Here is a 60,948-nt window from a genome sequence, read left to right as displayed (position 1 = left end):
GTAACAGCAGACAGAGGCACATGGGTTGTCAGAGATAACTGAAATGTGGAAGCCTAATTTCAGGAACATCAGAAAAAGCAGCCGTTCTACTCTAGTACAAAGAGGCAATAGTCAACAAAGTACTTGAGTGATATGGAGAAGAAACAAGTGGAGAACTTATTTTATTATTGTATTTTTATCTTTGTCTTCACTTGTACACTTGGTGATATATAAACCAAGTAGCAGCTAGTAATTAGATGAGAATTTTTCCAGTGCTGTTTAGAAAAATCTTGAGAGAAAAATTATCTAGTTTGTACTAGGATGCAGCTGTGATCAACATCTTGAATCACAGATTTTCTGAAATACCATCTCTAGTGGAACAACAATCTACCAGAAAAGTTTTTAAGGTCTGTTGTGTTCTTTACATTAGTGCTTGAATATATATCTGTCTGTATTAGCTTAAAGCAATTCATACACTTGTTTATCTTGAACACAAAGCCTTCAAAACTGCTCAAAACTTGAAAAAGTTTTGAGATTTACATTCAACCCCCCTTCTGTAAATCTCATTATTAGTCCACTAGGAATAACAGGTATATGTGGGATGAACCGTATTTATTTAGACAGAGAGCTAACCAGATCATTAGGTGATGTATCCCATTCTGTGAGACGGAGGGGATATTACGAGACTGCCACTCCACAGTTTATGGTGGACATTATGGTGGTGAGAAGACGGCAGCTCGTATTCTGCAAGCAGGTTTTTTCTGGCCTACTTTGTTTAAGGATGCTCATCAGTTCGTTTTAAGGTGTGATCATTGCCAAAGAGTGGGAAATCTTACGAGGAAGGATGAGATGCCGTTAAATGTGATGCTTGAAGTCGAGGTCTTTGATGTTTGGGGAATCGATTTCATGGGGCCATTTGTCTCGTCCTGCAATAATCAGTACATCTTGCTGGCAGTCGATTATGTATCAAAATGGGTAGAAGTCAAGGCTCTACCGACGAATGATGCAAAGGTAGTGTTGAATTTTCTTCATAAGCAGATTTTCACAAGGTTTGGAACGCCACGATTAATCATAAGTAATGAGGGGTCGTATTTCTGCAACCGTAAGTTCACTTCTATGATGTAGCGCTACAATGTGAATCATCGTGTTGCTACTGCCTATCATCCGTAAACGAATGGTCAAGCGGAAGTGTCTAATAGAGAGATCAAGCGCATTCTAGAGAAAGTTGTTTGTCCGTCACGGAAGGATTGGTCTTTAAAGCTCGATGAAGCTGTTTGGGCTTACAGAACAGCATACAAGACTCCACTTGGGATGTCCCCGTTTCAACTTGTGTATGGTAAGGGATGTCATTTACCTGCGGAGCTTGAGCATAAAGCCTATTGGGCATTGAAGAAGTTGAACCTTGATCTAGATGCAGCTGGTAAAAAGGGAATGCTTCAGTTAAATGAACTTGATGAATTTCGACTCCAAGCGTACGAGAACAACAAAATGTACAAGGAAAAAATAAAAAGGTGGCACGACAGGAAGCTATATCCTAAGTCATTTGTGCCGGGGCAGCAAGTTCTTTTATTCAACTCTCGTCTCCGACTTTTTCCTGGAAAGTTGAAATCAAGGTGGTCTGGACCTTTTATTGTCAAAACTGTGTTTCCACATGGAGCGATGGAGATTTTTGAGAATGATCCGGACCAAGCATTCAAGGTTAATGGTCAACGTTTGAAGCATTACTATGGGGACATGGCAAACCGGGAAGTGTTTAGTGCCGTTTTATTGTCAACTTGAGTAAGGTACGCTACGTCAAGCTAATGACGAAAAAAAGCGCTTCTTGTGAGGCAACCCATGATTTGTTGTTATAGGCACCCTTAGAAGTTCGTAACCTATCCAAAACCACAAAAAAATCAGAAAAACAGGGCAAGAAAATTATTTTTCCAGAAGACCCCTGAGCGGTCCCGCTCAGCTTTGCTGAGCGACCGCTCAGGGCCCGACTGACAGAATTTATTTTAAGCCTTAGAAAAATAAAAAAAAAACCAGAAAACATAAAAATAAAAACACAGCCCCACTACCCACGAATTATCTTCCCATTACCCACGTTTTTAACCCTCAAAACCCATTCTTAATCAAATTTAAACCCTAATCTCTACCCTATATATACATACAGCTATTTCATATACTCCCCATACACTTTCAAACCTTAAACTCTCTCCCATATTCAAAAACACAAACCTTAAGCACTTTTTCTCAGTTTCAGTGGCACCCAAGAGATCCAGGACTATTAATAGCAGCAACATTGTTCCTACTGCTTATTCTTCAATGGGTACTGTTGTGAGGCCTCGTTTGTCTGATAGGGCTGCTGAGGAGGAGTATACTAGGCTTCTGGGTAAGCCGATTTTGAAGGAGAGGGGATTCTTACCATCGGGGAGGGATGGTGAGATGTTGCCAATGATTGCTGAGAAGGGTTGGATTGCTTTTTGTGAGTCACCAGAGGCAGTTCCGATGAGCGTGGTTCGCGAGTTCTATGCGAATGCGAAGGCTGAAAAGAATGGGTTTTCTGTTGTGCGGGGGATGACGGTGGATTATCACCCTGAGGCGATTCGCCGTTTGATTGGGCAGCGACAGAGGAAGCCCATGGAGGAGAATTGGAACGAGAAGGCTGCTGAAGATTTTGACTTGGATTTGATTTGTGCTACTCTCTGTAGGCCGGACACGGTTTGGACGTTCAAGACTGGGACTAACGAGTATCGTCATTTTCCGGTGATTGCGATGAATAGATATGCCCGTGCATGGAATGCCTTTATTTGTGCTAATATTCTGCCTACTTCACATGCACATGAGGTTACAGTTGAGCTAGCACAGTTATTATGAGGTATTTTGAATGAGGAGTACTATGTGGACCTTGGTGAGTTTATCTACCAAGGAATTCTGAAGTTTTTGAGGGGAGCAAAGCACATGAACATCCCTTATGCATCTACTGTTACAAAGATTTATCGAGCAGTGGGAGTTCAGTGGCCTTCTCACAAGCAGTTGCAGCTGCCGGCCGCTCCTATTGATTCCGGGACTCTGAATGCGATGCAGGAGTGGACTGGTGGAGAGCCTGAGGAGCATGGGTTGGGTTATCGTCTTCCAGGAGGGCGTCCAGCATGCGGTGCTACCATGGCGAGACCAGGGCATGACGAGGCAGGCTCTTCTAGAGCTCAGGAGGGTGTTGGGATGGCAGATGCCCAGTATAGGAGGCTGTCGAGGAGGATGGATGCTATGTACGAGACGCAGAGCAGGTTTGCTCAGGAGCTCACCCTTGCGCTTGGGACTACTTTTAGAGGCCTTGGAGCTGACATCCAGTGGCCAGTTTTTGGTGAAGACTCTGCGTATCCACCTCCTGATACTCCAGCCTCTGAGGGTGATGATGATGATGATCTCTCCGAGTAGGTATACCCTGCGTTCCTTTCTACTACCTTCACTGGGGACAGTGACGATTTTAAATTTGGGGGTGGTAGTTAATGAATATTTTATGTGTGTGTTATATAGTTGCATATTCATGATAATTTAGTTCATATAATTGCATATTTTTGTCATATAGTTTTTTTTTATTTTATAGCTTTATTTATCATGTCATGTAGCTCATGCATATACCATGATCCCTTTTGCGTTGCTTTACCAATTGATTTGTGATGTTGATGCAAGTGTAGTGATATCGTTAAAGTGATGTTGAGTCTTGTAGGTCGACGTGCATGCTAGAAACACTTGTAATTTCACTAAGTCTTAGAGAATGCTTAAGGACTAGATTGTTGTCATGGTTTGATGGTTTTCAAGGTTAATCTATTGATTATACTTAGAATTTATAATAGGTTCTTAGTGATAAAAGGCATGAAAAGAAAAAATTGGAGTGAAAAATTGGAATTCATTGCTAATTGTGGCTAGGCGTCAATTGGCTAGTAGCCGGCTCGTATTTTTATGCGAGTAGTCTAGGGTTGAGCAAGATGGAGCGAAACGCACTTGCTCGGAAATTTTGAAAAAAAATATAGAAAGAAAAAAAACGAAAAAAAAAGAAAAAAAAAAGAAAAAAAAAGAAGAAAAGAAAAAAATAGAGAGTTAATGCATAATTGATCACGAGTGGGCTCTTTGGTATTCGAGTTATTAAGTTCTTTGGGGACTTTGTGCCTAGTGACCTAAGGCTTTTATAGTCTGGGATCCGCTAACCTAACGCTCGCTACATGGATGCCATTGCATAAGTCTTTTGTGGACCTCACTCATTGCATGGTCAAATAAGCATTTGTTTGTTGTGTTAAATAAAAAGCATGATTCCTTAATAAGCTCCAGTAATCTTGAAGTGTTATAAGTCATTTTGTGCCTAGAATTTTATTCTTCGTATAATCATGTGATTACCTTGAGGATAGTCGAGTTATGATAATTGATCTAGTTTCGAAGCATATCTGTTAAGCATCCCACACCACGTTTCCGACTGTATGTTAGTTTGCATGATTTGATTGATCTTTATTCGCCTATTTGCATTTGTTGAGATGTCGTAAGTTGGTTGGTTTGGTCGTAGTAAGGGGGATCGCTGCATTTCATATAGATTGCATTCATGCATGTTTTTGTTTTGTTTTTGAGTCTGTGACGCTTGAGGACAAACATCGATTTAAGTTTGGGGGTGTGATAAGTGGCATTTTATACCACTTAGAACGTCTTATAATAGCTTAAATTGGTGTCTTGAAATCAAGTATTTTGTGTATTTGATGCGTTTTTCTAGTGTTTGTGCATTTCAGGGTATTACTTGCATTTGTGGAGAGATTTCATCAAGAATAAGTCTTGGTATGTGTTTGGCATTGCGCGTGGGAAGATAGGAGCTAGAGATGCATAAAAAGCCCGGGCCCGAAAATCTGGCCCGGCCCGATCCGGTCAAAGCTCGGTCAAGTCCGGCCCGATCAAAGCCCGGCCCGGTCCCGACCCGGGCTTGGGCCTCGATGGGCCCTATATTTTTAGGCAAAGCCCGACCCGGCCCGGTTAAAAGCCCGAAAAAGCCCGGTTATAATCTGATTATTTTAATTTTCTAATATATTTATAAATTCACATTTACTATAAGTATAAATAATACTTTAAACACACACACACACACACATATATATATATATATATACATATTTGTGAATAATAATATTATTTATATACTTCGTTGCATAAATAATGAAAGAAGATATAATAAGTACACTATATATATTTGGATATCATTGTTATCATAACAATGATAAAACATATTATTCTATAAACATGTTTATTTTTTGCCGAACTGAAATATTTTCAACGAAGTAATGTTTTCATAAAATATTCCAAGTAAACTAATACATTTTTACGATGATCTAGTTGCTAACATATGTATTCTTCGGAATCTCTAATAATACTCGATCCGATTTAAATTAGAAAAAAGCCCGGCCCGATCCGATCCGGCCCAAAAAAAAGCCCAGTTAGGCCCGTCTCGAGGGCCCAAACGGGCTCTGACATTTTCGGAAAGCCCGACCCGACCCGGTCAAAGTCAAAGCCCGAAAAGCCCGGCCCGGTCAAAGCCCGGCCCGCTGGGCCTTTTGTGCATCTCTAATAGGAGCAGAATGTAGCAAATAACGGGAGCAAAAACAGAGTTTTTTCTAGAAGGGGTCTGAGCGGCCGCTCAGGGACGGAAAGTTAAAATAATTATTTTAGACTCCTAACTCTGTTGAGCTTCCAACTTTTGAGATAACTGGGTTTTGTGGGACTCCTATATAAGTAGTTTTCAGAGACGTTTCACGTGTGTTGAATCGTAGTATTAATCAAGGAGCAAGGAGATAAGGAAGAAGACCGTTTTAGCACATCGCAACGAAGAGGAAGCATATTTTCTTGTGATTCTTTATTTCGTTGTAACGTTGGATGCTAGTTTTCTTTGCTTTGAACTTATTTACTCTTGTGACGTACTCTGGTTTAATATAAGTAGTTTTAGTTATTATTCTCGTGTGTTATTATCATGTTTTCATATGAACCCATGGTGACGATGAGTTCAATCATGGGCTAATCGTGATCATGGGGTTATAACAGATTTACTATGGAATTCTTTAGTTAGTTGTTTAATACCTTAGTGTGTGATGATTGTATGATATCTAGTATTGGTTGTGCTTATTCGTCTTATGTGCGTCGCGAACATATAAGATAGAGTGTTAATCTCTTGTGAAGCGACGGTGAATCTTGAGGTTTAGAACTTGCCATGCTAGCATAGGTTCATGTATGTGTATGCATGATTAGTGGGTATCTCTAACCGTTTTAATTACCCTGTGTAATCATAAGGAATAATTTGTGCTTAAATCGTTATGTTGTCAAATTCTGTAGACATATAGGGTCTCAACATAATTGATGCCTATTCAACTTCTATCTTAATTGTGCTTAATTGTGGATGCTTGGTAGAATGGTATTAGTACAATGAAAGTTGGCTTTTATCAGTTTCGTGTTGTTCGATTAATATCATCACCATTACATGCTAAGGGTAATAACAATAATTATTGAAGGAAGTAGTAATGAAGTTGTGATCTCATGTGTGTTTTAATATTGTTAATTCAAGTGTTAATTAAGTGCTTAATTCTCGTAGTTAATTGTAGTTAATCAAATCTAAGTGTTATTGTCTTAACATTGAAAAGTAATTATACATTGGTGAGTGAGTGTTAATTGAACATAATTAGTCTGAGTCTCTGTGGGAACGAACTAGAAAGTATTCTATATTACTTGCGAACGCGTATACTTGCGTCTATTATTAGGGCGTGTTTTCGCCATAACAATGTGTGTGCGAGAGCGCATGCGTGCGTGTCTGTGTTCAGTAATCGAAGGAAAATGATTCCAAGATGAGCACAAAACACATATATGCAACAGCTCTTTACTGATGCAAGTAGTTAGTACTAGTAGGATTGTAGATTAGCTACAATGTTTTATGCAATACAGGAGGCCATATACCTGATCATTAATGTGAAAGCTCATACAATGTCATTTAGAGAAAGTAACAAGTTTTTATTTGTACAAATGAGATGTTGGGAAGATAGAAGCTTTAAAATGAGAGAAACTAAAGTTATGAAGAACCATATCATGTTCTCCCATTGGGTTGATGGCGAATTTTCCCGTTGTAAAGATTAGTACCTTTGCACTTCAGATTACTAATACCCCATATTCGGATTGTACAATCATCACTGGCAGAGGCCAACATGTGAGGGTTAGTAGGATGCCAACTGACACAATTGACTGTTCCAGAATGACCTGGAAGCTTTGCCAGGAGCTCTCTTGTGCCTCTGTGCCAAATATACACCTGAAAAGAAAGTTCTAGTGAAAACCTTCTTCCTTGTGAAATATGTTTAAACAATTTCCCTTATAACTAGGTTAAAATGACAATCAAATACTCATAAGCATAGTAAAAAACATGAGATGTAGCTACATGAAATAAATTCACCTGAGAATCCTCACTCCCACTGGCAACAAATGCTTGTTCAAATCCTCCGAAACAAGATCTCACAAGGAATCTGGAACGTTTATGACCTTTGAACTTGGATACCATCTTCGGATCTCCAGCTATGCACCAGAGATGGATTTCTTGGTTCACAATATTAACAAGCAAGAACTTGTTGTCTTTCGATAGTGAGAATGACGTAATTATTTGTTCTTCTTCAATCATTCTCTCACATCTTAATTCCCTGTTAAACAGGAGTAATGTATTGCCTCCACGAATACTTATAATTATCTTTCCGTCGCTTGATACTGACATGTCTGATATAGTCTCAGTGCGCTGACCTTTCCAACACTCGACCATATGTCCATCCAAATCCCACAAGCAAATGGTCTTGTCAGACATACCGGAGATAATCCCATCACCATCAGCCAACCATCCACACGATATTAGGCCAACACCAGCCTTTTCATAGACATGAAGACATTCACCAGAACTAACATCCCAGCGTCTTACAGCCTCATCCGCTCCACATGTTAAGAGTTGAGAGTCGTCAGGTCTCCATGAAATAATTGAAACTGCCCCTTGATGGCCTGATAAAATATGCTTCAAAATCAGTTGGCCGTCCTCTTTGACCTGAAAAGTACTAGCTCAGTATTATGGGAAGGAAAATAAGTGATGCAACAAGAAATCAAGTTAATCACTACACCTTTTGATAATTGCTCACAGCATGAGCAATTTTAAATTGCCATGATGAGGAATAGGCTCTAAAGTGTGTTGGGGTAAGGAAAATTAATAATATCAAAAGGTTTAATAATAAAGAGATTCGGAAGCTATTTATATAAAAAATAATTGTACTAAAGAATTATGTTTTACTGAACTTTCACACATTCAAGTACTTGCTATTAGTACCTACTTATTTTATAAGAAAAAAGCTCCAATGATACGAATATATATATTTATATATATATATATATATAATTTAAAAAAAAAAAAACAATTGTCACATGCTATGCTCATGCTTATTAAAAAAGGTTAAGGGGCAGCAAATAAATAAGTTCAAAGCATTATGAGTCAATAAATAAAATAGTCGCAAAATTCTTGGCATTGGTTGTGGTACTGGCAAGTAAGACAATTTATCCGATGTTCCCAAACAGTGACCCTAGGTGAAAGTTAACTGTTGACAATGAGGAAGACGATTTTTCAAATTCTCTCTCATATTCCTAGATTCATTCTGTTCCTCTATATTTGTTTTCACTAATCCATAATATCTCTCCTTTCATGCCCTCCATTGAACATGAATAATACAACTTTCTTATTCGACAGATCTTACCTGACAATGTCCTTCACAAACAACTCATAAACATACCAAACCAAATTAAAAGGCCTGTCTAAAGCATTCTTTACACTGAGTTACAGCATCTCCTTAAAGGTTTAAAAAGTGCACTGCTACCTTCTAAACATTTTAGCACCAAAACGCTATATCCACGATGAAACATAGATTCTTAAATGCATTTTCTAAATGATAGGATCTGAAAGTATGTGAACATATATCTGCCTTCATCCAGAGATGTGCATAGACACTCACACACTATGAATGCTATACCCACGATTTAATCTTTAGTTAGCAGAATGTTAGGCTTTCAAGTCTGTGACTGTAATTACGAAACTTAAAATATATATCTACCTGCACTCTGGAGATGCGCACACACATGTACAAGAAATTATGAAACGGATCCTTAACAAAAACCAAAAAAAGCTATACTGCAATTAGTACCTCCCATACAACAGCAGTTTGATCTTTGGAGGAAGATGCCAAATAATTGCCATTATGAGAAAATTGCAGAAACCACACTTCATCCTTGTGTTCTTGCAATATCTGATCCAATAATAAAATAAACAAACCAAACTAGGAACTTAAACTATTGTAATATGTGTGTGTCTGTGTATAACATACAAGGTCAGTACACTGCAAGGATAAAATTTACTAAAACTGACAGAGAAATAAAACTAAAATGATGTATACTAAATTATAAACAGAATCTTTAGTTGATGAAATTACAACACTTAGCTAATAAACTGCAGCCCATCTGTAATGTAAGGCATCTTTGCAGGATAAATCTGACTTGGTGATAACAATAGTATTATCAACGTATTTTGCGTACTAAACATAGCAAAAATGTCATTTGACTGATTAATAGAAGGAACGTAGAGACCAGACACCGCACTGAAGCAAAAATAACACACCAAAACTATAAAACCACATTTCCAACCTGTAACGTCTCGGAAGGAATGTGATCTTTTCCGCACTGATGATCGGAATACAATGACAGATCATGGTTCAGAGTATTGTGAAACAAACAAGCATCTCTTTGCACATCAAGAGCTTGTTCAACTAAATGCTCTAACCTTCTTTCAGGAATCATGGCTGCAGGAAGCAAGTTCTGCAAGTTCTCTAAACATTTTGCTCTTGAGATTGCAATAGCAGTGTCTTGATCAGAAAGTCCAAGGGCTAAAAACTGGGAAGGGTTTATAATATAGGCTGAAAGATCATGAATTCGGCCACTATTGATAGAAAGAGGAACAATATCATTTCTCAAAGTAAGTAAAGCGTCCATGAATTTTCCTTCCCTCAAATGATCCAAGAACTTCTGTTCCAATATAAAAAAAAATGCTGATTTAAGAGTGACTTCATCTGTAGGACCAATAATATGCAATGTGGCAAGACATTGATCCCATTTCCCGTCCACTACCTGCTGCATAAACAAGGTTGCTGCTGATGAATGCAACGGTATGCCTGATTCATCTTCTAGAATGGTTGCAGTCTTAGAATAACCAAGAGAACAGAGTGCCCTATTAATGATCTTCACAAATTCATGTTTTCTAATAATTCCTTTCAGGCCAACTGTTTCATTCTCTCTTTGCGAGGAAAGTGGCATTGCCATTGAGTCCCTTGAAGAGCTTGATTCTGCCAATTTATGAAGCGTGTCCTCCTTTGTAACAACTGGCGGACCTTTTAAACGCTTCAAAGGTGGTTCAAAATCATCGATTACTCCCATGAAATGTACGACTTAGCCCTTGTATGTTCAGAACACAAGCCTGACAATGAAATGTATGTACGATTATCAAAACAAAAAAGATGGCACTAAAACCGTTAATAAAAAGTGCAAACATGCTAGCGAAATCTCTTAAGTTGATACAATAACAGCAAATCAAACCTCCACAACAATATTAAAAAAAAATGAAAAAAAATAAAAACTCGTAGAGGGTCTGGGGGGTAAAATGTACGTAGGCTACAGTCGTTTATCTACTCCTAAAGTAGATACTAGAGATGTTACTTGCTTCAGTAAAGACCCCACATCATGATTTACAAATGATGAAACTACTAAATCAAAATCCCCAAGGTAGCACATAATCATTTACAAAGAAATGCTAAACACAGCACTCTATTTTACAAAGAATGATGCAAGACAAAACATGACAAAAACAAGGACTGATTGAAATTCCAACAACTACAACTAAAACTAAAGTTTAAGCACTCCAAACAGATCCTAAACAACAAAACCCCAATAAAACATAATCAAAGCAAAACCCATTTGTAACATCATCATCACAAACACATCAGCATAAATCATGTTAGATGATCAAGATTAATTATAAGAACTCAACATTAATGAATAAGAGATAGAGACAGTGTTTGTGTATCTGAAAAAAGGCAAACAGGACATACTATTACACAGAGACTTACAAGAAGAGAGATGGAGAGAAAACACAAAACCCACAAAAAGTGCCCAAAGTAATGTACTAGTGCTCTAAAATTATGGCCTATCTTTACTGTAATAATCTTACATATCTTACAAACACGTTAAAATACATACAATAGTACATGTTTCCACATTATTATTTCCAGTTTTTTTTCTGTTTTATATATTTTGCTCCAGGCCTTGTTAATCAAGTTTTCATTTTACATTTCCAAATTGAGGTTGCATTTTACGTGTTATATTGTCCAAGTAGCATTAATTTTCAAAATAGAAAATGATGATTAGTTTATATTTTTTTTTGATATTAATTACAATTATACGGTCAAATCTCGTCAAATAAATAATTTTCGGTCTGGACATAATTGACGTAATGAATTTTAAATATTGAATATTGATATATAAATTAAAATCACATGTCCATAAAACTTAAAAATTGGCAAGTTTTAACTGCAACAAGATTTTTTGTCATTCCTAGATTTACATGTAGACTTTTGCCTCATGTAAGATTAGTAACACTTAAATGATGAGTTATATATGATTCTTAGAGCAAGTCCCATCCAACGCAAGTGGTCATTTCTATAATTTGAAATTAAATGTCAAAAATTCAACTTCAAGGCAGTTCTATACTTGGATACAAATATGCATATATACATACTTGGTTCTAAATTTAAAACTATTTATGCATCTAGCCACATCATCAAACTACTATAAATAAGTTGAATATTTTTTAAATGAAACTTAGGATAAAGTGACAAAATTTAGATAAATTAGAAAATATTTGATTTCAAAATGCATCTATCATCGGAATTGAAGTTTTATTTTAGTATCAAAAAACACTTTTTAATGTCAAATTATAACAATAACTATAGTTATTTTACATCTTGAACTGGACTTCCTCTTACAAGGTAAGGAATTGATAACACAATTTCAAATCTTGAGAAACTGTTTTCTGATTGTTTGGTTTTAAAGAGTAGTTACCTGCACGCACACATGTACGTGCAGAGCATGTGTCAAAAGAAGAAAGACAAATGTATATTTGATTTGATCCCAAAAAGCTTAGGTGAAAAAGAATGGACTTGCTTAAGAGTGAAGCAGGCCAATGAAATTGCATATGGGCTTGTCTCTCTTGTCTATTTATACCAATTCTTGTGAACAAATTTGTAGTGTAAATTTTACTACATTTGCCGTCAAACAGACAACACATGAGACAACAAAGCAGGAAAATAACAATCTATCCTGTGCTGTTCAATTTGCCATGTACATACCTTGTTGTACTAGTTACAATACATTTGCATACAACACTTTTGTGATGTACATACCATTTGTAGGTAAGAAGCTACAAAAAGAATTACCAATCAACAAAAATTACGAATCAACAAAAATTTAGACAACATTTTAAAAAAAACACGATGATGACAATGATAATAAAGAATATAGGAGATTATCAAGTTGTAGGGCGACTTCAGAACAAAATTGCACTGACAGCAACCATTATGGCTCCCAGTCTGTAGTATGTAGCCTTTTATAGCCATCAGATTTGGTATTAATCATTATATGATAATGATATATGTAATATGTGTATTTATACCAGTATTAAGATTTTTGTGCCACATTTCTTCGGCTACTCTCTTTAACCATGGTTTTAACGAAGAGCTCCCCCGCTCTGTATGAAGATCGAACCTGAAGAGTTGATGTGTTAGCAACACTCACAGAACAAATACTATATACAACTCATGTTACAACAATAAAGAGGGTCACTCTAGAAACCTTTTTGCAAAGAAGTTATTTCTGTCATTCTCTGATTTGCCCACCTTAACTTAAAAGCATCTCGGTGAGATAAACCAAAATAATACTCTTATTCTAGATGCCAAATTGAAAAGTACACTAATTTGTGGAATCTTTGTTTTACATAAATTGAATAAGGTTGCCAAATTTTGTTCCCCTGTTCACTTTACAGCTGAACGATATCCGTCGATCAAAGTACCAATTCTTCCAAGATGTCAATTTCAGTTTTAACTATATCATGACACATCATCTCTTCCAAACTATGCAATATCAACTATATGCCTTCCAGTAAACAATAATAAATGAAAATTTTGTTTAGGTACGCACCAGGGGTCCGCTGGCTACATAGCGGAAACCAATGGATTCTCCATACTCTTTCCAGAAGGAAAATTTCTCTGGTGAAATGTACTCTTTAACAGTGAGATGCAATGGAGTTGGCTGCACCAATAAAACAACCACAAATTAGTATGTAGAACTAATAGTTCTCCCTTTTAGATGCCTGAGCACTTCATAAACTTCATTTAACAGAATTCACCAGCAGTCACTTCATTCCCAAGGCTAGAGTGTCAAATTTTACTTGAATCATTTGTAGATAAATTGGTTTGAAGTCAAAGCTCTAAATATTGGTTCCTAATAACCGTTAACATACTTCAACACTGATCATGATATATAATATCATTGTTTCAAGGTATGATCGGAGATTTAACAACCACAATAACATCAATTGTGCGTTGAAACGTTATAGGTAGTAGTAAGAGAGTTAACAGATCAATATTTATATGATGATATATTTGATCAAGGATGACACAAAATATCCTCTCTTTTTTTGCTAAATACTAAATATTCACTTTAATGAGAATAACCAATATTAAGGGCCTATGACTGCTTACTCGTATTTTCATCAGGAGAAAACTTTTCTAGAAACCTATGCTAAGCAGATTATGTTATGTCTCAAAAGACAAACATGATTAGATGGCTAGAACCTCTCGGACGATAACGGCAAGGTGCCAAAAAAATTGCATATCGACTCACTTGTAAATACTGTCCAAGAGTCAAAATATCGACGTCTATAGCTCTTAAGTCAGCCATAGCTTCCTTAAGCTCATCGTCAGATTCTCCAAGTCCCAGCATTATAGAGGTTTTCGTTATCATACCCTCCTTGTCAGCTTTTGCATGTTTGAGAACGGATAAGCTCTGTTCATACCTAGCATTTGTACAAGCCAACAACCAATTAGGGGATAAATACAATGAGATATGAACTGCGAGTGCAGTGGTGCAAAATTGTTTCATATTTTACGCGTCTGCCATCTTTGCTTTGAACTACACAAGATAAAAGCTACAACACACCCTGCCCGTGGATCTCTAACAATTCGCTGGAGTCGTTTAACAGTCTCAACATTATGAGCAAAAACATCTAGTCCTGAGTGTACCAACGTTGATACAGCAGTCAAGTCACCTCGGAAATCAGAAGTTAAACATTCCACCATGATATCATGCTTCATTGTCTGCCAAAAGATCAAACGACCACATATAAAACTTCTTCTTATACAGCCTTGTTAAATAAATTCAGTTACACAGAAATCCATATATATAATTACCAATAGGAAAAAACCATACCTTTAAAGCTTTAACAGTTTCAGCAAAATGACCACTCCCACCATCAGGTATGTCATCTCGATCAACACTAGTAAGTACAATATAATCCACACTGCCAAAAGCGTTCTTTAACAAAGTTAGTTATGTATAAGCCAAGATATGAAGAACTTAATATCAGGTATTAAACTTCAAGGTGTTTAAATAATTTTTTTCCCAATAATATACATTGCATGGACTTATTTGGTGTTAGTATGTAGTAGAAAGCACATTAGATATTAGAGAGAAGCATAACGGAGAAGTGGTGAAGGGAGCAGGTTTGTTGCAGGATCATATTTGGAAGATTCTCTTGATTTTGGGTAATATTTTGTTTAATTTCCTCAGCATATATTATTAAGTTAGTTAGGTTTTTATTAATCCTCTGATCAATAATGCCCCTTGATTCAGCAATAAAAAGATATAGTCATTCTAAGTATCTGGCTCTCCTATCACCACATTCCAGATTATTTTATTTTTATTGTTAAGTGCACATTTCAAAATATTAACTTAGTACCCGGTGCTTTTTCTGTTAAAACAAGGAACTCATAGTTGTTTCATTACAGTTGAGGTTTCCATCTGACTGGGGAAATAAACCTTTTATCACATATGATAGTGGAAACTTAATAAATAAGTGCAGCTTGCCAAGTAAAATTACTAAATACACATTTTGAGCGTGTTCGCGCTTATATAAATATGTGCAATAGTAGTAACGACATACCCCCAACTAGCAATAGCATGTGCAGTGTTCTGTGGTTCCATAGGATCTGGTGGTGCAGGGTTTCTACTAGTCTTCACAGCACAAAATCTACACCCACGGGTACAAGTATCCCCAAGAAGCATAATTGTAGCTGTCGATATACCATCCCCACCACCATTCCAGCACTGCTCAAAAATCATTTCTTAATCAATTCACAGTTTAAATCATTAATTTATCAATTTATAGTATCTCATTTGTAATCCTCCAAAAACCAAAATCAATTCAACAGCACAAAAACATACAAAGCTAAAGGATAAGAGCGTCAACATATAAATGCAGTAAAATATGAACAAAAATCTGTCTGCACGTATAATCGTGCCAGGAGAGGCAATGCATGACACAATCAAAAGGATCAGAAGCTGATTACACCACTAAAAGTCGGATAATAACAATGCACTCCCCAATCAACCCGAGTAACACCAAAATTAACTTGTTTCCTAAACTTCAATTTCTTCAACCTCACACATTCATTTATATCAAATTTCAGTCAATTCTAAAGCTACAAATACATTTAACAACGCGATCACAACCCGAAGCCCAAAATTGCCAATGCAACTAAAAAACAATATTTACGCATACCTCTCCAACATTGGGGCATTGTGCTTCCTGGCAAACAGTATTAAGATTAAGCCTAGACAACGTCTCTTTAACCTCTTCATATTTCTCGCCTTGAGGGGCTTTCTGTCGAAGCCATTCGGGTTTCTTGACACTCAAATCTCTCCCAGTAAAAGGACCCATCACACTAGGCGAAGTATTCAAAGAAGATGATGTTAAGGAACTTGAAAAGTTATCATTTTGAGCAACTGGGTTGCTTAATTCAGCTGCATTAGGCCTGTTTTGTGAGGCTGAAGCTGAAAAATTGTATTTGATTGGGGATATTTTTGGAAAGGGTGTGTGGAAAAAAGATGAGTTTGGAGGAGTTGAGAGTGGCGGGGTTTGTATTAAGTGGTGTTGGATCATCTTGGTGGTGTTTGTTGTGAAGATTAGATGGAGAGGTGATTGATTAGAGAGGTGCAAATGGAAATTTTAATGGCGGAGTTGGAGTTGTAAATTGCAAGGAGTTCGGGTATCTCCGCCTTTGTGAATTGTTTGGTTTGGTTTATTTACAAGATGCAAAATTAGACGAAAACGACACAAAATTACCCGCTTTTAGAGGTCACTAAATACTTTTTGCCCGCGTTACGCGTGCTCAAAATTTCTTCAATTTTAAATTTTTTTTCTCGAAATTTGTAATTTTTATAATATTAACCGTTATCTTCTAGTTTTATTTGATTTATTTATTACAGTTATTTAGGTTCCGTTTATTTTGAAATATAAAATTGATATTATAGTTTAACGTTAAATCTCAGTATTTTATTTTAGTTTTTTTTCTCTCACATTTTAACCAATTAAAAGTCTCTTAACTCATATTTTAACATTTCTTTTTTACATTTTTAGTAGTCAATATTTTAATAATTTATACAACAAAACTGAGTAAATATTTTTTTAAATTAAATACATTTTAAAAAAATCCAGTAAATATTTTTTTTGTCCGCTAACACAAAAATTCGTCCACAACTCATATAATTTTAACTATATTATAAAAAATTCCAAAGTCTTACTTAAGAAAATGCTAAAGTCTTAACTTTTAAAGTTGTAAAAATTTACGTATTATATTCAAAAATGATGTAATATATTATAATTATAAAATTAGTAATCACTATTTTTTTCTCCGCTAACACAACATTCCGTCCACAACTCATATAACTTAAAATTTATTCTAAGAATTATGCAAAATTCAAATATTTACAACATATCTCATTTGATTTATTACGTAATTAAATTAAATTAGTTTTAAATTATTTAGTAATACAATAAAAAAAATTATTCATTCATAGAAAGGATATTTTTTTTCCCGCAAACACTTAAATTCGTCCACAGCTCATATAATTTTCATTGTATTCTAAAAAATGTCAGAGTCTTGCTTATAAAAAATGCCAAAGGCTTATTTTTTTTTAATTTTCATAAATTAAGTAATATATTTGTTAGTCCCTTAACGATATAGCAAAAATTACAGAAGGGGGGTTGAATGGAATTCTTGAACCTTTTTCCCGAAATAAAAAAATGTTCAACTCGAATATAGATATAAATATTTTGATTATCATAATGCGGAATAGAAACTTAATTGAATCAAAACATAAGTAATTAAAAACAAGAGTCTTTAAAAACTTTTTGGTGGATTTAAACAATTCCACCAGAGATATATATTATATATCGAGAGGACTCTGTGTGCAAGAATGCTCACAGCTGCTTATAAATTGAACTTCTGAGAATACAGGGAAATGCTAAAGATTCTACTTACAAAGATTTTTCTGTTTTTCTTTTGTATCTCAGCTCTCTTTTTTTATTTGCTACGTTCTTGGTTTATATATTACCAAGATTACAAAGTCAAAAAGACCGAATAAATATAAAAACTATCAGTCTTAAGCTTTGCTACTTTTCATCCTCTTTTACCCAGTCAATGGGCTCCACAGTAGATTTGTATACATCTCGACGGCTGTGCTCAGTTTTCACTGTTCAACTGCTGTTTGAATTCTTTATATGATCATCCGTTGGACTTTATGAGTATCCGTTAGATTTATGATCATCCGTCGACTTTCTGAACATCCGTTGATGGCTTCATTGATTATCCGTCGACTGCTATATTAAACATTCGTTGATAGTCATTTGATCATCCGTCGATGGCTTTGTTAATCATCCGTCGGTAGCTATTTTGGCACTTGACTTCATTTCACTTATGCAGAATTACAAGACATCATTTATATACAGTTAATCAACCTATTCTGCATATCTAGTTAAAGTCAACATGATTTATAGACTACTACAGAATCTATACAAAGATGTATACAGAACTGTGCTACAGACTCATTATTACATAAGCTACTCACTCGATGGATAATAAGTTAACATCCGTCGGGACTGAAATGAGTTATTCGTCGGGACTATAATTCTTATCCGTCGAGTGCTACATTATTTCACTAAGTAAAATCTACTTAGATGTTTTGTTTATGAAATCATCAAGTACACAACATATGCACAACAATCTCCCCCAATTTATGTCTACTGGAATTATAGCCATAAATTAAGAGATACTTGATGATAACAAAACATCCTAAACATATAGCTTTAAAGATAAGCAGATAATACTGAAAGTGCGTCAAATAATCAAAATGTACAAAGTTTGGCTCACAGTCATTTCAAGATGCTCCTCTAGCCTGAGCAGATTTTTCTAGTTTCTTGAAGATCTGGATCTTCTTCCAAGCTTCCTGTTGTTTTCATCAATCTGATTTTAGAGCTGCCTGTGGAATTCCAGTTCATCAGATTCTGAGAGATCTAGCTTTTCTTGCATTTCCAAGAGAGTCTCATTGCTAGAGATACTCAACTGGTCTTCTAACATGAAGAATCTTCTCACACCTTTGTCATCTATGAACTCCATCAGCCAGTAGGGCCTTAGATGCACTCTTTTCCCTGTGTATGGGATGATTAGAGTCTTTGGGAGTGCATCTTTAACTCTAATACTCCTTAGTTCTTCAATCTTCTTCAATACTAGTCTTCTTGCAGTTATATTGAACCCAAAGTTTTTCTTGAAGGATGAATAAACTTTAATCAGTACAACTTGGCTTTCTTGAAGAATTCTGTGAAGTGGCCACACAATCTCCTTTCCTCCTTTGTACTTGAACACTAACCTTTCAGGTAGGTTTCTGTATGCATCAATTCCCCTCACTTCATCTAGTTCATCCAGATAGAGGTTTAGATCAGAAAATTCCTTGATGTCACACAAGTACAAGTAGTCTCCCCTGTTGACTTTGGGTTGAGCTTTAACCACTGATTTGGATTTGAGAGGTGACAGCTTCACTTTCTTGACTTCCCTTGACTTTGTCCTTTTTGTCTTACTAAGGATTGGTAAACTGAAGTCAGGAATTGGTATCTTATCCCACTCTATTGGCTCATCTTTGGGCACAATAGGTTCACCATGAATATTCCTGTAGGGATCCACCACCCTTATATCTTCAAATACCACAGAGGGCTTTGATGCTTGAGTTGTAGCTGGTGTGGGTACCTTAAGAAATTGATCTTCCAATTCTTTGTCAACAATATCCAGTTTCCTTTTTGTTCTTCTGGCCAATTCTTTCTTTCTTGGAGATTTTTTCTGTTCTTCAATTTTCTTCTTTGATTCAGCAGCTTCAGATGGTTGAGAGGGAATTTGTTGAGATGAATTCACAGCCTGTAGTTTGGCCAAGATGGCAATCTGCTCTTTCTTTTGTTTAGTCTTCTTTGCATCTAGAGCAGCTTGCTTCTTTTCCTGCTTTAATCTGGCTTTTTCTTCTCTCTTTGCTTGAGCAAATTGTGGATGTCCAGCTACCACACAAATTTCCTTTCCATTTCTGAATATCTTAGCAATTCTTCTTTTTGAAGCTGAATTAGCTGGATCTTTATAGAAGACAATTGATCTTGACAGAAGCTTCTTCTCATCAGGCTTGGGTGTCTCATACACAGTGTCCAAGGGGTTCTTCAAGGATGATTTTGGATAGTTTGCCCTTGGTTTAAGAATTATTTCAGCCTTTGTAGACTTGATGCAGGAAGATTGTCCTCTTTCCAGATAATTCATGCTCATCTCATTCACACTAATTTGCTTGACTTGAGAGTGATGGATGGCTGACTTAACTGGCTCCTTGACAAGTTCAAACTTTTTCTGTATCTCCTCATCAATCTTATCCGATCAAACTCAAATTTCCTTTCTCAGCAACTTTCAAATTTGCTGCTGCTACTTTAATAAGATCTATACCATCTGCAACTGGTGGCTTGGAGACAGTAATTGAAGGTACAATTACTTTGCTTATTTGAACTTGAAGTTTCTCCCCTCACTTGGTCCTTTCTCCCCCTTACTTGATTCTCTCTCCCCCTTTTTGTTATCATCAAGTTGAGGAGTTAGGCCTTGTGCTTTAGGCAGTTGCATGAGAAGATTTGTCTGAGACTGTTGATTTTGAAGAAGGGTGGCCACTGAATTCTCAATAACTTGAACTCTATCTTTTAGCTTGGCCAGCTTCTTTTCAGAATCTGATTCTCTCCTCAGTCTCAGTAATAGATCCTGCATGGTACCATATGGCATGACTGAATCCAGCTTCTCAGAATTGTAGGTCTTCAAGTCAGCTATATCCTTTTTGAGTTCATCCACACTCAAATTGTGTCTTAATTGCTGTATCTTCATGAGATGTAGAGAGTCTAGGTGAGCTTGAAGAATAGCCTTGGTACCAGCATCTGAAGTTTCCTGAAGGGCCTTTTGAATAGCCATAACCTGCTTAACCAAAGATACACCAAATTGTCCTGGTGTAGATTCCTTTGTCCATGCCCATTCAGGTAAATTTGGAACAGATTTGGGCCTTCATCTCCCCCTAAGTTCATGCTTCCATCCAAAGAAACAGAGTCATCATCATTAGAATTTACTTCAAATTCTTCAGATGGCTCACCAGCTTGAGAAGGCATCCTATTGACAGCAGCTTTATCTCTCTGAAGAGATTCTGAAGTGTGTACTAAGTTCAAAGTCTGTTCTGCCTCCATATTTCCCTGAGCAGCCAACAGTTGATAGGCTAACATAGGGTGAGTAAAAGTGTTAGCATCCAAGGAAATATTATCAATTACAGCTTTGTAATGTTGCTGAAATTGTCTTTCCTTTTCAGCATCATCCACAATTATTGACTCACCAGCAATGGCTGGATCCACCCTTATAGCTTCTGTACCTGCTTTTCTCTCATAATCTCTCTTTTATTGCATCAGGGTCTCACCCTGGCTCCCCACCCTCACACCCTCACCTTCACCTACTAAGGTTGGACTCCTCTCACTCACTTTTGCCAATCCTGAATAAATGGATAGCTGATTTTCACTCTTTTCCTCTTCTTTTACCTGGAAGCAACCCAACCTCTCACTCAATACACTCTCCTCTCTCAGTCCTAAGAGTGACTGTACAACCACTAAATCTTCTGCACGTCAAATAGTTGAAGTTTGAAATTGTGCAGAGATACTCAACGGATAAGTGATATCCGTTGAGTGAGTGGTAATGCTATCCGACGGATAACTGCTGTTAGGCTTATCCGTCGGGATACAATCACTACTCGACGGATGAGCAATATCCATCGGGAGAGTAGAAATGAATGAGGTGGGAAGAGAAACTATTGTTGACTCTGTGCTGATTGAAGATATTTGAGGCACAGATGTCACAATAGTATCTGAAAGAATTGGCAAGTGAGCCAACAAACCATCTAAAAGATGATGCTCACTTGCACTAGATTTTGGCTTCCCCAACAGAGTTAAAGAAGGGGAATCAGGAATTGAAGTGTTTATCATATCCACTTCCAGAGAGTTTGTTGGTGAGTATGGTGTTTCAAATGCTTCTATTATTAGAGATTTTGGCTGTGATTCCACATTTATTGGAGCCACATCAAACTGAATTTGAGAGAGTGCAGGGACTGTGTCTTTAGCACCAGTTTACACTGTGTGTGTGCCCTGTGCATCCCTAGAGGTTTTAGATTTCTTCTTTCTTGTATAAGTTTGGGGTGAGCTTGTGTCCCTAACCCTTTTGGCCTGTGCTCTTGGCTGAGAGCTTTGTTCAATAACTGCATCCTTTTGGGAGGATGCGGCTAGAAGTGAGCTTTTATCCTTTTTGAGCATTGTAGTTTGTTGGGAAACTGCAGTGTGGCTAGGCTGGGATTCACTCAACTCTCCATCCTTATTCTTGGGGTTTCTTTGATGTTCACCCCTTCCCTCACCTGACTTTCCCTCCTTCACACTCCCCTCTTTTGCTTTTGTGGATTTTTCAACTGGTATCTTTTGAGAGATACCAGAGGGGGTTTTCTTTGATTTAGATTTAGAAATTGTAGAGGGTTTGGAGGCTTTGGTAGGAAACTGTTTGGTCATAGGCACAATTGCCATAGCTACTCCTGAAGTCAAAGAAATAGTGGAGGTTGGAATAGTTGTAGGGATGGATGAACTTACCTCACTTACCTGAGGTGCCTGCATTACAGGAAAATAGAACATTGGCACATCCCTGTAATGGTTGGCTCTGTTCAGATCTGCAATGAGTCTTCTCTCTTGAACCCAACAAGCCAGTTTGTTGTTTGGGTTCTCAAGCACAATTTCTTGACATAGATGGTTAGCCAATAACATGAAAAATCTAGCATAATACACATTCTTTCCTCTTTTATCTAACTCACCTAGTTTAAAACCTAACTCAAACAAGACAAGGTCACTGAAATTATAAAATTTATCTGTAACTAGCATGTATAGCATATTAAGCATGGAAATATTCACTGAATCAAAATTACTGACTTTTCCAGAGAAAACTTTAGTAACCACATCACACAAGAAACTCCACTCCTTCCTAAGACCCAATCTCCTAATATCACTTAATTTAGTAGTAGGAAGTGCATAGTGCATGGAATTAAGCATATTGATAATATCAGTGTCATTGTGTGGTGAAGTCACATTATTATCAGGAATTTTGAAACATGCTTTTATTACATCACTATTGATACATAACTCATTACCTTTGATGGTTAGAGTGATGGTCTTGTCAACAGAGTTGTAAATAGCAGTGGTCCACATCTCTTCAACAACCTCACAGAAGATTGTGGGTGACTCCAGCATGGCATAATTTAGCTTACAATTCTTCACAAAGTCCATCATCGTGTGATAGTCCTCTGATTGCTGAATACCCTTATTGACCAAAGCAGTGAAGTTGTTCTTCTCATAAATGAACCCAGTTTGAGACATAATCTTTACTACAGGAGCCATTGTTAGAGAATGAAAGCTTGAAGAGAAGGATAATATTTGCTTGAGAGAGAATGAAATAAAAGCAGTTGAATTTGAGAATGATAAAAGAAAACAATTGCTATGAAATAAGCTTTTATACTATCTCAAAAATAACTGATAAAAATAATAAAGTAAATTAACCAATAAAAATTGCCTAAAATAGCCGTTTTAAAATAAAACTGTAAAAATTCCACCCATTATCCGTCGTGTAATGCTTACAAACTGTAAGTATACTCGATGGATAATGTTCAGGGAATTAACGGCTGAGATTTAGACAATTCGACGGATGAGGATAAACTGATATCCGCCGAGACATAAAGTATTCCAGAAAAATAATTGACTTTTATTAGCAATTAGTAAATCGACAGATGACTAAACTCGATGGATAAGAGTCATCCGTCGAGATACAAATTTTGACTTAGCCAAAATTTCATCCAAGATTTAAAGATCAACTAAATTTCTGGCTTCATTACAACTTGCAAAATAACTCAGATAAATTTAAGAGTAATTAAGCATACCTAACTCACTTACCAACCTTGAAAAGGTGGATTCATCCAGTGGCTTGGTAAAGATATCTGCAAGTTGCTTCTCACTTGGAACAAAATGTAATTCCACAGTACCATTCATCACATGTTCCCTTATGAAATGGTAATTGATGTCTATGTGCTTTGTCCTTGAATGTTGCACTGGATTTTCAGTGATGGCAATTGCACTTGTGTTATCACAGAAAATAGGAATCCTTTCAACTTGCAAACCATAGTCTAGCAATTGATTCTTCATCCATAAAATCTGTGCACAGCAACTGCTAACAACAATATATTCATCTTTAGCTGTAGAAGTAGAAACTGAATTTTGCTTTTTACTGAACCAGGACACAAGCTTGTTTCCTAGAAATTGACAGGTTCCTGTTGTGCTCTTTTTATCAATTCTACAACCTGTATAATCTGCATCTGAATAACCAGTTAGATCAAAACCAGAATCTCTAGGGTACCAAATGCCAAGTTTTGGTGTTCCCTTGAGATATCTGAAAATTCTCTTAATAGCTATCAAGTGAGATTCTCTAGGATCAGCCTGAAATCTAGCACATAAACATGTAGCAAACATTATATCTGGTCTACTAGCTGTTAAGTACAGAAGTGAGCCAACCATTCCTCTATAACTTGAAATATCCACAGACTTTTCAGTAATGTTTAGTTCAAGCTTAGTTGCAGTGGCCATGGAAGTTTTTGCAGATGTGCAATCCATTAGATCAAACTTCTTTAAAAGATCAAAAATATATTTAGTTTGACTAAAAAATATTCCATCACTAACTTGCTTAACTTGCAAACCAAGAAAGTAAGTTAGTTCTGCCATCATGCTCATTTCATACTTACTTTGCATCAATTTGGCAAACTTTTTACAAAGTTTCTCATCTGTAGAGCCAAAGATAATATCATCTACATAAATTTGAACAAGTATACTAGAGCCATTAACATTTCTGAAAAATAAAGTTTTGTCTACATTACCTCTTGTGAAATGATTTTCCAAAAGGAACTTTGATAAAGTGTCATACCAGGCTCTAGGTGCTTGCTTCAGTCCATAAAGTGCTTTTAGAAGATAATAGACATATTCTGGAAAATTTGGATCTTCAAAACCAGGAGGTTGACTAACATACACTTCTTCCTCCAAATTTCTATTTAGAAAGGCACTTTTGACATCCATTTGATAGACCTTAAAATTGGCATGGGCTGCATAGGCTAAGAAGATTCTGATGGCTTCAAGTCTTGCAACAGGAGCAAAAGTTTCATCAAAATCTATTCCTTCTTGCTGACAATAACCCTTAGCAACCAATCTAGCTTTATTCCTGATTACTATGCCATTTTCATCCATCTTGTTTCTGAATACCCACTTGGTGTCTATTGGATTCTTTCCTTTAGGCTTGGGTACCAGCTTCCATACATTATTCCTTTCAAATTGGTTTAGCTCCTCCTGCATAGCTAAAATCCAATCAGGATCCAACAAAGCTTCTTCTACCTTCTTTGGTTCTTCCTTTGACATAAAGCTGTTGTATAGACATTCTTCCTGAGTTGCTCTTCTTGTTTGAACTCTAGAAGAAACATCACCAATGATAAGCTCAAAGGGGTGATCTTTTGTCCATTTCCTTTGTTGAGGTAGATTAGCTCTAGATGAAGAGACCTCATGATTGTCTTGATGTGTGATTGAGTTTTGATTGCTAGAAACTCCCCCTGAGTTTGTGGATCTTTGATTTGAGATAGGAGAATTTTCTATAGGTGATCTGTCTTGACCTCCTGCTCCTTTTGATAACCCAATGGATGGTGAATTTTTAGTACCGATGGATGAGGCAGGTTGTCTTCCGACGGATAACACAGATTGCCTTCCGACGGATGAAGCATTATGCAACTCGACGGATGTTGAGTTTTGTGCTTCATTGGTGGTAGATTTGTCTGCATTATCTTTAGACACTGTTTCTTGATCACTCTCATCATCACTATCATCACTAACCATCTCCACATTGTCGAATTTGAGGCTCTCATGGTAATCTCCATCTTTTAGTCCTTCAATCTTTTTATCATCAGACACAACATGTATAGATTCCACAACAATGTTGGTTCTTAGATTGTAGACTCTATATGCTTTACCAACAGCATATCTAATAAAAATTCCTTCATCTGCTTTAACATCAAACTTCCCATTTTGATCAGTTTGATTTCTCAGGATATAGCATTTGCAGCCAAAGACATGAAGAAAGTTTAGAGTTGGCTTCTTGTTCTTGAAAAATTGATAGGGAGTCATGCATCTTGCTTGATTAATCAGAGAAATGTTCTGAGTGTAGCATGCAGTATTTACAGCTTCGGCCCAGAAATATGTTGGTAGTTTAGATTCTTCAAGCATTGTCCTTGCAGCTTCAATAAGTGACCTGTTCTTCATTTCCACTACTCCATTCTGTTGTGGAGTCCTTGCTGCTAAAAACTCATGCAGTATCCCATTTTCTTCACAAAATGTTCTCATGACAGAATTCTTGAACTCAGTTCCATTGTCACTCATGATTCTTCTAACTTTGAAATTAGGATGATTGTTGACTTGCCTTATGTGATTGATGATGATTTCACTAGCCTCATCTTTAGACTTTAGAAAATATGTCCAAGAGAACTTTGAGATATCATCTACAATTACTAGGAAAAATCTTTTCCTTGAGATGGACAATACATTAACTGGTCCAAACAAATCCATGTGAAGCAGTTGTAAAGGCTCTTCAATTGTTGAATCAAGTTTCTTCCTGAATGATGCTTTGATCTGCTTCCCTTTTTGGCAGGCATCACACAGTCCATCCTTTGAAAACTCCACTAGAGGAATACCTCTTACCAATTCTTTCTTTACCAGCTGATTCATAGTCTTGAAGTTTAAATGAGATAGCTTCTTGTGCCATAACCAACTTTCATCTTGACTTGCTTTACTGAGAAGACAAGTTACAGAGTTTGCTTTAGTTGAGTTGAAATCAGCTAGGTACACATTTCCTCTTCTCACACCAGTGAGAACCACTTTGTTGCTTTGATTATTAGTCACAACACAGGCTTCTTTGTTGAAGGTTACTGAATTGCCTTTGTCACAAAGCTGACTGATACTCAACAGATTGTGTTTGAGACCATCCACTAAGGCAACCTCCTCGATGATGATATTGTCCTTTGAAATCAAGCCATATCCTACAGTATAACCCTTGCTGTCATCTCCAAAAGTAATACTTGGGCCAACTCTCTCCTTAAACTCTGTGAGCAGGGTAGAATCACCAGTCATGTGTCTTGAACAACTGTCCAAGTACCAAAGATTCCTTCTGTTTCCCTGCACACATCAAAATTAAATCAAGTTGATTTTGGTACCCAAGTTTCCTTGGGTCCTGCCTTGTTAGCATTCTTCTTCTGTTTCTTAGGTCTTAATTCATTTGACTTAGGAATTTCAGATTCTTCCTTAGTCATTTGGGTTGGACCTTTGAAACCATTTAATGCAACAGAATTATCATGCATATTATGGCTAACAGGAAATGGCATGCTTGGTGTAAACATGTTATTCCAGTAAGGCATGCTAAATGGCATTTGAGGCATACTGTATGCAGCATAATATGGATTAGGTGCAAATAGCATATTAGCAAACTGTGCATTCATGTTCTGTGTAGGCATAGCATTAACAAGCATGGGAGGCATGGTATTCATGTTAGGAAATTGAGACTGAACAGACATGGGAGTAGGCATGGCAGATTTGCAATTAACAGACAAATGATTTACACTACCACACTTGACACAGATTTTTCTAGGAGCATATTTATCAGGTGTGTAGTTATTATGTTTGTTAATCCCTACTTTACCATCCCTGTTGTTTTTCCTTTTAGTCTCTATTTTTATCTCAATTTTCTCAAGTCTGTCACTTAACTGGGTGACAGTCATGTGACCAACATTAGCCTTTTTTCCTTTCTTAACTTGACTTGACTCTCCTGAAACAAAGTTCTTGGAAACAAACCCATACTTCTCATTTAACTTGATTAGTTTGGCTTTACTAATGGGCTTGCTCACAGCCGACGGATGAGGATTTTCATCTTTCGACGGATAACACTTTTGTTATCCGACGGATAGTCCTCATCATCCGTCGAGTCTACATCTGTCAGCAAACCATCTACCAAATTAGGTTCTAGTTTCTCTTTACTCTTTTTCCAGGCTTCATCACAAAAAGACTCAATTCCTTGAACTTTGGTGATTTGAGCATGGACATCCCTGGATGTTTTCCATGCTTTAATCACCTCTTGTTCACGCTCAAGCTGCTTCTTTAAAATCTGTTCCTTTTTCAAGGACTCAGTTAATTGCTCCTTGGCAATCTTACACTCAATTCTTAGTTTCTCAAAATCAACAAACTAAGACTCAAGCACATTATTCCTCTCACTTAAAAACAAGTTGTTTTCTTTGATTTTAGCATTTTCTTTAGTAAGAGACTTAAGTGTAACACGCAAATGATATAATTCTGTAGACATGTCATTTATGGCATCATTACACTCAGCTTTAGATAAATGTGCAAGGTTTGTAGTAATTACCTGATTGCTTGAGGAACTTGTCTCTGTTTCATCAGACTTGGCCATTAGGGCTAGATTGACATAACTGACATCTTCATCTTCATCCAAACCATCTGCTGCCCAGTCATTCTCTTGTGTAATAAAAGCCCTTTCCTTTTGTTTGAGTAGACCAAAATATTTTTGCTTATAATCCACAGACTCAAACCTTTTCTTACTGGAATCTGACTTTCTACACTCATTTGCAAAATGCCCTGCCAAGCCACATTTGAAACATTTGAATTTTGACTTATCCACCATGTTTCTATTTGACTTGGCTGCTCCAAAGTTCTTCTTAAACTTGAGCTTGGAAAATCTCCTGGATAGAAATGCTAGGTGCTTATCAATGTCCTCCATGTCATCTTGGCTCAATGAATCTTCACTTTCTACTGCAAGCCCCTTGCCCTTGTTCTCACAGACCTTAGAAGTTGACTCAACAGCTTCCACCTTCACTTCCTTCTCCTTTTCCAAATCAGCAACTAGTGCAATGGATCCTCCTTTCTTCTTTCCTCTCTCCATCCTTTCATCCTGCTCTATCTCAAGCTCATAGGTCTTCAGGATGCCATACAGTCTCTCCAAAGTAAACTCTTTATAATCTTGTAAGTTTTTTAATGAGACTGTCATTGATTTCCATTCCTTTGGAAGAGATCTAAGGAATTTCAGATTAGAGTCTTTGGTCTGATAGACTCTTCCATGCAACTTAAGAACATTTAGTAGTTTTTGAAATCTACTAAAAATGTCAGTGAGTGACTCACTTTCCTCATTGTGAAAATGCTCATATTGTTGAATCAAGAGCTGCATCTTATTTTCTCTAACTTGCTCAGTGCCATCACAGATTATCTGTATAGTATCCCAGACTTCCTTGGCAGTTTTGCAGTTGATAATGTTGTCAAACATGTCTGCATTAACTCCATTGAACAGAATGTTCATGGCCTTTTTATCCTTCCTGACTTGTTCAATGTCAGGATCAGACCATTCGTGCCTTGGCTTGGGAACTGATGGCTCATTTCCTGTTGCAGCTCTCATTGGAACATGAGGGCCTCTTTCTATGCAGTCCACATAGGCCTCATCTTGAGAAAGCATATGAAGATGCATCTTTACCTTCCAATGATGGTAATTATCTTTATCTAGAAAAGGAATCTTGACTCCAACGTCTTTCTTGTTCATCTTGCTGAATTGTTTTGATCTTTAAACTCTTTGTAGATTAAGAGCTTGCTCTGATACCAATTATTAGTCCCTTAACGATATAGCAAGAATTATAGAAGGGGGGTTGAATTGAATTCTTGAACCTTTTTCCCGAAATAAAAAAATGTTCAACTCGAATATAGATATAAATGTTTTGATTAGCACAATGCGGAATAGAAACTTAATTGAATCAAAACATAAGTAATTAAAAACAAGAGTCTTTAAAAACTTTCTGGTGGATTTAAACAATTCCACCAGAGATATATATATTATATATTGAGAGGACTCTGTGTGCAAGAATGCTCACAGCTGCTTACAAATTGAACTTCTGAGAATACAGGGAAATGCTAAAGATTCTACTTACAAAGATTTCTCTGTTTTTCTTTTGTATCTCAGCTCTCTCTTTTTATTTGCTACGTTCTTGGTTTATATATTACCAAGATTACAAAGTCAAAAAGACCGAATAAATATAAAAACTATTAGTCTTAAGCTTTGCTACTTTTCGTCCTCTTTTACCCAATCAATGGGCTTCCACAGTAGATTTGTATACATCTCGACGGCTGTGCTCAGTTTTCACTGTTCAACTGCTGTTTGAATTCTTTATATGATCATCCGTTGGACTTTATGAGTATCCGTTAGATATATGATCATCCGTGGACTTTCTGAACATCCGTTGATGACTTCATTGATTATCCATCGACTGCTATATTAAACATCCGTTGATAGTCATTTGATCATCCGTCGATGGTTTTGTTAATCATCCGTCGGTAGCTATTTTGGCACTTGACTTCATTTCACTTATGCAGAATTACAAGACATCATTTATATACAGTTAATCAACCTATTCTGCATATCTAGTTAAAGTCAACATGACTTATAGACTACTACAGAATCTATACAAAGATGTATACAGAACTGTGTTACAGACTCATTATTACATAAGCTACTCACTCGATGGATAATAAGTTAACATCTGTCGGGACTGAAATGAGTTATCCGTCGGGACTATAATTCTTATCCGTCGAGTGCTACACTATTTCACTAAGTAAAATCTACTTAGATGTTTTGATTATGAAATCATCTAGTACACAACATATGCACAACAATATTTTATTACAAAATTGTTAATCAATATTTTTTTCTCCGCTAACACAACATTCCGTTCACAACTCATATAATTTTAAATTTATTCTAATAATTATGTAAAATTCAAATATTTTCAACATATCTCACTTGATTTATTACGTAATTAAATTAAATTATTTTTAAATTGTTTAGTGATACAATGAAAATTTATTTATTGGTTCATAAAAAGAGGATATAGGTCAAAAGTAGTTGAATTTATTATTTCTGTCTAGTGTACAAAAGAGGTTGCATGCAGATATAGGACCAGCCGTTTCTCTCGATTCCTGCTCAAATCCCCGGCGTAGAAGGTCTATCAATCCTCATACCAAGCTCAATCCTCAGATAATCTACACTACGGTACTAATTCCTCAATCCTCTGTTACTGATTCTTTAATTTGAATTTCGGTTGTATGCTTCAATTTGTCCCAATCGGTTGTTATAGTAGTTTATCTAACTTATCTGGTCTGATCTGTATGATCATTGAGAATGTAATTCAAGTTGTATTGATCTTAATTGATGCATAAAAAGACTTAATCCGATCGGTTTATGAATAGTAGTATCCGCATAATTTGAGAAGCAGGGCAAATTGATGTTTTATTTTATGAGTAGTAAACATGTAGGTATGTTCTATTTGATATATGCATTCACAATTGTAGTTTTTCCTTTTGTTTAAAATCATGGTAAGGAATTTGATATGGGATACTCTTCCTCAATTGTATATTATCTGTTATACCCGGTGCCCAATTTATCATTTTTAGTAGTCTTCGCACAATGTGAGAAGAAGAGAAAATTGATGTTTAATTTTAGCAGTAGTAAACATCGAGGTATGTAGAATTCGATATATGAATTCACAATTATAGTTTTTTATTTTGTTTAAAGTCATGAACAAGTCATTTGATATGCGATACTCTGTTGTAATTGTACAGTACTTGTTGTTATACTCGGTGTAGAATTTCGATAATTTAGTAATGGTGAATACAATGGCCTTTAGTAATAGTGAATACTTGTTGTTCTACTCTGTTTTTTTCAGTTGTGATACCATAGACGGATTTCCAAAGTTTAGTTTGTTGTAATGGGTATAATGATTCGAATGTGTTTCTCATTCTTGCTACTCAATTGACAGTTGATTTAGTACAATTTTTCTGGCAAGTAAACATCAGAACAGTCTTGCTACTTTTTAGATGAATTAGGAGATGATAGTGTTACAGAGGCTCTGATATACAATCATTGTCATTTTATATGAGCTATATTGCCTGTTTATATTGCAGAATATGAGTGAAAATACTGATTTCCGTAGTGCAAACATGCAAACCTTGAAAGATTCAGAGATGGTAAACTAAAATTCACTATCAATCCTTGTAATGTACTATAGTATATTCATCATTTTTAACTCTACATATTATGTGTGCTCTTTATCCAACATTACATCAGCTTAGGTACTTTAGCGATGAAAATCCATCATTCTTTGTAACTCTCCCACGTGATGACAGAGACCTTCGTGAAATGGTATATTTTACTAATATAATGCTAATGTGCATTCTACTATCGTTTGATCTTATTACATGCCTGAAGAGTTTAATGATATTATATGATTTAAAAGTACTAATGTGAAAACAAATTTGTCAATTTTCAGAAACTACCTGATAACTTTGTCAACAGTATTCGAGAATCTATTCCTAGTAAAGTAATTCTTGTATTTGCTAATGGACATGAAACCTATGTGAATTTCAAGAAGTCGGAACAGTCTCTCTGTCACATAAAAGAGTTCAACATTGATTGTCGAGGTTTGTTTGGTTCCACTTTGATTTACTCTTATAAGGGCAACGGGAAATTCTTTGTAAATTGTTTGAAGGATGACCTCTGCGAGGTTATATACTTCAAGGATAGGACAATTCCACGTGACACTTTCTATGATCAAGGTACTATACACAAACTTCATATAAATCTTGTTGGACTACTATGATAAAAATAAAGTTTCTTATAAATGATATGTTTTTTTTCAGATTTAATGACTGGTATAGGATGGAAGTTCCTGGTGTTTCTTAACAATCCTGCATTTCAAAATGGAGAAATTGTAAGAACACTATTTTCTGTCGAAGTCAGTTATTTTATGTTTCTGATATTTAGGTAAAAAAAAGTAGATTACAGAGTTATCAGCCATATCCACTTGTACAGACCTATAATTCTATGCACTTTAGAAATTTATCCATTTATTAGTAAAATGTAAAAGATGGTACTTTATTAATCTTTGATCTTTGATAGCCAATTCCTGCACATTTCTGGAGAGCATTTGGGAAGCTGCTACCACCTAAAGTCCAGTTCTACATGAGAAATGGAAGTCGATATGAAGTTCCAAAACTGAGAGAAAGATGTATGGCCTTGAAGATCTTGTGCGAGAATATGGTTTGAGCGAGACTGGCAAAGTTTTGTTTACCTACTTTGGTGAAGGAAACTTTTTTGTTATGATATTTGATAATTCAAATGTGGAAGCAATGATACTTGACCAAGATTCCGAAAGTTCAGGTTATATCTACTATACAAAGCAAGTAATTAATTTTAAACTTACATATTCGTTTTTTTTAATTTAATGTTATTTGTACTACAGAGTCAGAGATGGAGATTGCTGATGAACCTGCTCAACTTCCTGTTAGCCTGGAAGTTGATGTTCACAACAATGAGAACATGACTTTTACCCATGTCATTACAACATCCAATGTGGACAACACATCTCATGGAGTGGAACGAAAATATTTTATAAAATTTTATAACACAGTTGCCCTATTTTTTTAATACTTTGACTTGTACTTATTTCTTACATATGTATTGTAGTATATCCCGAGCTACATTGAATCATCAAATGGACAATGGATAGCTGGTGACATGGTAAATTTGAGAACTGTTGCCGGGAGTTGGTATGTTGGTGTTGTCAAATCGGGGAAGATGTTTAGTTTTGCAAGTGGCTGGAATCAGTTTGTTAGAGACAATGAGATCTCATTACATGAAACAGTTGTTTTTCAATTGTTGGAAGAAGATCAGACTGTAGTTTTTCTGGTGACTTTCCCACACAGGCCTTGAGATGTTTTTCCCATATAAGCATCTTTAAGACTATGTTTTTCGGTTCTGTTAATGTCTCAGACTACTGCTTCTCGTTCTCATCATGTTTTTCTAACATGTTACTTTACTATGGTTGTGTAACTACTTTATTGATTCGGGAACATTTTGTTGGAATTTAATTACTGGCTTTAAGTTGTTATATTTTTGTAGAGTAGTTAGAAATTCTATTGTTTTATCGTATGTATACAATTTCTGATTAACTACCAAAAAATATAAAGTCATAAGCTCTATGTAAAATGTAAAAATAATATCACTTGTCTATCGCATTGACCTTAAAGTATGGACATCATAGAGTTAAAGAGATATGTCATTCTCACTTTTTTTACACCAATTTTTCTATGATTGACATAGATTACCATAATACTACTATTTTACACAAACACTATATAACTATGCATGTAGAAGAAATTGTAAAAGAAAGATCAATTTGAACTCTTACATAATAATGGTAAGAGAAACTACTATTTTACACAAACACTATATAAGTATATAACATATTCTTAGCTTTTGTACACTTCTTTATTTGTGATATACGGAGATTAGAAATACATGACAATATTAAAAACTTCTTAATATTTGTTAACTTATAGCGATTTATTTGTTAGCAAAGACAGTTGTTGCAGATTTTACTCTATTACCAAAAAATATGCAGTGTAAAATAAAGGCCAGATAAATGGATTATTAAATCTTGAAATCTTAACGAAAAACTTCCATTACTCAAAGAATCCGATACAAAATATGAAATTATGATAATATATAAAGGAATTAAGTTTGAGAAGCAAATCAAAGCAATCTTCTTAATGGGAAAGCAAATAGAACTTATTACGAACTAAAGATAGTTCCATCTAATTCAAACAAATTCTGCAATGTTGACAATCCGACGAAGATTTCATCATCCTCTTTTACTTTTCCTGTTTACAAAAAAATGTAGCATATTTTAGAAAACTCTATTATCAACTATGAAGAATAAAACATTATAAAAAATAGGCATCATACCATTTTTATTTTCTTCGAAGTGGAGTGAACAGAGCCGGGAGTTTCAGAATGATTTAATAGATCAACCATATTCTGAGTAGATGCTTGTGACAGACCATACCAGAAAACTTTCATACCTCTTTTGGACCGTTAATACCTGTCAAAGTACAGTTGATGTTAAAGAATGGAATGATATATAATTGTCAGTACTCTAAATCTACTGGGGAGATTTCTGATCTACTGGAGCTAGTCAATGACAAAATATTCGAGAGGAAGGATTTTATGTTGCTTACCTACAGAGGATCTGGGAAGTTTGACACTGTCATTTTTCATAGTTCAAAAATTGAAAAATTACCTGTCAGATGTTCATCAAGAAATGGTAATACTTTAAGTACTGTATATCATTTAATTTGTCTAGTAATTAGGATACCAAATATTAGTCATATAATATTCTTGTTATAATGTTAAGACTTATTGAAGCAATGCACTCATTCGCTAATAATGGAGAAGCTATTTATGAAAATATACATCTTAATACATTTTCTTAATTGTCTGTAGATGTTAATGAAGAGCTTGAAGGTGGAATTGTGGAAATAGAACAGATTGTTGACATGAATATTAAAGAAGAGGCTGATGATGCTGCAAAAATTCCGGAAGCAGGTATGCAGGAAGAAGAAGAAATCTTTGATATGGATATTAAAGGAGCAACAGAAGATATTGTAGAAGAGGGTGTAATTGATGAGGAAAATGATCAAGTAATGGCGATGCAGTTCACCGCAACGCTGACAACTTCAAATGTGAACAACACATGTCATGGAGCGGTATTGTTACACTAATCCTTCAATTCACCTACAATATTTTCATAAATACAATATAAAGTTCATTTGTGTTGTGGCTAATTAATTCAAAAATGATATTTTTTTGCAGTATATCCCAACAGCTATACAGCCAAATGGTAAGAGAAGGATAAATGGTGAAAATATAACCTTGAGGAGGGGGCTTCTAACATGGAATGTTAAGGTTGTGTGTTCCACTGGATTGCCTCGATTCTCAGTTGGATGAAAACAATTTACAACATAAAACGAGCTGGAAAAAGACGATACCTTGGTTTTTACTTTTCATCAAGAAGACTTAATATTCGATATAGTTATCGAATAGTGTGTTTAATCTCTATTAAATTGGAAAGTAGATGAATGTGATCGAGTACTTTGTGTCTGAAAGATGATGAATTAATCTTATGGATTTTATTGGTTTAAATTTGGATTATGCATCTAAATTTTATTGTCTTCCGTACCGTTCAAATTAAATTTCTATTGAGTTCATGTAGTAAATAAAACATTTATTCATAACTCTCGAGAAACTATAGCGTTAAAATGTTATCATTGAAAAGTTTGATTGAGTACTTGTGGAGTATAAATAATTGGTCAATCTTTTATATCTTAAGTTTAATAATTTGTACAACGGATATAATTAAAGAAAACTAAAAATAAGAATCTAAGTACCGGATTACATAGATACATATATGAAGCAATCCTTAATAATGATATAGAGTATTGAAGGAAATTATTATAGAAATTCTAGAAATTGAAAGAAACTGGATCATAGTACGTACAACTTGTCCAATCTGCAAAATTTATTTGCATCAATTCCGAAAAACAAAGTTATGAAAGATAGAATATGCTGATCACAACTTGATAATGGTCATTATTTAAAATAAAATTCAGAAATGCTAAACACCAATCCAATCCAGCTTTCGTACATAACATCAAGCAAAATATCAAGTTGTGATTATCATAATGTCTCTTATCAATATAAAACATATCACATTTAATTATATTGAGAATTTGATATGCATAAAAAAACTATTCGAGAATCTGCCTTTTACTTCGCATATGAGCATCAATAACCAATGTGACCTGATGTAATTCTAATTTAATAACAAATAATTTCTCAAACTACCAATTGTAATAAAATGATGAGTAACTTAGTTAGGATTGTAAATGTGCAGTACAAATAACTAATCTGATACATTCTCATCATTTATGCTCAGTAGGTTGTAAAATACTTCTTCATAGACTACATTTGATACAATATTTGTGGTGGTACCATCATCACTGTCGATGAGAATGTGGAGACCTTCTGGTCTTGTAACTCTTGAGATGGCAACGTAGACATGGCCATGAGAAAACACTGCTCTGGGAAGGTACAGACCATCCGTGCCAAGTGATTGGCCCTGGCTCTTATTAATTGTCATTGCATAACAAATCTGGAGTGGGAACTGAATTCTTTTAAACTCAAAAGACCAGCTGGTATTTGTTGGAATCATCTCTGTCCTCGGGATCAAATGTTTTGAGCCAACATGGGATCCGCATAATATTTCACACTCAATACTATTCTTCTTGCAGGATGTCACAATCGTTCGCGTGCCGTTACACAATCCCATAATTTGGTTTAAATTTCTCATAAGCATGACAACGACGCCAACCTTGGTGTTAAACTCATGCTTAGGAATACATGGCATATTTAATGAGTTCAGGTACTCGACTAGAAATGCTTATCTGAATTTATTATCTTCATCACCAGCATCGTCAATTAAATCCTGACTAAGATATGTGTGTAGAGTTCCAGGAATTTTCTCAAGAATGCTGTTATTGATGTCGTCCACCACAACATTAGTTGGTGTTAGGATAGCTCTTGATCTTAGATAAGAATATGAAGACATGTTTCTTAGAAAATCCAGGTAAGTAATTTCAAAAAGACTTTCTATAGGATTTTGTGTGGTATGAACAACATATTGATCTGGAATCTTTATTAGCATTTCACCAGTGTCTACATCAGGACTAAAGTTCTCAACTTTATCATCGCCAACTAAAAGCTGCTATTTACTTAAATCCGCCATAACCTTATTCTCCATTTCTGTATTTCCTGCATGAAGCCGCATATTTTGCTTAAGTAAAAATACTAGGCAGAATTCCCAAATCTTTGATTTATTGAGGGGGAACCTACTACTTCAGCTCTGAATAACATTGGAATCACGGGCAAAATCTGCCTATAATCTCCGCCAAAAACTACTGTGATACCACCAAATGGCTTCTTTGCTCTCCTTTTATCAATAGCAGACATTATATCCCTCAAAGAACAGTCAACAGATTCAATGGCATGACGATGTTGCATTGGCGCTTCATCTCAATTGATCAAATCAGTTTGTTGGATTAATTCTGCAATATCAGTTCCATGTCTGATTCCGGCTGTATTGTCCTGATCAAGTTTCAAAGGAATATGGAATCTTGAATGTGCAGTTCTACCACCAGGCAACAATACGACTGCTATTCCACATGAGGCAATAGGAAGCACAATCTTTCCTTCTGAACAAAGGCGAAAACATAATGTCTGCCACAGAAATGTCTTACCGCATCCTCCGCTTCCATATACAAAGAAAACACCACCTACCTTATTATAAACATTTTGTATGATAAAATCGTAAACGTTCTTCTGTTCAGGGTTGAGCATTCCATGATTCTTTTCATGGAAAATTTTCAGTTCTTCTTTATCATATGAAGTTTCTTCTTGGAGTAGTCTGTGACGCCCTCAATCTCGGGGTTAGGAAATGAGGACTCACACACCTCGATTCTAATAATAAAATATGCATAAATCCCGATTAACTCCTAACAGGATCAACAGGATAAAGTATGAGACAAGATTATAACTACCAATCACTAAATATAACTTATAAACCCAAAATATTATTAAATAATCAATATCGATTCCGGCTGGGAACCGACAGATAACCCATTGTATCTTTAAACACCACTTTCTAGGCGCGAGCTCACTCATAACCTGTACTACCTGCTCTGGTAACTGGAAGCCCTCAACACGATAGGGACCACCAGGTACGCTCTTACGAGCAGTGCGCCTAAGCCTGGCCATCTTCTTGCTTAACTGCCATGGTTAGATTAAGACAAAACAATGAGTATAAAACTCAGCAAGTAACTAAATAGCAGTTCTACAATAACAATTCTCAATATGCTTTGAACAAACTAGGGCATTCTATTTTAGCTAATCTAGGTGGCAGATTTCCATATATTCATTTTTATTTTCTTTGAGATAAGGAAAGGTATCCGAAGAATAGTTGGGCTTTCAAGAAACAAGGCTCGAAACAGGATGAAAGCCGACATTCAACACAAATCATTATAGGATCAAAATAGATCTTTCGGTAGAGGAAAGCAACAGTATTTCAAGATATAGAATCATTCATATGATCAACAAATTTCAGGAATCAGGGTTCTGAGCCTTAAGCTCCACAATAACATAATCAGCTCTTTTCAAAGCAGTATAAAACATTTTCATTTCCAGAAATCAATTTACTAAATAAAAGTTTCAGTTCCCTTTTTAAATAATCATTTAGAACCCATGATTGGATCACTTATCTTTCCATTTCATTATATACGGGTGATCAGCCCGTATCGACCTCCATTCCGGTCTTTAAGGTACCATTCGGCATAATTTCAGCCATAAATTGGACTAGTCCCACTAGCCTCTTACCATGACTGGACTAGTCCCACTAGCCTCTTACGTCTCAATCCAATCCATCAGGAATTCATTTGGAAAACCTTGAGTTGAAAAAACAAATAGGTTTTCTAAAATCCATTTTATCATTACCAAACATTTGAAATCATTCGGACTCTTTCAAGTCGAAACTCATTCTTAATTCAGATTTTAAAGAAACAAAGTTCAGGGAGTGAATCAAAGATACGCAAGGAACAATTCTCAAGGATTCTGCATCAAAGATAATAAGGTACTAAATTTGAAGGATCAGTAATAACTTAAGGATCATTAGGGCGATCAAGAGAAACAGGGTATCATTAACAGAGTTATCCAAGATAATTAAAGGTTCAATATGATTCATGGCATTATAGGAAACTGGAACAGAAAGGCAGATTATCAAAGGGTGAAATCAATAGGATTATCAATAACAGGTTATCAAGAACAAGGGTACTTCAAATCAATATTAGGGTTTCATAAAGCAAGGGTTTCATACTTTAACAGTTCAATACTCTACATGGTATGAACAACATTTCCTTTATAATCATTTACACAAGTAATCAGAGTTACTTGCCTGAAATTGCTTTCCTGAGGGTTGAACTACTGCCACCTAGTATACTTTTCCCTTTCCTAGCCCGAATGCCCTCACGCTCCGAATCTACAATAAAAACCAAAAATCTTAATTAGATTCCCAACTCTCATTCCCGGAACGATCACTCTATACGATAACTCGATTATATCTTTGACTCGAGCATACGAATATAGCTTATACAAATAAGCACACAACACATAGCACAATCCTTTCTCATAGTTTTTATATCCTTATATTCCTAGCAATCAAAGCGTACTCGCTTGACCTAGGCTATTTCTCAAATCACACTAACACGACTCTTTTACGAGTACTAGACCCATTTACAACCAAACATTTACGTGCATACTATCACTTATATCAATCGACTTCATTCCCTTTTCTTTTATTCCTTAAATTCGAACCACATAATACAATCAACTAAATAATCCATAGATATTCACATATACGCATCCAATCATTTCATATTTGATTATCAAAAACCAAGTTTTGACCTTAAGTTCATATGGCCTATTCGGCCTAATTGCAAATACCACCATAAAATCAATCAAATACTCACTTTAATTCATATAAACACGTATTTCATTTAACAACCTTTAAAGAACCACTCTCCTTTCTTTTAATCATAGAAATCCGAACCATAATCATACATATACAATCAAATTTCTCAAAAATTACACCATACAACTTTAGTTCTAACATGATTCCACATTTAAACTAGCACCATTTTCTTGATCAACAACCATTCGAACCAAAACATACATACATGCTCACATGCAATTCAATTTCAACTTAGCACGATATCAAACACTTTATCTTTATCACGTAAGCCAACTAAGTTCCTTAACACAATTGATTTTTATCTAAATTACAACATACATCCATTCATTCATCAAATTAATCTATTTTAACTCAATTTCATTCGGCAATAACTCAAATTCACATCTCAAGGACAAATCATTGACATGCACATCTTGATCCTTTTTTAAAATTAACATGCAATCACTTTTAGGCTATTCATACTTAGCGTTTACCAAGATTATCTCACAAAAATCAATTCCCTTTCTTATTAACATAAAAATTCGAACCTAACTTAGCATGCATCAAATAATTTCATTTCTTTTTCAAGCTAATAACAATCCATTATTACTTTAAACAAGTTTACTCAAATCAAACAACTTTAAAGATTAAGTCCATTCGGCCTTTTTCAAAAACAAGACATGCAACTTGATATTCTTACTCCTTGAATCACAAATCATCCTATTTCTTAACATCAAATCATTAAATCATGCAATTAACCATAATCAACTTGATTTCTTTTAAAATTATAATGGCCATTCGGCCTTTTTCAATCAAAACACCACATGCAAACATAAAGAATTGATCTTAAGGTTCTAGAGCTCAGTTTTTAACATCATAGCTCACCACCGGTTCACCGGAGTTCATCACCGGTGGCGGTGGCATCTCGGTGGTGCCCTCATTCGAGGGTGTCCAACCATGAGCCCCCGATTCCATCAATTACACAAAAAGAACTAACATGCACATCTTCTCTATCATTTGTTTACAAGGAATCAAGCTTAGCAAGATGACATCAACAACAAATAGCAAGAACCATGTGGTTCTCGGGTGAACACACACACCGAGCACCCACAACACACACACACATCGACATGCAAGTGGGTATACACACATGCACACACTTTTACCTACAAATATGTGTTTAACAAGAAGATTTGGGAATGATTGATGTGTTTGATCAAAGAAAAGAGAGGTATACCGAGAGAGATTGAAGAAAGCCGAGAGAGAGAGTGAGAGGGTTCGAGTGAGAGAAGGAGAGAAAAGAGAGAAGAGAGAAGTGATGTCACGGGAGCAAGAAGAAGAAAGAAAGGAAGGGAGTGAGGTTATATAGCACTAAAAAATAAGGGCACTTTGGTAAATTTCTAATTCCTTTTTCATTCTTACTTGTCCATCTTTTTACTAAAATAAAACAAAGACTAAATATAAAATATATCTCTCTCGGAAATCAAGAATTATTGAAAATGACATTTTTAACGCGTAGATCTCAAAATTAGCTTTTTATCCATTACTCATAATAAGAAATTGAGCGAACGGTTGATTTTATATGAATTTCGCAAACTCGCTTTAATAAATACCTTTTCCACATAAAATTGATTTAAAAATGCAAAGATCAACAATTAAATTCACTTATTATTTTTAAAAAGTCTCTAAGACCTCTACGAAGATAACAGAACAAATCCCATATTTTTATCCATCTCAGATAATTTTATAAAAATGCACGAAGTTTAAATAAACCCTTATTTAAATCAAATAACTCCTTTAAATCCAAAAAAATGTCACAAAGCACACAGTCATGCACACAGGCAAGCAATCACACATATATGATCATATAACGACTCAGGTCTGATTATAAAATATATCACTCTTAAATCTTTATCCTCTTTTACGCGTACCGGGTCACGTTCAGCCTGACGACCCGACGCTCAGCGTTTCGATTACGCTTCTCATTATCTTTGCCAATTAACACGTCTCTTAAGACGAAATACTTTATTCATTCACTTCACATATAATTCATATTTTATATTATTTAATTCCATATTAGGGCGGGTTCCGTTCTACCTGACGGCCCGACACCACAGCTCGACTTCTAAGCTGACTCTTTAAATTGGAACGTTTTTATCCACGCTCCTTAACTCTAGCATACAGATAAGACAAATAATCATCACTTAATCACATAATCTCATCACATAACACATGCTTTACTTTCTTAATTACGATGCAAAATTCTCGGTCGTTACATAGTCTGTTAACAACATTGCTAAAATAAACTTCACTTGGAAATGACATTGTCGCATAGTCCTTCAAACTCTTCCCGATGTCATTAAACAATTTTTCAATTTATGCGTGCAAAAATATATATGAAGCGTTATGTTAGTTTAAAAGTATGCTACATATAATATCTAAAACAGAATTATGTTAATTATTCAGGTCGTATGATAATGAGATATAAACCTGCAAGTGCATAATTCTTCAAATCTTCGTCTGATAGGTATAGATGAGGATCATTAAGCATATGTCACCTGATGATGAGAATATCGTCTGACATACATTGCCAATTAGCTTCCCAAAGTCTAAGTGGATCTGAAATAGGATCTATCGCTATCGCCCTATTATCTCTCAATTATATATGCCAAAATATTGACAAACATTGCACGCAACTGTGGAGGCAATGATGTATGGGAGTTCTCGGCAATTGCTTCATGCCATTGGTTATCATTTTGTTGAAGACCAAGGGCCGCACATGCTTCCTTGAATGTTTTGTGGATGTGTCCATTAACAGTTTTAAGATCTTCAAAAGACCTGGAACCTTTCTTCCTAAGTAACAGCATGCGGAGATATAATAGTTCACTACTTAATGAATGCACTTCAGAGAGTCTCCCAATAACATCTCCTCTTTTCCTTTCTTTCTAGATACCAGGTCAAGGATGCCAAGTAAATTTATTTGGAAATTCAAAATAACTATAATTCCTCGCATTTGGGAAAGTCTGATTTGCATCAAACCATGCTTCTAACTTGGTTTTTTTTGATATTGCCTTGTCGTAAACATCCTCCAAGACATCTCCAGCCTTAAATGAAACATGCTTCTCGCCTGGTAAATGTATCGGTAACCTCTCTACCGATGGTCAACGGGAATGAATGTCAAAAGCAAATATCCTCCAAGATGCTTCTGACGCGCAAACATATCTCCCATCCAAATAATGTTTTACCTCATCAGTCAGACCTTTTGGTGCTTTTTTTGGGATTATTGCAGAAGTACCTATACGTGTTTTCTTCAAACACATTATTGCCATGTCATGACCCTTTAGACAGTATTTAAAAAGGTACTTTAATGATCTTGAATTATTGCAAATTTCCAGATTTGTGTGACATTGAAAATGCACCAAAAGATCGCGATTGAATGGGACAACAAAGCGATTATCAAGATTGATCCCCTTCTTGTTAATGGTAATTCCAGTCCTCGTTCTTTTATATATGGGGAATCCACACTCATCAAAAAATGTATGAGAATTATACCTGTAACAAAACATATTTAAAATTGTAAAAAATCTGGTAATAAAACTGGAGGTATTAACAAAGTAATGTATTTATAATTTAAGGATCTTAATGAAAATACCGATTAGGAAAATGCTTTATATAGTTGCCTTTGACCATGCATGGAGATTTAGTATAATCAGAACCACATGGTCCGTGGATCATATAATTGCTCACGACATTATATCCAACTGGATCAATTTCTGGATCGGGAATTTCAGCTGATACCATTTTATCAATTTGCTCAGTTGTTTTAGGTCTATCGTCAGGGTGCAACCAAATTAATATATGAGCGTGAGGCAATCCACGCTTCTGGAATTCAATTACATGCATCACTATGGAAATATTGTAGAAAATGGTTAGTACCAGGCAAAATATATACTAAAAGTGCATTTTGATAGAACAATTTAGGAATAATTATGTGAGTATAAAAAAACTTAGCGAAAATTATACCTCCTATACATCTGCCAAAATAATTTTTCTTTTTAATCATATCTATAAGTTGATCAACCTTCATTTTAAAGACCCTGGCTACAACATCAGGTGCATCAGCAATATCAACACCAGACATATGTTTTAATATGCGCTGAATTTCGGGCCATTTTGTATTAGTGGTCATAGTAAGGAACAATGAAGGATGTCCTAAAGTTCAACATATTGCTAATGAGTCTTTAAAATACTGAGTCATATAGCGCTTACTTCCGGTGAATGAAGCGGGAAGAATGATTGCTTTACCAATATTGGATGGATTTCTATCTCCCTTTTGCATTGCATCTCTGATATTATGGTAGAGATCATATCTTATAGTAGTTTGATGGTCTCTAATCCAGTCCAATCTGTACTGCTCAATTACGGTGAAAGCATCCACAACATATTGCTGCCATAAACGACCTCCAAGATGTGGTGTCAGACCTGTTACAGTAAAAGGTATAAATGAATCGAATATAAACTAATTATCACAAAGTTGAACAGCTGAATGAGAAATTATACTTCTGTTACATAGAAAATTTATACCTTTTGAAAGACGTATCATTAGTTTTTAATTATAAAACTCTCTCATTGTAATATACTTTTTAGCACCTTTTTCTTCAGCATCTTCAGATTCGGTAACTTCTACGTCTCTCTTAGAATGCTTTACAGGTCTATTTAATGGGATCTCACGGTAATATCCAATATATCCGTGAGGGAAAAGTAATGGATATTGAAGTTGCATGAAACGTGGATCGGTCTCAAAAATCCTCTGTAATCCATCAACTCTAGAATCAATGACAATATCTCGACAGCCTTTTGCATAAGGAGAAGTAACAATCAATCCTGCTACCTCATTTGATGGAGCAATGTGATTTGGTCGGCCACTTGCTGAACTCGATGAAATCAGAACCAATTTAAACTCATCTACTGCATTTTGACTAACCCTTTCGCGAGCAATACAAAAACCTTTAACCAACCTGTTATGCTCATCCAACATATGCAACAAAGATTGTACAATTTCTTCATTAACAGCATCCCTGCCACTATTAACTGCATTGATCCTGTTGTTGATTTCGTCCTCTATGTCATAGATATAAAGCTGACAAAACTTTGGAGTGTTATCGTCAGTTGGGACCAGACTTCCTATATTGTGGTAATTAACACCTTGGACCTTGAAGCAATATGGCGCACCACCTCTGTTTATTGAATGGTCAATCTTTCTTCCAGTAGAACTCATGGCAAACCTGCAGTTGTAAAACCTTATGTTTTGTTTGAAATGCTTAAAATGAACACCACTAGTAAGAAGAGTAGCCAGAGGTTCAGGATGCTGTTTCTCCTTATCCAGTACGACTTGACCATTTTTACAACAAAGAGAAAATGTTGGTGGCTTATTAGGAGAACTCTTATTGTTTTTTTCGTGATTCCACATGACAGCATCACACTTTGAACAGATTTTATCAGGAGCTCCAAGATCCAAGTATCCGTTCCACATAGAATGATTATTGCTCAAATATTCTTCATCAATATCCTCAATATCACTTGCCATGTCTGTCGCAAAAAATGCAAAATTTTAAAAATCATCATTGAGCAAAAGTATGTGATGCTTCAGACAGTAAAACAATTATTAATGTCCTGCAGAATTAAACAAATTATTTGAAAACAAATAATTAATACCTCCACATGTTGTATCACTGTCGATGGTAACATTGTCATCAACATCGTTGAACTCATTCATTAAATTTTTTTTGCCTAGAACTTTCACCTTTTTCAAATGTACTCTTTACATTTGCTGTATTGAACGACGAAGGACCTGATGATAGTTTTCTACAAAACTTTTTTGAATGATTATGTTCTTCTTTACTGTCAGCAACAATTTTCTTTTTGACACATTTTTGTTTGTGAACGGTTGTCACACAGGATTAAGGAATTGAGAATATGAGAGAACTGTTTCCACTGCTATTAATATTCTGAATTTCTGCATTTTTACTATTATGTTCAGCATGATATACATTAGTAGATGCAGAGTATTAAACATGACACATTGTTTAAATAATCCTTCAGAGTTTTGTAATTCAGGAATAAGCCGCAAAATTTGATACCTTTGACAGGAATGTTTGGCGATATTATGCGTTGAAATTGATTTTTACTTTGTTCAGCTGTCTGAGAAGAGGAATACATTCCTGAAAAAATATTTTTCAGAATACTGAAAATTTTAGAATTTGACATAATTTCGTAATCGACTGATACATCCGAAATGGCATTTTATTATTTAAAAAATTACCTGATGACTGTGTATTAGTTGTAGAAAAAAATTGAATATTAGGCGATGACATACATTGTCCGGATATTTTTCTCAAATCTGGTAAGGTGCTACAAAATACACCGAGATCTTCTTTGTTGAAATTTTTTGGACGAATCCTAACTTTATGCACTACATAGAAGATGGGAAACATATTTTAGGATCTGCGCTGATAAACACTCATACATAGACTGAAATAAGAAGTTAATGAAAGTAATGAAAATTAACCTGATTTTGAATTTGATGGAATATTAGGAGATATATTTTGATCAAATCTTGATAGAGGACTCGGCAAACACGATTGTGATTTTTTTACCGCAACAGGCTGCATCATAGATCTATTGTTTATTGCTGCAACTATTCCCACAAAATCCACAATTTCAAAAGCAATTTTATAACAGATGTATCAGAAAAATGAGATATATCAAGAATTATACCATTAGGTTCTTCTGAACAAATTATGTGGCTTTCAAGATTTTCTGCAAGAGAGGTCTACAGAACACTTTGTGTCTGCTGTGTTAACCGTGAATTCTGAGATGAAATACCACCTGAAGCATGTCTCCGCTATAAATTCTGGCAATTAGATGTTAAAAATAGTAATCGTGAAATAAATCCAACTAAATTTTACCTCTTGACGATCTTAACGATATATTAGGCAACACACATTAATCAGTTCTTAATAGAGGAGTTCTTATTGGATGGCCTATATTATTAACTGAAACACAACAGATATAGGCAAATTGATGGCACAATTATAAAAAGGTATGATACATCTCAGAATGGAGTAAGAATGATACCATTATTGTGCTTTGGTGTCATTTCTATTGCTTTCTCCATCTGCTAAGGTGTTACGAAAAACACCGAGATCGTGTTTGTTCAAATTCTTTGAACGAATTCTTATTTTTCGCACTACATAGAAGATGGAAAATAAATGGAAGCATGAAACATGACCAACATCTCCTAATAGGATGGAATAAGATGTTGATCAAACTATTTTAAAATTAACCTGATTTTGAGGCTGCTGAAATATTATGAGATATATTTTCATCAAATATTGAAAGAGGACTCTTTAGAACACTTTGCGGCTGCTGTTTTAAACGTGTAAACTGAGATGAAACAGTTTCTGCATGAAGTTGTTAATTAGTAGTAATGGGTAAAATCCATCCTTATTTTACCTATTGATGATCTTAACAATATATTAGGCCTAAATTATTAACAGCAACACAACATATATAATAAATGATTGAAGACAAAATTGCAAAAAATGTATAATACCAATCAGAATGGATAAAGAATGATACCATTATTGTACCATGATATCGTTCGATTGCTTTCCAGATTTGTTGCAACTCCGCTATGCAAAACACCTTTCGAAAACTGTCTTATTCCTGAGTTAATAGAAACTTCAAGTCACAATTATAAATGCACATATAAAAAGAATCAGACGGATAAACAATGATACAAATACCTTGTTCTGGTGTCACGCTTTGATCAATCATTGATTGCAGAGTTGTTACAAAATGACCTATTTTATTATTAACAGCAACACGGCACATATATGCAAACTGAAGACATCATTACAAAAACTGTATAATAACAATCAGAATGGATGAAGAATGATACCATTGATGTACTCTGATGTCATTCTATTGCTTTCCAGATTTACCGCAACTCCGCTATGAAACACACCTTTCGAAAGCTGTCTTATTCCTGAATGTTAATAGAAACTTCAGGACACAATTATCAATCCATGTATAAAAACAATCAGGCGGATAAACAATGAGACCAATACCCTGTTCTGGTGTCACGCTTTGATCAATAATTGATAACAGAGTTCTTACAGAATGACCTGTTTTATTAACATAAGCACATCAAATATATGTATAACAATGTACATTATCATTACTCATATACTCAGTCGGAGAAGATACATGGTATGTTACATAACATGGTCTATCAAACGTATATACACATCAACCAATCTGAAATTCTATAGAGAAAGCTTACGTGTATCATATCTATTCGCTGAATTTATGAGATTCTTGTCCACATTCTTCCCACGCGTATGACGTTTGACAACTGAATTAATACATGAACATCATTATCACTTTCAATAAACGAATCAGAAATGGAATTAAAGTGTACACTACCTTGATTCTCTGGTTCTGTTGTATTTTTAAACACATTTTCAACATTGCATCCACGAACACGTCGTTTTGAATCTATAAGAAAATCATGATCAAATCAGATATCTGCAAAACGATGTTATTATAAGTAAACTGACAAAGGAGATGAATACCTGATGTACTTGTTCCTCGAGAATCCATCCGGATATATTCAGTAAATCATGAACCTGGTTTTAACAGATGAACAACATATTCTGTAAACTTGTATGATGAACATGATACATATCAAATCTTCATCAAAAATTTTATGAAAAAATTAGGTCATGCTTGCAAAGAATGAGGGAGAATAAGGAAACCAATAATTATCATTGAATTAGTGTTGTAACAGATGTGAGAAAATCATGCAAATCTTTCCTTATATAAGATGTTTAAATTTTAAAATTCAAAAAATTTCCATGTTTAGTGTTGTGATGGGTAAAAAAATGGGTAAACTTAAATGAATATATCCATGGATATATAGATTTTATACTTAATATGGGTCATGGGTAAATTTATTTACCCATTAGGTAAATTTTGTGAATATATCCATGGATCTAGTGATTTTATACTTAATATGGGTTATGGCTAATTTTTTTTACCCATTTGGAAAATGGGTAAAATAAGGAGTACACTTTAAGAATATATAGATTTTATATATAAACATATACAAATAAATTTAGTATCCATTTTGGATTTATTTTTATATACATGACACGAAACGAAAGTACACGAAATAAATAAATAAATAAATTTATCATAATTATATGAATACATATATATTACAATGATATTTTACCTATAATTTTTACAAAGAATAGATAAAAATAGATTCATATTTAAATTTCACAAGACTTGACTGCACTTGAATTTGTATGACTTATTGACTTAAGATTCGACTACTAAAAATAAAATATTTAAATATAAATTATATTTATCTTTATTTTTATTAATAATTTTAAATTACAAGAAACACGACATGAAACGTACACGAAATGAAAGTACACAAACACGAAACAAAACGAATTCTTAACGGTTCGGGTTTGGGTTAGATATTCATGACATGAAATACGAAATTACACGACACGAAAGTACACGAAACGAACGAATTGCCAACTCAATGCAAAATACATGGTTCTTTAGTCATTTTCTCTTTTTGGTGGCTTGCTCCGGAGTTTTGACGTGGAGTTTTTTTTCTTCTCATTTTAAGGAATAAATATCAGGAAATAATAAATAAAGTCTATATAATTGTACGCGAGTAACAAATTGTGCGTAATAACTCGTTGAACAGTAAATTCTGTCCTACGAAAAATATATTCAACTGAGCCTGCAGTCATAACATTTTTATTCATGATCTTATGCACTCCCGCAAGAAACTCAACAAAATCAGATGCCAAGTATCCAAATATGTCAAAAGCAAAATGTATGAACACATGTTGATAATGTTTGCACGGTTAATCATGTTTACGCACCTTTGTCTCAGCTTCTTTTGTAGAGGCCTAATCTACTACAACAATCCATTTTCAAATCTACTCAAAGGAGAGACTCCTGTTAGATCAACAAAAGTATGTTTTCCTCCATTTCAACTGTAAATTAACACATCAACTAGTCTAAGAGTTGATCAAACTTCACCGGGAGGAGTAAAAAAGTTAACATGTGCTTCCTTTTTAGATGAAATCACAGCTCTCCATAATACATCATATAATATATCTCTAACCAAGTCATGTCAATATTTGAAATCTGTTTTCTTTACAATGAACAACGCGCTCTCCAAATACATCCATCCGACACGTGCATAAGGGACATTGAGCTCCATTTGAAAATAAAGGAATCATGAGCCTGTACCGCAATTTCATCTGGTACTCCATAGGCTTCATACGCTATCCTAATCCCTCTATGGGCGTGGCTAATAGGAAATCCTTAGTATGTGTGGCTTCCAAACCCTTGAAAACTGATGTTTGTCTCTTTGAAAAATTAAATTTATTACGTAGATCCTCACAAATACCACTAAAGTAAAGGTCTGCTAAATAGTTTATTGATTTTGGGGAGACAAACCCCTTTGCGAATAATTTAACCAAATCTACACCAGGGAGTACAATTTGCAGTGATTCTTGTGCTAAAGTAAAATGATCTCCGATTGGAATCATCTTACATCCTCATAAAATATGATCCTACAAGTCAATAGATTTGATGTAAGAAGCCACAAATGCAAATAGTATAGCGTCTCCTATAGTATACACACCCAGACCACCTGAATGAATAGACAAAGTTGTCAACCTCCATTGAAGGTCACCAAATCCAGGCCCTTCCGACGTTACAATATTGTCTAGTGTCTTACTCAATACAGTACCAAATTAAACAAAAGTTTCTCCAAAAAAATTGCGGTAGGCAGGTGAACAAATTATAATGGAATTTGTTAGTCCTGTACAAACCCTAAGTAATACAGGCTCGCATTGAGGATCATTGAGGATCATTAAGTTTCGAATTTTTGAGTTACATTCATATAACTTGTTTTCGTTCTTTTCCTTTTAAAAACTCGGGAGTATAATTATGAGTGGAAGCGAAAATACTTTACTTATTATTTTCCACCCTATTTTAAACCCCGGAGCAAGGATTTAATAATTAACGTGAATTCATTCACCAATGAAAATCTGTAATCCTTGCTAATTGGCGTGATGATATTGTAAAAATAATAGAGAAAAAAACTTATTAAAGAATTAGTTAAATATATTAAAATAAATAAAATACATTTAATTTATTAACCTCGTGATACTAATTCATGATAAATTGATTTAATAAATAACTGCAATTTATAAATTAAATTTAAAGTGTATTCAATAAAAATTAAAAATTAATCAGCTTGATCAATTTTTCTTTAGAACAATGACCTATCAATGAGTATCTTTTAAGACCATAAAATGGAGGAATGTAGGCAAAGTCATTTTTTTTACAAACAAAGCAAATTTTATTACTTATCTATATCACTTCTCAAAACAATCTCAACTTCAATAGAAATGGGCCTCTTATCGAAAACTCTATCTGGGGATGAATATGACACTTGAGCTAACTCGTTAGCCTCCATATTAGCAGACCGTTTAATAAAAAAATAGGTTTAATGTGTAAAGTTCTTGAACTAGATTCTGATATTTTTTAATGATACGAAACCATAGAAACCTTGCTTCGAACAACTTGTACTGTCATCAAGCAGTCCAATTTCACCACCAACCTTTGCCACACTAAATCTTTAATCCAACTCAGGGCCTCCTTAATGGTCATAGCTTCTACAAATTCAGCATCGACTAAACCATGTTTATAAACTGACTTAGCCAAAATCAATTCTCCATTCGAGTCTCTTGCAACCAAGCCCACACCATCAGAAATGTATTCTTGAAATGTCGCTGTATCCACCAATACCTTGATTGATAACTCCCGTGACCTAACCCAAACACTATCTTTGTCCCTTTCAACTAAAGTTGGAAAATGATAGACAGATAAATTATTCTGGGCAAATCTCCATTGTTCAAGGTATTGTTTAGTTTTTGCAATCAAAATATGAACTCAAGTATACTTTTTATTCCACACCATTTCATTTATTTATTTCCATAGAGACCAACAAACAGTAACAAAAACTGCTTATTTTTCATTTCCATATATGGAAAAGATCAGCTCCGACCGTTGACTTAGCTCATGTACCGCAGTTCACTAAAACTCTGGTAGTAACAGTTGCCAACACTGAGCAACAAAAATGATAACTTATTAGTGCATGGATAAAATTTTTCCCCCTCTTACAAACCGGGAAAATATTATCATGTGGACCATGTTTATTTTGTAGTATTACTTTCGTTGGCAAAATGAAAGAAAGTGATCTTACACAAGGTTTAAGACTTTTGGTGGAGCCTTAAACTTCATATTCTAGGCCAAAAAATATCATTTTTCATAATCCTCCATCCTTCTTTTTGACTTTGCAAACGCTTATAAGCATTACGAACACTGAACTGTCCTAAACTTTCTTCAATCCAAAAACACTTTATCCTCCACGTCATCCTCACTAAGCTGGATGTTTCTTATACACTTCTGATTCCTAACATTAAACATATCATTTAGTATATCCCCGTCTCATTATCTATGACCAACTACAAACAGCGATGACACTCTGTTATTTATAACCCTGGTGAAGTCGATGTAATAAATGGATTATATGAATTTCATAACCACGGCTGACCCACAATATTGATCGTATCCCATGTCCCTAATATCAATCGTACCCCTATAGCAGTAACACCTTTTTCTTCGAAAATTATAACGACTCGTGTATTTTTATTTTATTTCTAATATTTGAAAGTGTAATAAAGGTCTAAGTAAATAAATAAAATGTGCCTATTGATTTTGGCAGCGGTTACTGATTGTTATTTAATTATTTATGATTTGTTGGTATGTGGGATTGGAATTGTGTGATTTATTGGTGAGTTATACGATTTTATTTCGCCTGTAAAAGTGATTTTATTGTAGTTTTAATTCCATAAATATTTGGGGTTGTCTTTAAAATTGGTTTTCTAATTTTATAATTTCAATAATTATTTTTAGGACTTTATAAAATTGAGAAATCAATATTTCGTTAATTATTCATTTTTAAAAAAAAATCTGAGTGTGTTTAATGGTAAAATCCATATTTAATTATCGAAATCTTCAAAAATTATGAAACTTATATTTTATTAAGTTCGTATTATTATGAGAATTTTAAAATTATTTTGGAAATTTTCGGAAATCGTTTTACCCGCGTGTTGATTCGTTTATTTGTTAAAAGCGGGTATAAATTGTGTTTTAAAAATTAGTTTAAAATTTCGAAAGTTACGTTTTTATCTATTTCGGGATATTTATAATATTTTAACGCTGTTTTCGTAATTTTTGGAGGTTGTTTTATTTGCACCTTATTCCGTTAATTTCGAGTTTCGGGACAAAACAGACCATCAGACCTTCATATTTATCCCAAAACTCTACGTGTCAGTATTCAGTAAAACTAGTGCTACGTGTTGTAAGCAGAAGAAAGGAAAAAAAATAATAATATCAAAGGGGGGTTTCCCCTTTTCAGTGTGTTGCTCGGCTGTTGTCTCTCTCAAAATCTCTCTTCTCTCATCTCTCGTTATCTCTCTCCACTCTCTCCCCGTTTCCTGTTTTCTCCGTGTTTCGGCTGCCTTGTTCTGTCGCCGCTCCTGTTTTCTGGCTTGTTACTCCGGTGAGCCGCCGCTTATTTTGGCTTGGCTGGTTCGATTCATATATATATATGCATGTAAATGTGTATATATTTATGTGTGTGTTGTGTTGTGTGTGTGTGTGTGTTTGTGATGTGTGTGTGCTCTGCGCGGTGGCGCGTGTGTGTTGGCGTGGTTGCAGCCGTGTGCTGTGGCCGTGTGCGGTGCTTCTCTGTGGTTTGGGCTTGCAGTTGGGCCGGACATTTCGGGCCTTACTGTTGGGCTTGTTTATGCAGTTGGGTTTTGTTGTTGGGCCTTGTTGGGCCGCTTGGGTGTTGATGGTTTGGATTGTGCAGATTTTTAATTTAATTCTTTTTATTGCAGGGAATTATTGATTAATATTCGTGATATTAATTATTCGTGTTGGAATTGGTTTTAAAATAATCGGTATAATTTATTTGGGAACCCGTAATATATCGGGCGCCAATAAATTGTGCCGCCGTTGACGATGAACTTCGGTGAGTCGACGGTGGACGGTGATGACGATGTTCTGAGTCCTAAATTCTATAAATAAAATAATTATTTAAAATATGTTCGGATTTAAATAATTAATTTTGATTGGTGTTGGAATGTACGTTATATAAATGGTGGAATAATATTGTGGATTGTTGTGATTTTTGATGTCGATTATAATCAACGGGTAGTCTTATAAATAAAGAAGTTGCTGCCAAAATTTTCTAAAAATATAATTGTGAACGTACATAATTATATTCTACGTGTTACCCCTATTTATGTTTGGGATATGTGATTACGTTGTTATAGGTATATTAATAATACGAGTCGGGTTATCGGATTGGGGGTATTAAAATCTGAGGATATCAAGCATGTCGGTATAACTAATTAGGGTATTCTGTAATTGTAGATCCCAGTCGAGTTGTCCCAGGATCGAAGTCAGCGTGAAAGCTATTTAGGGTTTTGTAAAGCGTTGCAAGGCAAGTACCCCTGACCATTCTTTTATGGATCAGTGCATATGAATAGCTAAATGTTTTATTCTCGTAATGGAACATAAACGTTTTAAGTTACGTATTCCCTGTAGTCATAAATTACTGTTTTCAAAGTGTTTTGGGGAAAAGTAACTTCGAAAGGTACCTATCTCGAATGGAATGATTTGCGAAACGAATTTTATATGTGTGCTGGTTAAATAAATGATTTTGAAAATGAGATAGGTACAAGTGTTTTGAAAACTGGATAAAATGGTCAGATATGGGATACATTGGGGCCAGAGTAGGCCTATTGAGGTGGCGTAAGAGGCTAATTCGGTTGCGCGCACTATAAAATCGATTAGTCTAGCAGGTCAGAGACCTAGCTAGTCTCTAAGTTCCGGAACAGGTAAATGGGATGGCAGTTAGAGCCGTCTGGTGTTGATAGCCTGATCAGCTGTCTTCACATATCCGCTATGTATCTGATTGGGATTTGTGAATTACATAAGAGCATAAGTAGTTGATATATTGGTTTTATAAAATGATTAGCATGCTAAAGTTGGACTCTGGTATTACACATCACACTACTATGTTGTTTTAACAAAGCATGCTAGTCGGTGATATCCAGTTACCTTTGATTTTCATTATAAAATGTTGATATCATGATTACAGCTCTGTTCATATTATTGTTACATTACTGTTTTAATCTATTATTCATATTTTGGTACTGCTGAGCGATTATGCTCACCCTTGCAAACTGTTATGTATATTTCGCAGATGCCTAGAAGATCAGTCATACCGACCCGTGTTCCCGCCCCTACTGGACCTGGCTCCTCTGAGGTAGTTTGTATCAGACCATGAGGTCTAAAGAGTTGCTGAATAAAGTTAGTGTGTCTTAGATGTTGAATAAAGAGTTTGTAATAGTGAGAACCTGAATTATACTTGAACCTGGATCGGATATTGGTTTGGGGTCAAGTTAGTATATTTTAATAATAATTCTGTTGTTTATATTTTTGATAATTGTGTTTAGTGACGTCAATTCCTGACCCCGGGGTTGAGGCCGTCACAGTTGGTATCAGAGCTACAGGTTCAAGTCCCTGATTCAGGTTAGGGATTGTGTCAAGTAGGTGATAACGTGAGTCTTTAAGTGTGAGTCAGCAACTCATATAGAGGAGCAAACCTTTAGAGTCTGTCGAGGGTTCCGATGGCGTTACCCTGGCATCTATTAAATGTTTTGATAGAATTGCCTTGACCTGGTTGTGTCTTGCCTGTATATTTATTATGTTGTTATAGTTTGTAGTAGGCGAGGCTGTTATGACAGCCAATTTTGGTGTGTATTCGGATGGTTCTTTTTAGTTGGATTTTCAGTTGTACTGGTTGGATTCTGTTGGTTATTGTATTTCAGCTGCTTTATCTTATTGTTCAGTTTTTATATATTGTGCGTTGCTATTATTGTTGTTATTATTATTGTTGTTTCTGTTGCTGGTATTTTTAGATTATAATCATTCACTCAGGACGGATCCAATTATAATGGGGGATGAGAATATTGTCTTAGTGGCAACGTTCTCCTGATGCATAAATATAAACTGCTGGAGCAATCCATTTTCTTATATATGACTGTTATGATTCAGGAGATGCTACCAAAGAGAAATTCTCAGCCCAATAACGGATCTGCTGTGGATCCTTCCATGAGTGACTTGATGAACTTGTTGCGTCAGCAGACTGTACAGCTGGCCCAACAGCAACAACAATTCCAGCAGCAGCAACAACAATTGCAACAACAACAACAACAACAACAACAGCTCATACAACAACAACAACAACAACAACAACAAATCCAACATCAGCAACTACAAATCCAACAGCAGCATGAGATGAGAGGGGCAAATCAAGGTGTTAGTTTTAAGTCTTTTCAAGCAGTTAAGCCCCCAGAATTTAAAGGAGAAGTAGATCCTGTTGCTGCCAGGATATGGTTAAAGGAAATGGAAAAAGCGTTTGCGCTCACCAAGGTGAGTGAGGATTTAAAGACTGATTATGCTAGTTATTTTCTGAGAAATGATTCGAATTATTGGTGGGAATCTACGCGAGCCCTAGAAGGAGAAGGTCCAGTTCCCTGGACCAGATTTACAGAATTATTTTTGGAAAAATACTTTCCAGACTATCTCCAAAGTCAAATGGAGATGGAATTTTTGGAACTGAAGCAAGGAGATATGAGTGTCACGGAATATGAAGCGAAGTTTACGGAGTTGGCCCGTATAGCACCGGAATATGTGAGTTCAGAAGCTCAACGAGCGAAGCGGTTTCAACAAGGATTGAAGCCAGAAATAAGGAGTGGAGTTGTAGCTTTACAGCTTAAGACTTATACTTCGGTAGTCCAGGCTGCCTTGATGATAGAGAGTGATCAGAAGTTAGCTGCAAAGGAGCAGGGTGACAAGAAGAGGAAATTTGAAAGTGGACCCGCTAAGTCAGAATCAGGAATAGCAAGTCGGAAGTTCCAGCGTTGGTTTGGCAAGAATAAGAATAAGAAGTTTAGAAGGCAGAATTTTCCCCAAGCTAAACCCGGTACAACATCAGTTAACTCTGCCCCGACGAGGATGAGTAAGCCAGTGGCTGATTGTAAGACATGTGGGAAAAAGCACAGTGGACAGTGCCGAGAGAATGTTAATTGTTTTAAGTGTGAACAGAAAGGTCACTATTCCACACAGTGTAAGTCCGAGATTCAAGAGTTACTTGTTTTAGTTACGGAAAAGTGGGACACATAGCTAGGAATTGCAAGTCAGTGACCCAAGGTAATGCGGGAAGGAGTGTGTCTCAAGGACCAGCAACCAGTACTACGAGAGCTAGGACTTTTAAGATGACCCAGAAGTCTCCAGTTCATGACTCTGATGTGGTTGCAGGTACGCTTACTCTTAATTCCGTACCTGTTAACGTTTTGTTTGATTCAGGAGCGTCCAAATCTTTTATATCTGTGAATTGTGAGAATGAAATGCAACTAATGTTAGAAGACCTAGACGAACCTCTAACCATAGAAGTGGCTAATAAAGATAAAGTACCTGTGAAACAATTTTGTCCTAGTTGTTCCCTAGAGATTTCAGGGCACATGTTCCCTGTTAACTTAATACCTTTCGAGTTGGGCGACTTTGATGTTATTTTAGGCATGGATTGGTTATCTTTACATAAGGCGAATATAGACTGTAAGAAAAAGAGAGTTGTTATGTACACTCCAGATAATAAAAGGATCAGTTACCAAGGATAGAGATAAGATAGAAAGTTCCTTTCAGTAATGCAAGCAAAAAGATTGATGCGACAAGGATGTGAGGCGTACTTGGCTCATGTGGTGGATACGAAGAAAGAGATCCCTATTTTGGATGAGATCCCTATAGTAAGAGAATTCCTTGACATTTTCCCAGAAGAATTACCAGGATTGCCACCTGATCGTGAGATAGAGTTTTCCATTGATTTGATACCTGGAGCTGAACCTGTTTCTAAGGCTCCATACAGGATGGCCCTGATGGAAATGAAAGAATTGGCTAAGCAACTTCAGGAATTATTGGATAAGGGAGTTATTCGACCCAGTGTTTCCCCGTGGGGTGCTCCACTGCTATTTGTGAAGAATAAGGATGGAAGCATGAGATTGTGCATTGATTATAGAGAGCTGAACAAGTTGACAATAAAGAATAAGTATCCCTTGCCACGAATCGATGATTTGTTTGATCAGCTTAAGGGAGCATGTTACTTTTCAAAGATTGACTTAAGATCTGGCTACCACCAACTGAAGATAAAGCCCGAGGATATCCCCAAGACTGCATTCAGAACAAGGTATGACCATTACGAGTTTCTAGTGATGTCGTTTGGATTGACGAATGCACCAGCTGCTTTCATGGATTTGATGAATAGGGTATACAAGGAGTATTTGGATAAGTATGTTATTGTATTTATTGATGACATCCTCATATATTCGAAGAATCCAGAAGATCACGCAGTGCATCTGCAGATTGCCCTTCAAAAGTTAAGAGAAAAGCAATTGTATGCTAAGTTTTCTAAGTGTGAGTTTTGGCTGACGGAAGTACAGTTCCTTGGTCACGTAATAAGTAAAGAAGGTATCAAAGTAGACCCAGTAAAGATCGAAGCCGTATCAAAGTGTGAGCAATCGAAGACACCAACGGAAATAAGGAGTTTCCTTGGATTAACAGGATATTATCGACGATTCGTAAAAGACTTCTCGAAGATTGCGTCCCCATTAACCAAGTTGACCGGGAATAATGAGAAATTCGTTTGGACGGAAAAGTGTGAATAAAGTTTCCAGGAATTAAAACGAAGATTAGTAACGGCTCCAGTGTTAGCATTGCCAGATGAGACGGGAAAATTTGTAATTTATAGTGATGCTTCTTTGAAAGGATTGGGATGTGTGTTAATGCAGCATGATAAAGTGATTGCTTATGCCTCCAGACAGTTAAAGCCCCACGAGCAGAAATATCCGGTTCATGACCTTGAATTGGCGGCTATAGTATTTGCTTTAAAGTTATGGCGTCACTACTTGTATGGTGAGAAATGTGATATTTACATAGATCATAAGAGCCTGAAGTACATATTCACGCAGAAAGATCTGAACATGAGACAGAGAAGGTGGTTGGAGTTGATTAAGGATTATGATTGTTCGATTAATTATCACCCAGGTAAAGCCAATATAGTGGCTGATGCCTTAAGTAGGAAGGAAAGGCTGAATATGGCTAAGATTGCGGAGGAATTGGCACGAGACTTGGAAAGAATGGAAATTGAAGTTCGAGTACTTAATGAAAGTCAAGAGCAACTATATGAAATTACTTTCCAGCCGGCATTAATGGAAAATATTAGAAGATGTCAAGAAGGAGTTATGGAGCAAGAGTTGGATACTTTGACAGGAGAAGAGTTATGTACTCAAAAAGATAGTCAAGGTTTGTATAGATTTTCGTCCAGAGTTTGGATTCCTAATGTAACGGAATTGAAGAACGAAGTATTGCAGGAAGCTCATAACTCTAGGTTTTCTATCCACCCTGGTAGTACCAAGATGTACCAGGATTTGAAGAGAAATTTTTGGTGGCTAGGAATGAAGAAGGATATTGCCAATTGGGTAAGTAAGTGTCACGTGTGTCAAACGGTGAAAGCAGAGCATCAACGACCGAGTGGATTGTTACAACCTTTGGAGGTTCCCCAGTGGAAATGGGAAGAGATTGCTATGGATTTTGTAGTGGGATTGCCAAAGACGAGTGCGAATCATGATGCTATTTGGGTAATTATTGATAGGTTGACTAAGTCGGCGCATTTCCTTCCAATTAATGAAAAGTATTCGTTGGAAAGGCTGGTTAAGTTATACTTGGATGAGATAGTTACCAAACATGGAGTTCCTGTTTCTATAGTGTCGGATCGAGACCCGAGATTTAATTCCAGGTTCTGGACTAAATTCCAAGAGTGCCTAGGAATGAAATTGAATATGAGCACCGCTTATCATCCTCAGACGAATGGCCAAATTGAGAGAACGATTCAGACCATAGAGGATATGTTGAGAGTCTGTGTTCTAGATTTTAAAGGTAATTGGGATGAGCACCTACCTTTGATTGAGTTTTCGTATAATAACAGCTACCATGCCAGTATTGGGATGCCACCTTACGAAGCTTTGTATGGACGAAATTGTAGATCACCGTTGTACTGGGATGAGGTAGGAGAAAAGAAAGTGTTAGGCCCTGAGTTGGTTCAGCAAACCAAAGATGCCATAATGTTGATTCAGAAAAGGTTGGAAGCAGCTCAAGATAGACAAAGGAAGTATGCAGATTTACATAGGAAAGATATGGACTTCGAGATAGGAGCTCTAGTGTTATTAAAGGTGTCACCTTGGAAAGGGTTAGTACGATTTGGTCTGAAGGGTAAACTTAGCCCTAGATTAG

The 60,948-nt window shown here is 35.6% G+C and overlaps 5 protein-coding genes across 7 annotated transcripts; all 5 read right to left on the bottom strand.

The window, feature by feature from the left end:
- Positions 1 to 6,909: 6,909 nt before the first annotated feature.
- LOC141724819 (WD repeat-containing protein 26 homolog) lies at positions 6,910 to 11,317 on the bottom strand. 3 transcript variants are annotated; one of them, XM_074527100.1, is made up of 6 exons: positions 11,166 to 11,317; positions 10,171 to 10,516; positions 9,691 to 10,068; positions 9,195 to 9,296; positions 7,424 to 8,053; positions 6,910 to 7,282 (listed from the first exon to the last, which is right to left on the bottom strand). In XM_074527100.1, the coding sequence occupies exons 2-6, from the start codon at positions 10,474 to 10,476 to the stop codon at positions 7,064 to 7,066; spliced, it is 1,635 nt and encodes a 544-aa protein (XP_074383201.1). In that variant the 5' UTR covers positions 10,477 to 10,516; positions 11,166 to 11,317; the 3' UTR covers positions 6,910 to 7,063. The 3 variants fall into 3 exon arrangements, with proteins under 3 accessions (XP_074383201.1, XP_074383199.1, XP_074383200.1); XM_074527098.1 differs by having other exon boundaries at positions 9,691 to 10,516; XM_074527099.1 differs by having other exon boundaries at positions 9,691 to 10,516; positions 11,148 to 11,226.
- Positions 11,318 to 12,396: 1,079 nt separating this feature from the next.
- On the bottom strand, positions 12,397 to 16,470 carry LOC141724818 (lipoyl synthase, chloroplastic-like). The gene is made up of 7 exons (XM_074527097.1): positions 15,932 to 16,470; positions 15,314 to 15,477; positions 14,581 to 14,671; positions 14,311 to 14,468; positions 13,996 to 14,167; positions 13,291 to 13,401; positions 12,397 to 12,858 (listed from the first exon to the last, which is right to left on the bottom strand). The coding sequence occupies exons 1-7, from the start codon at positions 16,310 to 16,312 to the stop codon at positions 12,772 to 12,774; spliced, it is 1,164 nt and encodes a 387-aa protein (XP_074383198.1). The 5' UTR covers positions 16,313 to 16,470; the 3' UTR covers positions 12,397 to 12,771.
- Positions 16,471 to 36,702: 20,232 nt separating this feature from the next.
- LOC141660689 (uncharacterized) lies at positions 36,703 to 37,206 on the bottom strand. Its single transcript, XM_074467677.1, has one exon. The coding sequence runs from the start codon at positions 37,204 to 37,206 to the stop codon at positions 36,703 to 36,705; it is 504 nt and encodes a 167-aa protein (XP_074323778.1).
- A 33-nt stretch (positions 37,207 to 37,239) lies between these two features.
- Positions 37,240 to 37,859, bottom strand: LOC141660688 (uncharacterized). The gene is made up of 2 exons (XM_074467676.1): positions 37,695 to 37,859; positions 37,240 to 37,560 (listed from the first exon to the last, which is right to left on the bottom strand). The coding sequence occupies exons 1-2, from the start codon at positions 37,857 to 37,859 to the stop codon at positions 37,240 to 37,242; spliced, it is 486 nt and encodes a 161-aa protein (XP_074323777.1).
- A 5,145-nt stretch (positions 37,860 to 43,004) lies between these two features.
- On the bottom strand, positions 43,005 to 49,385 carry LOC141660687 (uncharacterized). The gene is made up of 18 exons (XM_074467675.1): positions 49,382 to 49,385; positions 48,847 to 48,918; positions 48,704 to 48,775; positions 48,489 to 48,545; positions 48,363 to 48,406; positions 48,165 to 48,261; positions 47,703 to 47,819; positions 46,925 to 47,053; positions 46,679 to 46,828; positions 46,497 to 46,577; positions 45,007 to 45,945; positions 44,626 to 44,838; positions 44,380 to 44,568; positions 44,009 to 44,261; positions 43,776 to 43,908; positions 43,616 to 43,694; positions 43,396 to 43,507; positions 43,005 to 43,209 (listed from the first exon to the last, which is right to left on the bottom strand). Exons 1-18 carry the CDS (start codon positions 49,383 to 49,385, stop codon positions 43,005 to 43,007), a joined length of 2,946 nt encoding a protein of 981 aa, XP_074323776.1.
- Positions 49,386 to 60,948: the final 11,563 nt, after the last annotated feature.

This window comes from Apium graveolens, chromosome 5, assembly GCF_009905375.1.
Source record: "Apium graveolens cultivar Ventura chromosome 5, ASM990537v1, whole genome shotgun sequence".
In the NCBI taxonomy this organism is placed as follows: Eukaryota; Viridiplantae; Streptophyta; class Magnoliopsida; order Apiales; family Apiaceae; genus Apium; species Apium graveolens.
This window is presented reverse-complemented; position numbering and strand designations above follow the sequence as displayed.

What these genes read in the sequence shown, in the direction of transcription:
- LOC141724819 (XM_074527098.1), bottom strand. Translation starts at nt 10,476, where the DNA reads ATGGGAGTAATCGATGATTTTGAACCACCTTTGAAGCGTTTAAAAGGT. An exon ending in AAACTGCTGTTGTATGGGAG is followed by an intron (nt 8,054 to 9,194) that starts GTACTAATTGCA and finishes AGTACTTTTCAG; the next exon opens with GTCAAAGAGGACGGCCAACT. An exon ending in GTGGGAGTGAGGATTCTCAG is followed by an intron (nt 7,283 to 7,423) that starts GTGAATTTATTT and finishes CTTTCTTTTCAG; the next exon opens with GTGTATATTTGGCACAGAGG.
- LOC141724818 (XM_074527097.1), bottom strand. Translation starts at nt 16,312, where the DNA reads ATGATCCAACACCACTTAATACAAACCCCGCCACTCTCAACTCCTCCA. An exon ending in CATGCTATTGCTAGTTGGGG is followed by an intron (nt 14,672 to 15,313) that starts GTATGTCGTTAC and finishes CGCTTTTGGCAG; the next exon opens with TGTGGATTATATTGTACTTA. An exon ending in AAACTGTTAAAGCTTTAAAG is followed by an intron (nt 14,469 to 14,580) that starts GTATGGTTTTTT and finishes ATCTTTTGGCAG; the next exon opens with ACAATGAAGCATGATATCAT.
- LOC141660689 (XM_074467677.1), bottom strand. Translation starts at nt 37,206, where the DNA reads ATGCCATGTATTCCTAAGCATGAGTTTAACACCAAGGTTGGCGTCGTT.
- LOC141660688 (XM_074467676.1), bottom strand. Translation starts at nt 37,859, where the DNA reads ATGCAACATCGTCATGCCATTGAATCTGTTGACTGTTCTTTGAGGGAT. An exon ending in CAATGTTATTCAGAGCTGAA is followed by an intron (nt 37,561 to 37,694) that starts GTAGTAGGTTCC and finishes AGTAAATAGCAG; the next exon opens with CTTTTAGTTGGCGATGATAA.
- LOC141660687 (XM_074467675.1), bottom strand. An exon ending in AACAGAACCAGAGAATCAAG is followed by an intron (nt 48,776 to 48,846) that starts GTAGTGTACACT and finishes GTATTAATTCAG; the next exon opens with TTGTCAAACGTCATACGCGT. An exon ending in AGCGAATAGATATGATACAC is followed by an intron (nt 48,546 to 48,703) that starts GTAAGCTTTCTC and finishes TTAATAAAACAG; the next exon opens with GTCATTCTGTAAGAACTCTG.